At 34.9% G+C, this 72,089-nt stretch overlaps 3 protein-coding genes across 6 annotated transcripts; 1 reads left to right on the top strand and 2 right to left on the bottom strand.

Moving 5' to 3' along the window:
* The first annotated feature begins 6,930 nt into the window (after nt 1-6,930).
* Nucleotides 6,931-25,687, top strand: LOC115454929 (GATOR complex protein NPRL2). 4 transcript variants are annotated; one of them, XR_005113193.1, is made up of 9 exons: nt 6,931-7,282; nt 7,739-7,830; nt 11,555-11,711; nt 12,441-12,552; nt 13,839-14,074; nt 14,533-14,778; nt 15,762-15,922; nt 16,180-23,956; nt 24,099-25,687. XR_005113193.1 is itself a non-coding variant. In XM_030183633.2 (8 exons), exons 1-8 carry the CDS (start codon nt 7,094-7,096, stop codon nt 16,370-16,372), a joined length of 1,386 nt encoding a protein of 461 aa, XP_030039493.1. In that variant the 5' UTR covers nt 6,931-7,093; the 3' UTR covers nt 16,373-25,687. The 4 variants fall into 4 exon arrangements, 1 of the variants encoding a protein (XP_030039493.1); XR_005113195.1 differs by having other exon boundaries at nt 16,180-24,740; nt 25,070-25,687; XR_005113194.1 differs by having other exon boundaries at nt 16,180-24,740; nt 24,987-25,687.
* A 6,614-nt stretch (nt 25,688-32,301) lies between these two features.
* LOC119188372 (proton-coupled amino acid transporter-like protein CG1139) lies at nt 32,302-53,853 on the bottom strand. Its single transcript, XM_037444039.1, has 9 exons — nt 53,785-53,853; nt 51,874-51,955; nt 41,328-41,450; nt 40,236-40,386; nt 39,652-39,861; nt 38,926-39,198; nt 37,961-38,139; nt 36,875-37,044; nt 32,302-34,392 (listed from the first exon to the last, which is right to left on the bottom strand). The coding sequence occupies exons 2-9, from the start codon at nt 51,945-51,947 to the stop codon at nt 34,148-34,150; spliced, it is 1,425 nt and encodes a 474-aa protein (XP_037299936.1). The 5' UTR covers nt 51,948-51,955; nt 53,785-53,853; the 3' UTR covers nt 32,302-34,147.
* On the bottom strand, nt 43,219-47,216 carry LOC115455159. Its single transcript, XM_030183846.2, has 2 exons — nt 46,734-47,216; nt 43,219-45,686 (listed from the first exon to the last, which is right to left on the bottom strand). Exons 1-2 carry the CDS (start codon nt 46,734-46,736, stop codon nt 45,126-45,128), a joined length of 564 nt encoding a protein of 187 aa, XP_030039706.1. The 5' UTR covers nt 46,737-47,216; the 3' UTR covers nt 43,219-45,125.
* Nucleotides 53,854-72,089: the final 18,236 nt, after the last annotated feature.

Below are 72,089 nucleotides of genomic sequence, written 5' to 3'. Positions count from 1 at the left end.
TTACCGAGCCTTTTGGTTCACGCCGAGATGGAAGACACCATCAAGTTAAATATCATCAATAATTTCAATTCAGCAGTCGTGGCACAACCTTTAAACTAATCCAAGTACTCCTATAAATCTTCAAAATACAATTATGCGACATAACAAAAGAATTGCATTAGTTTGTGATGCGTGCGGCCCTCAGACGCCGAGTAAAACACACGTGACATTTAACTGTCCACATATGACGTTCATCCATGACTTGGAGATGATAAATCATTTCCGACATAAATCTACACTCACTTTATCCCTGAGGAAGTATGCAGAGGGCCCACTTGTGCACCCATTCCCGTCATTCCGTCTCATAATTAAATAGGGAGTGATACTAATACTTTGCCAACATATCTTTGTTTGTATATAGATCATTTAAACTATAAAGTAATAGCGGAACCTCGCCCCATATGTGAGACACAATTGTTACCTAACTTCGATTATATTAAAAGACCAATTTGGAATCATTTAGTAATAGTGTAATAAAGAAGTATTTAGTAATAGTGCCGTTATATATTTTAAAATAAATTGCTAATCTGACTTAAGATCAACTTGTAAATTATCTGAATCCAATGTGTATTCGCTCTCGGGTTCAGGCAGCGAATCTAACATAGTGGTATATTCTCTTTGGCAGCGAATGCCTCTCCATTTCTTTTCCATTCATAATTTACTTGCAACTTCCACCACTGACCATTATTTTTCTGTTGGCTGTGTTGCCAATGTATTAAAAGTTGATAGTTCAATTAATAATTATAATATAATATAAATCTGATTGTAGTAATTTCTTAACAATTTATGAACATCTGAATATGATTTTATTATTAAACCTTACAAACATAATTTTAAATTTTCATAAAATCGTTTCATGAAAAGATATACATAATACATATATGAATCATTGATTAAATTGCAATGTATCACTAACTATTATAAAAGTGTTTTTAATTTTTTCTTTCATAAGAACTCTCTCCTGACAATAACAAACACAACAAAAAAAAATAGTGACATCGGTCCAGCCGCTCACGCGTGATGGCGTGACCAAGGGAAATAGGGATTTATATACCTGGAAGCCTTTCATCAATATTTTTTTCCAAAAGTATGGATAAAACCTAAGCTTGTTATACCTTGTTAGATAGTTATTGAAACGTAGATATTTTTAAGCATATATGCCGAGTATCTTTCATACATTTATTTTTCAATATTTCAAAAAGATAAACTAATAAAAATAAAATCATTGAAATTAAACTAATTTCAATGATTTTATTTTTATTAGTTTCGAAGACTTTGCAGCCTTCAAAGGAAGGCTGCAAAGTCTTCGAAACGTCGGGAGAAAAATAAAAAACAAAAAACCGCGATAGAATCCGGAAAATTAGTTTAATTTCAATGTCTAACATTCGCGTAAACATAAGAAATCATTATAAAAATAAAATCGTTACGGATTTGTTTCTTTTTTTTGTAATTAATCGTTTGCTACAACGCAGTCGGTTCATGAATCTTAAATTTTTGTGTTAATAATAATAAAACAACTTGTCTCCGACACAAGAATAGTAAATACTCGTAAATCAAATGATAGAAACTAAAAAAAAATAGGCAAATAGAAAAAAATTACTGGATTTTCTAAAAAAACTTTAAAGTCCAATATCTTGAAAACGGTTAGTTTTGGGATATGGTGTTTCATAGTGGAAGTAGTCCGAAATGATGGAAGCTATAACCTCTTAAAGGATCTAGGTGGACTTAACATGTAACCCTGTATATATATAATTTAATCAGATGACGCTGGCATCGTATGATTTACGGATTTCTAGCGAGAAAGGCTTATCATGCGTGCGAAGCAACGAAAAACATATTCAACATATATTCTTCTTCTTTTGCATGCCATGGGCGTCTATAAATTGCGATAACATTTAAATTATGGCTATTACTAATTTATATAGTAATTACTAATTTTAATCTATCATGTTAGCGATCCTTAAATAAAAAAATAATTAACAACCTAGTGCTAAATATTATAAAGAAAATTCGACTTATACTTTTATACAAATGGTTGACGTTCTAACAAAGCGACACGACTACCCACAAACAATAACAATACACAGACTGCATCACGAAGCACAATGTGGCATGACACTGAGCCTGTCACTAAGACGCTAAGACGTTACATGTTATTTAATGGACCCATACATCGGATTAATGGATGCTTAAAGAAATAAAACCTGTATAAAACGAGTTAACCCTTACATCAATAAGGGATAATTATTAATTATCGCTCCTAATTATTAAATTTCGCTTAATTCTTATTAATAATAAAAGAATATTCGAGCACGAAATCAACCTGTAAACGGTAAACATATTTGCAGGGATTAAAAAAAATAACCAGAATTGAGCCCTTTAAAGGATAACATTTCCTGTCCTGGTTGTTTCTGATAATAACCATGCTATATAATTTCGCAATTCACGTCTGTATTACTATGCAAACCTCCGCTAACCATTAAAAAATGAAATTACAACGTTCCATTTCTAACGAACGCCTATGCGAAATGTTTTAGCAAACTATCTTGTCCTCGGAATGGGGATAACACTTTCTAAAGCGTTCTAAATAGTAATGAAGACGCTTGCCAACCTTCGTCCACGTGGCTACTGACAAGGGACTCGAAGTTTTGATCACGTAGCCTACCAGTCGCTCGTAAGTAACCGCTATACAATTTCACTATGTTCCACACATGAACAACAACGCGTTTGATATCTGAACATACGAGCATCACATAAAATTCCATGGGCGAAAGGTTTGAGAGTTAAATTTTGCGAACCCAAGACACAGCCCTGAAAGGAGTCTGACCACTACATATATTAGACAGTAAGGAAACGATCTCGTGGACGTCTCATACGTTCAATATAAAGAATATTATTGACACGTTCCTGCCTCGATCATAATATAAAACGGTATAATGTGCAATCTCCTTAAAATGTAGAGTATCACTATCATCTTACCTATTATTTGTATCGCAAAAGGCGCGCAGATTAATAATTGAAAGGTTAAAGGTATGAAGAACGTTTTTGTCAAGCTAAATTAACAATAATTGACTTCAACGACATGTAAATAAAAAGGGATCATATACTTATGAAGGACATCTTTTTAAACTTCTACATCATTAAGGGATAGGTTTTTAAAATCTACTGATTCTTTAGTATGCTTATTTTACTTTTAATATAAGTGCTATTCAGTGCCAACCCCTTAGGAAATTAACTTGTATTTGTATACAGCATCTATAATGTATTTATAATGTTTATATAGATAAGACAGTTAAAAGCACGTAAATAATCTATACTGCTATACTATTATATAAAGCTGCAGAGTTTGTTTGTCTGAACGCGCTAGTCTCAGAAACTATTGGTTGGTTTTGAAAAGTTATTTTAGTGTTAGGTAGCCCATTTATCGAGGAAAGCCAGGCTATATAACATCACGCTATGACCAGTACGAGCGGAGCTTGAATGAAAATTGTTACAAAAACGGGGAAAAAATATTTCTTTCAGGAGTTTCCGTTGCGTGCGCTACATAAACTGCTAAGGTTATGCAACAATCAAGTATGACGGAATCATTCCTCTTTAATATAATATATGTATTTTAAAACAAAGTCCCCTTTCCTGTCTGTCTGCCTATGGAAACCGATAAACTCAACAGATACCCAAAGAAACATGATGAAAAATTATATGTTTGGGTCCCTGGCAACGACATGGGATATTTCTAACCCGGGAATATACAGGGTCATTTTGACATCGTGTTACAAAATGTAATCACATAAGTACTGATATATTTGGAAAAAACACTGTACAATAAGTTACTTGAGCCGTAGATGTAAAATAAAAAGTATAAGTTTCGAACAAAATAAATATTAATAAAAAATAATTTTCATTTACCGCACCCTAAATCCACTACTACTGCTCTAAGAAAATTCGTTGCAGCGGCAGTCAGAAATACACAAACGCACACGCCATATTGGCATTAAACTACTAAATGATAAAAAAATCAGAAAATTAAAACCAGGATTTTTCGTGGATATATAACTTATTAATGGATGATTTTTGGCACAATGTCAGCAAAGGTGAAGACTAGTATGTGGTTTAATTTAATAACGCAATGTCAAAATGACCTTGTATACTATAGCGAGACTTTTATCCCGAACAACTCTTTAGCAATTAATTATAATAAGTTAATAAGCCTTTCTATCACTATAAAATAAACAGAGTTATTTCTGGAGCCTACGTTTATTTGTTAAAGTTAACTATTCAGAAAAACTGGGTCTACGTAAAAATAACTTCGGAGCTCGGGAGTTGACCTCCACAACGCTTTGATTTAATCACAACCTTCTAAGAAAGGACAAAAAATGCAAAGGTATTTTTAAAAGCTCTAAATTGAATATTGTCATGGCTGAATTTTAAATACTATTTCGTTGCAAATATTATTGAATACCCCGATTTATACTGTACTAATATTATCATGAAGAAAAGTTTATAAAGGCTCTGAAACTACTGAATAGACTTTGAAAATTGTATCAGTAACAGAAAACTACTTTGTTCCTATAATCTAGCCTATCTTTTTATGCCGGGAAATATTCATCCCGGAAAAGCTGTTACACTCGCGCGCAGCTGACGACAAAAACTAGTTTTAAAGAAAAATAAGAGAATCGTACCAATAAATATTACTTATTAGTGCCCAAATTATGTATATAAAATTCAATAGTAATTAGAATTTTATATGTCTGGTCGGAATCATAATATACTAGCTGCTCACGAGTTCGCTCGCTTAAAGAGCGTTTCCGGGCACAAAAGTCTCTAACACACTATAGCGCCATCTATATAAAAAATATTATTTCCAATGGTCGCAAATTAGCAGGATAGAAACAACCTATGTGTTAATGCAGTACATGGTCAATCCAAGTGCCAAATTTAATCCAATATAGTTCAGCTGTTTCTACGTTTACTTTTAACAAACAAACATTTTTACATACACTCATTTATAATATTAATAAGTAGTAGGATTCTTAAACACAATGCATATTTAAAATTACAAAATATATTTTTTGCGTGTAATAAAATTTTGATGACATTTAGGTAGTAGCGGGAATCGAACCTCATTTTTTTTTTTTAACCAACTATTCGACTGCTTTATCGTAGATATTGATCTTCAGTTACGCATTGAACAGTGTATTAAGAATTATTATTAAAATTAGTAAAATTATGTCTAACTGTGTTCTTAGCGTAAAATAATCACAACCGTGGGATGCTTGGTGTAGATCTCCAGTTATATCTCTACCTATCCTTTCGAGGATACAGATACATACTTACGCTATACGTGTTACGTATTTCAAATAGAGTACAGTCCTCTTTTCTATATAGAGCCAACTAATATTCGTTTCCTGCGAAATCATTCGTCGCTACACTCGTTTCCGCTGGTGCATAGTGCAAACATTCTAGCGTGCATCTACCTACGACCTGATACAATGGCGTAATAACGATTTGTTTTTCTATTCGTCGCAGTAAGATAAAAAAAATAATAATAAGACAACAAAACACCTTACATCCGAAAAAAAAATTTAAGTATGTGCGGGTACCAATCAGCCAAAATAATTGTAACGCAATTTTCATTTTCAAATAATGTACCTACTTAGAAAATGATTATTACATTTTTATCCTGGTAAAAAAAAATACAGTTTTTTTAATATTATTCCTATTGTTATTAATTTATTTGCACACCATTTCACTGTTTAAGTATGTATTCCTCAGTTCAAAAATTCACAAAGATCGTTAACTGCAGGTCAAATCACAAAACAATCTCTTTATGCGTCTGTATAATTTTAATTCTTTAGCATAACAACGGATAAGTTTGAAAACCAACATCTACATAGAAAATTTAACAAAGAAAATAATATACATATGTATTTTAATGCATTGATTTTTGTTTACTTTCAATTACTATTTGATATTTGTAAACTGAATAAAAAAACTTACCTGCTTCGAATGCGCACGATGCCGCAACTGCCAATAATAAACTTTGAACTGTGATATAAAAAAAAAAGAAAACACTAATGAGCGACACTTCAATTTTTTTTAACAATACACATCATACACTGTCTACCGATCGGTTGAAACAATTAAGTACAAATAAAGTTTGAAGGGCGAGACGTTTACCTTGCATGAGATGCTGTCAGACAATAATCAACCGCCGGACAACACTTTTCACATCAAATACACAAACACATAAAAATTACACTTGTACCCACTAAATACGATGCGTTTGTGATAACTGCAGTGGGCTACATTTTGCATTCACGAACTTGCCTTTGAAAGTAAAATGAGGGTAGATTCTTAGGACAAAGATTTACAAATAATGAAATGTACGTCTCAACTAAATGCTAAATCAACTCCGTTAAATGAATATAAATCAGTCAATTTCAACTGTCCTGATTATGATATTCGATAATGTTAATATTTAAATTACGCGCCTAAATAAATCAAGAACAATGACCTAAGGCAACGGGAATCTGCCATTCATGGTCCTGGCCTTACAATGCGACGACATCCGGGTCCATTAAATAAAATAATTGGTAAGCACGGAGATTAATCATAATTATATTGTTTTAAATTATATAATATAGTTATTAAGCCTTATTAGAAAAGCCTTGTGACTAAACTACAGATTATTAAAAATGCTGAAACAATACTACAAATATAAATTTCATATTGAGTACTGGAAGACGGATAAACTATTTTAAATCCTAGTAATAATATGTTGACGGAAACTAAAACTATTAGAAGGAATTTGTTCTTAAATGGGCGGATTGAAGAATAATTGTTGGCAATACTGATATCGCCTGACATTCCAGAGTACATACTGATTCTGAATCTGACGTTTCAACTTTCAAGAATTGTCAAACATAACCACACGCGTATAAATAAAAGTGAAGTATTGATTTATTTATTTACAAAGGCGATAGTACACTCGACAGTGCTTGTATAAATCATATACTTAAATTCAGTATCAAGATGCAACGTTAAAATACAGCAAATGCAAGTGCAGAATCGTCTCAAAGTGGTTAGGCAGAAAGATTATGAAGGTGACATCGGATCGAACTTAGGATTGTCTAATAAAATGATGGAGACCAGATACTACGAAGGATGCGGAAGAGAGGGGCCCATACGGTGCATATTCCTGGGAGAGTTTCATCCTGTGGCCGGGCCGAAGATTTCATGTCAGGTAACATTGGCGTAACGTAGGTATTGATTTTTAACGACAGCGATATTTGATGCTCACGGCGCAGGCACGAGAAGATGGCTGCATTCTGCCGCATATATGTATACTTATATATATCACTTACTGCAATGCAGATGTTTAGTGGAAGAGAACTCTAGTAGAAATGCCATAAATCATAGATGTTTCCTTTTATTTAATGAGTTGATTGAGTGCTGTGTTGAAAATATTCTGGCACTGCCTGTGATTAGTGATGGCAGCAGATATCAAATAAAACCAAAGTATACTTAAAACAAGTGCTTTATATTTAGTTCATTGTAATGTGGCCATATTGCAATAGTGGCAAGTAAAGTGCAGCTCTATATTCTAGGCCAATAAGGACTACTGTGCTACTGTGTAAAAGGCAACAGCATCCTATTATTTTTAAAAAATATAGGAGTCCTTGTTTCTGTCTGTTTGCAGTTCCCTGAAGATTATATATCAAAAGAAGTGTTTGATTCTATCAGCGCGTTCATCATTCCAAAACCCCAGATACAAAAATGTACAATGACTATGTAAGTATATTATAGCTGTTTATTCCCTGAGTACCATTAATGTGCACTGTTGGCTTAGTACAGCAGTGATATATAAATCTGAAGAGCAACTAGTTTAAAAAGTAAAATTGATATAGTTTTTTTCACTATTTAATTATGATTAAAGCAATTTTCAAAATGGACATTTGACATATAAGTGCAATATTTTGGATTTAATACCTGTAGTTTTCTTATGCGTGATGGGACTTAGAAATCCGGTTCTATATAGAACTTTATGTAATTCAAAGGCTGATTGGTTTCCCTACACACATCAACTTTCCAGTTATTAACCTCCTATTATTATTTCATTATATGAAAATAAATTTAATATTTTCTGTAAATTTTGATTATCATCAACCCCTTCCATTGTTGCCCAGGGGATACATGGCCTTTGTTCTTTAATCCTCTTAATAGCAAGTCTACAAAGGATTCAAGGTAAGATAGTTCAGTTTGTATAAAAAATAGAAGTATAATGAGTTCTTTTATTAAGGTACTGTATTTTCACATACTTCATCATAGATATAGATTTATATAAATGTTTATTAAATGAATGATGAGTATATATACAAAGAGGATGTTCCCAGCCCAAGTAAAGTATAGTAGAATGGATTGAGATATTAGTTTCTAAATACATACATATAATATCAGATGTTTGACATTCTAAGTGAGTTTCTAAATACCTGAGTAATACATAATAATTAATGCATAGTAGGATTGTTGATGTTAATTATAAACATTCTTGAAAAAAGAAACAAGTATGTATGTGTGCTTGTTATTGTATTGTAATTACTATGAAGAAACATTTGACAAATAACCTCAGTAGTAGTCATTACCCTTTTTTAAATACCAAGACTTGAGTTGTTTTAATGCAACACCTGAATTAACTTAAAATTACTTAATCAAATATTTTGTCGCAGTTCAAGCATCGAACCCATGGCCATTCATATCTCATTTCGCTACAAAAATATCCTAACAGAATTTTAATTCCACAATTTTTTGTACTTGTTTAATTCGGACACTTATACATTGAGAAAATGTATCCGCTAGCTTTTAATGTATATACATTGTTCCTATTTACATTTACGACTACTAATAATGTTGATATTTAACCAAAAATATAGAATTCATTAAGTTATTTTCTTTTACTATTGTGCCCCAGTTACGCCTCTGCCTACCCTTGCGGGAATAAGTTCGCGATGTGTTTGTTTTTTGTACTACATATAAACTCTAAGAGCCTTCCTAGAAAGATTCTTATTTTGTTTTATAGATTGTATTTACACAAAAAAAATCTGCCGAATGACAACATAATCGATTTTCACAATTTTTTTTAAGTTGATTTCTGTACTTAGGTCATAGTTATTAAAAACAAAAAAAAGATTTCAAAAAGTGAATCATTACAACAATTTACTTATTTCCCAGTATTTTTGTTTAATGAAATATGAAACGTATATTAATTTTTCAAAATTCGTAATCCAGTAACAAGTGAAATTATAAATTCTCAATGGGAGAATTATTTTACCATAGGAACAGGGTACAATCGCACAATTTTGGCGATACCTCCCGGCATTGCAAACATCTGATGATAATTATTAGTCACTTATTATATTTAAGATATTGCATTAAATGACAAAATATTTTTAAATTATAATTTATTATTTTGCGGCTTGGCAAAGTGGAGGGTAATGTTAACTTTGGTACGCCGCCGTGCAGGGCTACGACGCATTCTCGGACCTTAATATAATTTCTCCTGATCCGAATACTCTTTCATTTTGTTCTACGATCCGGTCGGTGTCGAACGCGCGAATTTTTACCGGAAGAGAAAATAACTCAAGAACCCCAAAAACTACGTGTGCGGTCAAAAATAATTGCGCATACGACAACATATATATTAAAATAACATTTTTCACACGGCTGTTTAGAGTTTTAAATTGTGATTGGTATAATTTTTTGAAATTCAATTCATGGTGTTGTTATTGTGATTAAGATGGCGTTGATTTTAACTCTATCTATTTTTATTTATATCGATATAATATTTTTGATTGTGTATTCAATGCATTTACGTATATCAAAAATATGTTTTGGAGGTTCTCGTATAATTTCGAATGTGTAGGACTGAAGCATCAGTGCAGTGGTTCCTGTTTAAAAAGGGTTCGTTCATTTTTTTTTACCTGACTACTAACTTGTCTTCATTTGTAATTCATATGTTAGTTAAAAACATTACCCTTTTGCTTTTATACGTGGCACGCCACATGTACTTAATCCCTGAAATGTAGGACCGGACATTCGAATCCTTGGACATTCAATTGAAGTATAGCGTGGTTTCAAAACATGTGAGGGAGTTCGCATTGTAATTTGTACCCGACACGTCATGCTATCACATCATGGGGCGGAAGACACGTGGCGAAAAGTGAATGCTCTGTTTGGCTCACGTCTACCTGCCCCTTCGCCATGATGTGTATTTGTTCGCAAACGGTGTATTAGCTTTATTATTACATGTTACAACAGGTTTTTAAAGTAATAGTTTCATAGCAGCGTACCTGGCTTGTTATCCGTGTCTATCGATTCTGTCGACATTTGAGCCGTGGGTTTTCAGATTCGATTGCTTGGACACAAAGTATTTTTTACGGACTATTAAAGTAAAATTAGATTAGGAATCCTTTACCATATATATGTACTTGGAATGATTGTCGTAAACAAATAACATTTGTGCATTTAATTATTTCATCGTATGTATATGTGTTATTAATGTAATTACACGCTGCACTTGTAATTAGATCGCAAACACCATTTAACGGATTTTAGTTCTTTGCACACCTGTGTTGGATTTTAAATTTCCTTAGCAATTTCGCTCACTGATTTAAATTATATAACTGTTCGATTTGTAGCTTAGTATTAAAAAATAGCTTATTTTTTTTTAATACAAACTATGATTTCAACAATATATGCTTTCTGTTATAAGGTTATTTGTTGTCATTTATCAATTCATTATAATTATAAAATAGAAATCACGATGTTAGTTTTTAATGCAAAATTAAATTTCAATTAATTACTATAAAAAAATCATTTTTTTTTTATTTTGATGCCTAAATTACAAATCATTCTTCCATGTATGTATTGAAAATATTGAACCGTATCCTTGCAACACTATGTAATAGTTAATAAAGAGTAAGTCTTATATGCACCGTAACTCTTGATTCTCGGCGATAAAGATCAAAATCCAATAGCACAGTGAATTCTTAAGGCCAGCCGCTGATAGTGATTTTCAGGGAGACCTTGTGCGGTGATATATAACGACGATAGTAAACATTACTTTATAATTAAAGGGTGTAGGTGTATGTTGTCGTGCTGGTTAAAAAAAAACTATTTGTGTCAGATGGCAGAGGGTGTATTATCTAGACTTTATATCCATACTTATATAAAACTGAAGAGTTTGTTTGAACGCGCTTATCTAAGGAACTATCAAGCCTACTTTGATTTATTTCTTTCCTGAGCGGTACAAGCTTCTTTTATCTCAGGAAAATATAAAGCCAGACTTTTATCAACGAAATCGTTTGCAGGCAGGTGGAGCCGTTAGCAAAAGCTTAACACTATACTTAAATAAAAATTGTAATATAATTTCAACGTTGCCATTTATGGGCCCATGGCTTTGGTATCATTTAGAGCATCTATCTCGGTGTTTGTTTATGAACGGTGTGTCGTGTTTCAGAAACGCACTGGGTCACAAAGTGGTGGGCTACCCGATCCGGATCGATAACTCGCGGTACGAGCGCAATGTTTACCTCTTCAACCTGTGTTTTGTCTGCGATAGCTGGTCCAAAACTGTGCAATACGAACCGGTTGTGAAAAAACTTGGAGAGCACCTGGTAAGAATATTTTTCTCTATTTCTCTTATGCCCACTAGCTTTTTTTTTTATTTCGGCAACGGATACTGTAGTTTCCCAGCCTAGCGACTGCAGGTCACTGGGGGATGACCTGGACCTGGAGTTGACGGGTAACTAAGGAAGAAAAAAGAACCGTCTTAGGATGGACAAAGGGGCATAGGCCAAGAAATGTTCGCGAGATCTCATAGTACTCAATATTTAATCACAACCATGCAGTATATACACTGAACTGCGTGCCTAGTGGCCACGGCAAATATCCCCATGCATGGGCGTGCCTTCGGTGTGGAGACTAAACGCACAAGAACTGTCTCGGAGAGGAGGGGCGGTTGGTCAGTTTCTAGTTACTTTCATAATACATGGGTAATATTAAGGCTATTATTTTGGTCTTTGCAGTGTCTTGTGACATTCGATTTTAGGCTTGTAATTATAAATTCCATAATAATCACACTCTTAAGCGACACTGTTCATTTAGACATAAATAGTCCAAACATATTTAAAATTTTAATCCCCCTTTTCATCAACAACATGTATAAGATTGTTTTTGATTTATTGGTGGGTCATACAACATTTTTAATTGAAATACAATTAGAACTTACAACTAAGACATAATGCTGACCATGTCACAAACATCTAAAGTTCGACATGTATATCGCCATTTTGAACCTTATTTAAAAGGAATGTGATATGTGTACTAACAGATATATCTTGCAGACGATTATGGAAGAGGAGACGCGGTTCGTGTCCAGCGGTTCAAGCAAGCTGCCCACTTTACTCGCGCATCTGTTGCACGATCTGAACACTCACAGGAAGGCCACATTAGTCGGTAAGTCTGTGGATATTGGTATATAGCTTCCGATCTTGCATCCATCAGCCAAGGTATACATAGTTATCTTTTAGTTTTAAATAATCCATAATAAATTGTGTTATGGTTAACGATTATTGTAATGAAAGGTTAGTTATTAGTGTATCATTATTAGAAAGAAAGTTAGACAGATATATTTATTGTTAGCGTTACAACACAATAAAAAAACATTATACACGTCTATATACATATATGTTATTGTTTTTTAAGATTACTTATAATACAAAAAAACAAATATCAGAAATGACGCCTTTCATTCAGCTGAATACTGCGGTACCACGTTAGTAGTACTGCAAGCCCAAGCGACGTGCGGACGCATATTGGGTCTATACATAATAATATAATAACTCTTGGTTGGTATGGCTTCTTGTCTATTTCTATGCCTGGTTGTATGCAAGCACTAGATCAAAAAGTGTTGCCACTTTTTATATAATTCGTTACAATTGCCACCAGGCCAATTGGATGAATGAATTTTAAAAATATTTTATTCTATTAAAGTAGTGTTTTTATTGAATATTTGTTACGTTTTTTTTCTTTAAATTTTTTTGTTGCTGTGCGAATTTTTACCGGCGATTTTAATAAACCTGTTTAACTCTTGGTCTCTCGTGAATCGCCGGCGAGCCAAGACAGCTACATGACATTTGCGTGTGTCACGGGATTATAACCTTATATACTACATATATACTACATAATAAGGTTATTTTTCCGTCACACGCGTAGCTGTCAATGTTTGCCGGCAAACATTCAGCTACCTCACGGGTTAATTACGAAAAACGTTTAATGATTATATTATAATTAGAATTGAATTAAAATTTGCGTCATCGCTACTTCGGAGCTCAAGCGATATTATATTTCCGCATTCAGCTTGTGTAAAATATGTGCGATTGGTTTTTTACTATTATGCCGTATGTTCATATCGCTCGCATACTTTTGTTTCCTCAATGCTCATGCGCATATAATCAGCGATACCCAATAAATCCCCTCCTCTTCCCGATACCTATCACTTCTCATTCCTCTGGCTGTGTAGTTTTGGAGCGCTGGCACCTACCATCGCACGAGCCACCTGCACTTTTCCCATAGAATCTATACTATTATATAAAGCTGAAGAGTTTGTTTGTTTGTTTGTTTGTTTGTTTGAACGCGCTAATCTCAGGAACTACCGGTCTTAACTAAAAATCTAGCACGTAGCATGACTCAGGCGCTCACCGGTAACAAAGCAACCGGTTTATGTCCCGTTTCGTCAACAGAGGGCGACACTGTGATGCACCTCAAAGTGCTGGAGATTCGCAACGACCCGTCGCCGGTGCACGACCACGACGTGCCGGTGCTGGTGACGTCAGTGGGTCTGCCGCGACCCGGCCGCCCGCGCAGGACCACGCCGCCAGAGGGCGCTGAGATACAAAGCGATGAGCATCTTGACCTGGAGGATGATGAGCCGTTCGAGATCGACATGGAGGCGGACTGGGATCTTACAACTAGACAGGTAGAAATTTTTCTAAGCTTTGTAGGAAAAAAATATATTGCCGATTAATAATTGGAATTTATCTTGTAAATAAAATACAGTTTTATTTTGGCCATAGACTAAGTTAATATGTATAGAATTTTACTGCTGGAATTTCAGTTAAAGATTCCTCCAAAATAATCACACTTCAATTTTATCCTATTTTATTTTATAGCGGTAAATGACGTTGTCGGGTGCGATTCGACGCCATTTTAAGTCCCGGGTTTAAATCCCAGGTCAGTTTTAAATGATATTGGATTTTTCTGATCTATCAGTCTGAGTCCTGAATTTGTGCTCTGATGACGATATACTCGCGCCCTATCGCATCACGAGATGTAACACACTTGGCGAAAAGTGGTTGTTCTAGTTACATCTCTGGCTACCACTTCGGTGATAAAGTCGTAATGTGGATGTATGTATATATTTTATACATTTAACAGCTCCTCCCATACATAAACGGATACAACCACGTATCAAAAATAGCCGCCGACACGAACGTGGAGAAGACCCTGGTCAAGTCGTGCATCCAGAACCTGCTGTACTACGGCGCGGTGACGCTGATCCCGGTGCTCAAGTTCAGCAACATGTACCGCGCCACGCCCAACCTGAGCCGTCTGTTCGGCGACACCGAGCTGCAGAAGTCGTGCCTCGCTTACATCACTAATGGATCAGATTCTAAAGACAAGGTACTGTTTCATAATCACTACATAGTATAAAACAAAGTCGCTTTCTCTGTCCCTATGTCCCTTTGTATGCTTAAATCTTTGATGCGTTTTTTTTAATAGATAGAGTGATTCAAGAGGAAGGTTTATATGTATAATAACATCCATTAAATAGTGGAGAAATACTGTTATTTTGTTATGTTATACCCGTGCGAAGCCAGAGCGGGCCGCTATGTTGTTATATACAGCGTTCACAGTTTTTCTATAATACATTTAGTATCAGCATTGCACCCGTGCGGAGCCGCGGCGGGTCGCTAGTTATTTATAAGTGCAGAAGTCTGTTCAAGGCCGATTTTAATGAAATTTGGTATAGAGATAATTCGATCCTTGGGGTAGACAAAGTGATGGGTTTTTCTACTTGGTGTCAGCCCAGTTTTGAAATTGTGCCCTATATGGCGATAGGCTCGACCCCATCTTATCACGGCATGAAATAAACACGTCGGAAAGTGGACGCACCAGTTGCGCGTCTGCCTACCCCTGGGAGATAAAAGGCGTGAGTGTGTGAGCAATTATGTTAATAAATATACGAGTAGAGTGTGGACATGACTGGGCGAGTTAATAGGTTCTTTAAAAAGGTGTTCGTTACGCAAGTAGCTACCTTACCTTCTTATCTTTGCTGATGGTACGGATTTGTATCCGCCCGCAGTTCGCAACACTTGAAAGACCCGCCATAGTGGCCCATGTAAATGTAGTGTTCTGAGATCAGCTTGTGTATGTGTGTATGCTATGTGTGGTTTCCTATAGAACAGCATAAATGTGTTACCTGGGATGAGGTCTCTTAGTCGACAGACTAAATGAACTACCTACTCCACCTCCTACTCTACCTACCGTCAGGTACAGTGCATGCCAGTAAAAAACCCTTCATATATATCTGTAAAGATTTCAAAGGATAGCCATAAAATAATAATAAATAAATATAAATTATAAGGCGTTCTGTCTTCCTCCAGCCCTGTCTATCGGACGTGCTGGGTATCCTGTGCTCCCTGCAGCAGGGTACGACGCTTCGTACTGTCAGCGAGAGATACGTGACTGCGCAGGGCCCTCCCTTCGACATCAGGCGGCTGGTGGTCTTCGCGCAGCTTCACGGGCTCATCAGATGTCTTAAAAAGTAAGTAGATCTTGATTTTCCCTTTTAAGGGATAAATACCATATTGTGTATTAACCTACTGCTGGGCACTAGCCTACCTGATCTGACACAGTTGAGGCTTCAATCCCGCACGTTGGGTTACAGCGGTTCATCATACTTTACATAGCTTTGAAATTCTTAGGTATATCGATTTCGTCAAGATATTTTCATTCGCCGTCAAAGCGAACTATAATTAATGAAAAGATTAAAATGTAGTAACCTAAACCTGCTGGTTCCAGATACCCAGTGTACGCGAAACATCCTCCCAGGTCGAACGGGTTCAGCAGCCGCGCGGACCCCGTGCTGGGCATCCGGCGACTCTTCACCGGCCACCACTGCACCGACGAGATCTGCTGCATGGCGCGCGTCGACCTCCCCACCCTCGACCAGATCATAGAGGACGACCCCAACGTTGTCATCATATGGCGGTAAAGTGGTCCTTCGAGCCAGATTTTGTTATATTGTTTGTGTATAGAAATGACTTTTAGTTTTGACGGCTGGATTTTTTACGTCATGATTGTTTCTTTAATATTCGTACAGTTTGATTCAAACTTAATGGTGACTCGTGAACAATGTACGTATGATGCGCTGAACCCAATAGCGCACGTTCGTGTTTTGTTATTATGCGTTTGCGTTTTGCTAAATATGGTCATTATAAATTTGGATGACACAACAAATTTAACGGCATTTATTTGATAATATCGATTTACTTTAACTCATCTAAAATAGAAAACCCGTGATATCTTCCAAAAAAAATTCAAAATTCATCAACGAAATACATAGTATTACAACATTTTATAAACTGTTTCAAATATAAAAAATAATTAAACTTTTATATTGAATATGAATACTTAATGTACCTATTATCGACTTGATTTTACCTGCGCCTAAACCTAAGTGAAGTGGCCATTAAGTTTGAGGCATACAAAATTTTATTTCTAAATGATTTTTAATTTATGAACACACACGATTTCATTACATTTTTCTACAATAGGGAGACACAGATGGAAAACATTTTTTATTCTCTCGTTTCAATATAATGTGAAACGAACAGTTATAAATATGTTGCGATTTTGAGTCCCAAATTTTAATATTACAATAAATAACTCAATAGAATTAAGGTGTCTATTAAATTAACTGTGTAAAATAAAATAATTATTAACTAATAGAAACTCACAAAATATTTCAGCTTAGGTTTGAAATGACTCAGTGGGAATGTGCTGCGATACTATTGGTTGATACTTATGTCGTTTCAGACCAGTTTTGGTCGATAGATATCCTTTATTCTATCAATAAAAATAGTTAGTATTAATACATACATTAAATAGTAAATTATTCATTAGTAAACATAACGCTCTCATTTTATATAGTTTGATTCGTGATTACTGATCCAGACTGAGTGAGCTACACACCGTCAATCAATATTGTCCGTTGGAACTGCGAGTTTGCTGTTCAGCTTGGACTGATGGTGTGTGGCGTGTGGAATTTAAGGCTGGCAACACGCGTACGTTTTATTTATCTCTGCTAGAGAGTTTGTGAAACAAATTCCTTATTTTAGTCACGAGTCGGGAACATGACGCGTTACTTATAATATTAATGTTAATTGTTAGTTATTATTAATATTTCTCAAATGTAATTAATCTAATTTTGTATTATTGTACAATTCAATATATTGAATTGCCTATAAAAATAATATTTTTAACATAGTTAAAGTATACTTTAAAATAATATGGACGTTAGCATTCGTGTTCGTAAGACGGTTTCCCCAACGATACGGCGCGCTGGCCGCATCTTAAAAAGCTATCTATTTGAAATTTATAATAATACATATAAAAAGGAAAATTAACATCGTACATAATCATAGTTGTTCTTTATTTTGGTTGTTTATTTTTTTTTATTATATTTTTATATTCATTTCATAATGAAAATGACACTTTAATTGTTAATTCTATGTAGCTCCTACAAAAGTACTCAACCAATACTATTAGATAGACATTTTAATAAGGATAATTTTAGTGAAATTTCAAAAAGATCTATAATTGTTTTTTTAATGCATTTTTAAATCATTGAATATTCCCGTACGTAACTCGTGCGCCGATTCTATAAAAGGAATGCTCAAGGCCGTTTGGTGGGGGGGAGGGTCTTAACTTATGTAAATTTTAACACGCGAGTTTCAACCGAACACCGCTTATGATAAAGTTGTAAATATGTTAGATTAAACGCTTAATTAATTATCAAGAGAGCGGCACCCGCCTGTAACATCTAGCTTTAGATTAAAAGAACACTTAATTATACATCTTAGATTAAATGCTTCTTAATATCTGGTTAAATGGCCATAATTAAATGTGATTATCCAATCAAAAATCTACTCTTTCCTAATAGCCGGCTTGTAACCTTAAGTACTGTAGGCATTTATCGTCTTTATAATCATTTTTAATTTGTGTTATAGCCTTGATCACATTATGTACTGAAGGATAAGTCTCAACTGACTTTTTATTTAGTTTCAATTGTGACCATAATTTAAATGCTTTTGTAGGCTATTCCCCCCAAGCTTGCTTGATTGTGGATTAGACTACGGTCCCATGGGCTACCCACCTGCTAGATCTAGATTGGTGTGTAGTCACTGCTGTTTCTATTAACAGAGCTGGTTTTTTTAGCCCAGAGGTTTCCAAAAGTTTTTTTCCCATAGACCACCTTTAATAAAATATGGTTGAAATTTTAAATTCTTACCATATTCCCAAGAATATGCAAATTTTTACATGTAACAGCAAATATTATCAAAATCAGATACATTTTCGTGGATCTCCGCTTACGAATTGCGAATCCACATTTTTCGGTCACACCAACGAAGACCCGCGTTGAGTATCTCGTGGACCGGTAAGGGTTTGGACCTTTGGGAATCAATGCTTTAGCCTCTCAGTTCCTTACACAGATTGTTATTAATGGCAGTTAGGCATTTAGTACTTCAAATTTCTGTTAATTTTGTATTGCCCTGGCTTGAACACATCGGGGTCGTGTCATAGTCGCGGGCAGGTAAAGTCACTCCATACAAACCAATATATAATGTGCGTATAATCAAACACAGATTAAAAATGTTTATAAACTATTACTCCACAACTAGTATTTAGATTTATAAAGCACTACCAATTATAATGTATATTTAAAAATCCATGTCTAACCATTCATGTAGAAAGTTTGCGGGCCGAAGGCTAGTCCCTGTCTAGGTTCCATTGTACCAACGTTTATCACTAAATATTTAGCTTAAAATTATTTATTCCACTCGATATAAGGCATAATATTCAAATTTAATCAATTTACTTAATATTTTGTATATTTAGAAAAACATTTTCAATAAAATTTTAATTAATCAACTTTGTGGCGAAATTAGGTTATTTAAAATATTATCACAAAAAGTCGCTCTCCTGCAAAGATTAGTCGCGAGGTCGCAAATATCAGTATTTTAAAATCGCTGCGACTTTTTCCACTACGTTCAGAAACTACGTTGATAATAAATAATAGTGCACAATAGTTAGTTAAAAGTATTTTTCAAACAATGTAGTATTATGGTTATTTTTTAAAGAGGCATAGGGACAAGGCGACATACATAGTTATTATGAGTGAATTTTTTTTTGGAAAAAAATGTGATATCAACAATTTAAACTTAAACGAGTGATAGACTTGAGTAAAAACGCGTCCTCATGGTTCGACGACCGTTTTTGCGTTTCTATTGCCTTATGTACGCATTTTTAGACCCGCGAGTCGTCTATCAACATAAAGCACTTAATTTTTGTAACATGTTGATATATATCATTCTTAAATAACTTAGTTCTACTGGTGGGAGGTCCCGTATGCGAGGGGCCGTCTGGGTTGGTACCACCGCAATGTCTATTTCTATCGCCATGCAGCAGTGTGCCTATACTGTTGTGTTCCGGCTTGAAGGACATTGTAGCCAGAATAATTACTGGGCATAATGAGATTCAACATCATATGTCTCAGAGAGTATGTATAATATTTTTACCGATATAGCTAGACAGGTTTAATATATTAAATGTTATACCTACTTATATATAAACACTGAATATATAGTTACCAATCGTTAATTGCGCATCAAGTCACAGATAACTGCGCGTCATGTCGTCCTGTGTTTAGTTGAGTCTCGTGCCTCTACATGTACTTATATGTCCCAAATAGTCATATTCGCTTTCCGTGACCAGTGTAAATAAGTGATAATTATTTATATAGTCTAGTTAACGTTAAAGTATTTAAGTATTTGTAATAGGACTAAGTGATATTGTCGCAAATTTCATGGTGCCACTTGTTTTTACATATTTGCGATTTTATTGTCGCGCGGTCATAGGCCCCCTTACATTTAATTACATTATCAATTATTATAGTGTTTTTTATCGGATTGCGTTTTTTTTTTTTGGGAATTGCCATTGCGTACTTCTGCGGACCATTTCAATTTCAAAATCTTCTATAATTTCTATTGTTTTCATATATACTTTTCATTTCTTTTCTATGCATATTTTTTTCGTTTTCATATTATCTTTGTGTCTATTATTTCACTTCTGCGGTTTTGAAATAATGGTTCAGTATTGGAGTATTGCAATTCTCTTTACCCTCATTAGACAAGTCAATTATTGCTAGCAATAGTCGTATGCAACTATTGGAAACCATCTAAACCTCCACAGTGGTAAGACACACAGACACTTCTCGCTCGACGTATACGAATCTTTTGACAGATGTTCAAAATACGATTGTCGCTAGCAATAATTGCTCCGTTTAAATGAGGCTTTAGTTTAGTGCATAATGATAATTATCACAATCTTAGGTTATTATCCCGACTTAACCTTAGTAAGTTTCTCGTGGTTTTCTATTTTGTTAATCTTGCAACGTACAGTGATTTTAGCTTAGTATAGATTATTATTCGTATTTAATTTTTATCATTCAATTTAGTATAATCTGAGTTTAAGTATATGATGTATTTATACCATCCATTTTAAATATATTAATTTAATTTTTGTCTTGTTTCAAGTGGTAAACATGGTATGGTAAATTGCGACAATATCACCATGTTTCACTGTATATAACCATATGTGGTACACACGGCATTCAAGTGCTTTTTTAATTGTGCATAATTAGGGCAATAACTTGTCTTATAATTATAAGTGACCTCACACCCCGCACTGCCCCAAGGCATTTACAATGCAGTGAAACACACAATAAATGTTACATTTATCGGATATTGATACATAACTCAATAATAATTTTCTTCGTTGTATTTTTTATTAAAAGACGCAGGGTTTATATAAAGGAAATAATTTTTGGATATTTGGTTGATTTTAATATAATATTGACCCGTAAATTTATGTTTCTTGAGTCGTATCCCTTATTATCGAGCGAGTGTTGCTCGGCTCGTCTTTCAATTAAATAAAATAAAATGATTTTATCATTGTTTGAGCAGTCAAATTATAATTACATGTATATTTATATAGTACTTGACAATCCAACATCATTCATTTTTTAAAATCAAGCTATAATAGCCAATTATAGGATTGCACAACATATTTATATAGGTACCATATATTGCGTAAAAATAATATCATGTTACGAAATCAAGTGCTGAGTACGTATGGATGTGTAATCTCGTGTGTTACGGTAAATTTGCTATATCTGATTATTTATCCATACCATTCCAATTTTATCCGACATGTAGATATATCCGAAGAGATCATGTAACGTTTATTTTGTGTCACTGCACGCTTATTCGTCTCCTCATAATTTAAGATAGTATATGAACGTTGAACAGTGACTATATATTTATTATAAACTGAGAGCAGTGTGTTAACCGTTGCCAGTATACTCGTTTGGTATTTGTAGTTAAGGATTCTCAGAATATATGTACTGAGAATATGTTTCATAGAAGTTAGTTTGTTAGTTCTAGAGCAACCAGCTCCTTGAAGTTAGAGTACTTGCTACTTTTAACATGTGTATCCCAGGCGTGTATATACGCTTATATTTAACGGTACTAGGTTAGCGTTAATTATTACGAAAGTGTTCCTCTATATTAATAGAATAATCAATATTATAATCCGCTTTAACTAACTGATTGTAGCTTGATTTAAATATAAGAAATCATTTATATTATAAAGCTCGCTTTTCAAGGATTTTGAACGTGCATAAAGTCGTCAGCATATTTTTTTGTTTTGCGACATATTTGCCGATATATTGGCTGTTGAGAGCGGTCTCAAGTCGTTCAGAGTACAATAAAATATTTAAAATAGATACTTAGTTACTTAATAAAAAGCGTAGACAGTTGATAGTCAAGGTTTTAACAAAACTCCGTCGTCGTTGGTCCTTCGAACCGTTTTTGCAAGCTCATATATTTTATCCGTTGTTCAAGAATTAAATTTCAGCTAATGGCTGTGGCGTATTCTACAGAATTAACAGATTAATTATATCCTTCATACAAGAATCAAACTTTAGCTAATGCCTATGGTATATTCTACAAAACTAACACAGATTTATTATATCCGTCATACAAGAAATAAATTTCAACTAAGGCCTCTGGCATATTCTACAGAATTAACACAGATTAATTATATCCATCATACAAGAATTAAATTTCAATTCACGGCTGTGGCATATTCTACAGAATTAACACAGATTAATTATATCCGTCATACAAGAATTAAATTTCAATTCGCGGCTGTGGCATATTCTACAAAATTAACGCAGATTTATTATATCCGTCATACAAGAATTAAATTTAAATTAACAGCTGTGGCATATACTACAGAATTAACACAGATTAATTATATCCGTCATACAAGAATTAAATTTCAGATAATGCCTGTGGCATATTCTACAAAATTAACGCAGATTTATTATATCCGTCATACAAGAATTAAATTTAAATTAACAGCTGTGGCATATTCTACAGAATTAACACAGATTAATTATATCCGTCATACAAGAATTAAATTTCAGATAATGCCTGTGGCATATTCTACAGAATTAACACAGATTAATTATATCAATCATACAAGAATTAAATTTCAATTAACGGCTGTGGCATATTCTACAAAATTAACACAGATTTATTATATCCGTCATACAAGAATTAAATTTCAATTAACGGCTGTGGCATATTTTACAGAATTGCCACACGTTTATTATATCCATCATACAAGAATTAAACTTCAGCTAATGCCTGTGGCATATTCTACAGAATTAGCACAGATTAATTATATCCGTCATACAGGAATTAAATATCAATTAACGGCTGTGGCATATTCTACAGAATTAACACAAATTATTTTATCCGTCATATAAGAATTAAATTTTAGCTAATGGGTGTGGTAGATTTTACAGAATTGCCACACGTTTATTATATCCGTTAGACAAGAATTAAACTTCAATTAATGGATGTGGCATATTCTTCAAAATTTTCTCCGTCATACAAGAATTAAATTTCAGCTAATGGATGTGGTAGATTCTACAGAATTAACATAGATGAATTGTATACGTCATACAAGAATTAAATTTCAATTAATAGCTGTAGTAGAATCTACAGAATTAACACAGATTTATTTTATTCGTCACTAGATGACCCGGTTAACTTCGTATCACCTACATATATTTGTTAATAATTATTAATTTTCACTGTGGAACGTGATTAAAACATAGCAATACGATTATCATTATCCGTTTCTCGCTGGTCGATAGTGCGGTTTGCACGTGAGGTAGTTCGTCGCCTATTTGATTGACTTCGACGACCTACATGAGGTCGTCTTCTCTGTGGCATTTTCAAAAAAATAATAATAATTAAAGTTCTCGTGCACCTACAAACTGATCATAGATTTTAATTAGTCTTGAAATTTCTTTATTTATTTTCTTTTCGACAACCAACTGACACTTTTTAACTTTTCTTATTTCTGAAATGTTTTGCATTTCAACAAAATAAACCAAAGAGATCGGACCCTATACTACATCTATAGCTAATGGCTGTGGTAGGTTTTACAGAATTGCCACACATTTATTATATCCGTCATACAAGAATTAAATTTCAGCTAATGACTGTGTAGGTTTTACAGAATTGCCACACGTTAAATATATCCGTCATACAAGAATTAAATTTCAGCTAATGGCTGTGTAGGTTTTACAGAATTGCCACACATTTATTATATCCGTCATACAAGAATTAAATTTCAGCTAATGGCTGTGTAGGTTTTACAGAATTGCCACACATTTATTATATCCGTCATACAAGAATTAAATTTCAGCTAATGGCTGTGGTAGGTTTTACAGAATTGCCACACATTAAATATATCCGTCATACTAGAATTACATTTCTGCTAATGGCTGTGTAGGTTTTACAGAATTGTCACACGTTAAATATATCCGTCATATGACAAATAAATTTCTACTAATGGCTGTGTAGGTTTTACAGAATTGCCACACATTTATTATATCCGTCATACAAGAATTAAATTTCTGCTAATGGCTGTGTAGGTTTTACAGAATTGCCACACATTTATTATATCCGTCATACAAGAATAACATTTCTGCTAATGGCTGTGGTAGGTTTTACAGAATTGCCACGCATTAAATATATCCATCATACAAGAATTAAATTTCAGCTAATGGCTGTGTAGGTTTTACAGAATTGCCACACGTTAAATATATCCGTCATACAAGAATAACATTTCTGCTAATGGCTGTGGTAGGTTTTACAGAATTGCCACGCATTAAATATATCCGTCATACAAGAATTAAATTTCAGCTAATGGCTGTGTAGGTTTTACAGAATTGCCACACGTTAAATATATCCGTCATACTAGAATTAAGTATCAGCTAATAGCTGTGGTAGGTTTTACAGAATTGCCACGCTTTTACAGAATTGCCACGCATTAAATATATCCGTCATACAAGAATTAAATTTCAGCTAATGGCTGTGGTAGGTTTTACAGAATTGCCACACGTTTATTATATCCGTCATAAATCCGTCATACAAGGATTAAATTTCAGCTAATGGCTGTGGTAGGTTTTACAGAATTGCCACACGTTTATTATATCCGTCATAAATCCGTCATACAAGGATTAAATTTCAGCTAATGGCTGTGGTAGGTTTTACAGAATTGCCACACGTTTATTATATCCGTCATACAAGAATAACATTTCAGCTAATGGCTGTGGTAGATTTTTCAGAACTGCCATTGACTTTGTCGTACAAGTTTCGTTATAGTAGGGGTTGTTACGATATCGCGAAACTAGCACTGTTAAAAACCGCTTAACTGACTAAAATAGTCAAATTGAGATCTATACATAAAATACTAAGTAATTAACGATACATTCAGTTTTAAGTCTCCCCCGAAAATATCTACTTGCGCGATAATGTATATTCTAATCCCGACTATATGAATTTCTCGCAAAGCGGTTCGTCGGACATATAGATGCTTTTAGTCAAATATCATATTATAGGGTACTTAAATATTCAAATGCCATGCGAAGATTCTTGATACATTTTCTAAACAAATTGTAGGAACATAACATCAGAAAAGTGCATGTACCCAGAACTACAATTACACCAGTAAATATATCAGTGACTTGTAACTGTGTACGTTCACTGTATCGGTTAGTAGATTATTGCCATTAGTACTTATTGGTTACATTATTAAAATATAAGCTATAGTAAATCGAATAAAGTATATTTTCCGTAGTATATCGGCATGAGTGAAAATCCGGCTACAAAATAACGTGACAAAAGTCTAAAGCTTGTAGGATCAGTCTGCCCGGATTGTCAATCCGAAAGTCCCCGTAATTATACATATAACTTGTATCTTAACATAGTCTGCATCATGTAATCGTTAGGTAGATATAATTATGAATTAAGTTGTATAATACTAAGAATATAAAATGCCCTTCAATGGTTTTGAAAATGTTAGAATAGATTATAGAGAGCGTTGTATGCGCCTTAAATTATATTGTAAGTTAGGTAAGATTAGTGGAGACAGGACAGCATAGTAAAGCAGGTATTATTCTATTCTTAATGTTAGTTAAACTATCGAAAAGGGAAATGATTGAAATCTATTTTATTTGAAAAACAACTGTAAATACATTAGACTTAATGAAATGATAATATAGTAGTATTTGTAAAATAAAATTTTATATTTATCATAAAATCCTTTGGCGTGCTGTCAGCCTACAATCTGATCCAGGTTTTAACTTTAGTGTACAATAGCTATATCAAATCTTATATACCTAGTATTAAAATAGTTATTTATTAAACCTGTATATTAAAACGAGGTATATAACGTAGAAAGGGGGTTAGGCCAACCAGGACAGTTTCGGCGCCCCGGCATGCCCCATTAGGCTTAATGTTTGCTGTGTAAGCGTACCATCTCAGCTTCGTACCGGTAGTACCCTAACGTTCGCACTCCATGTATATACATACTTTTTATACTATAATCAGAATGCTAATATCCATGTTTTTGGCAGAAATTTGTCAGTAGTTTTATATTTGTACTAAAAATGTTTGCATTGCGATCATTTTTTTAGAGTCAGAAAACTAAGAGTCATATTAAAAAAATAAATTCGGCTTTGAGTAGGATCTCAAGTAGACCATTAATGTATTGAACTTTACCGTCATTTTCACAAAACGATCCAAATCGTTTTTTTTTCGATCAATCTCAAAAATAGACCAATTAGGAAAAAGTTTTTTTCGACATGCTTATTTATTTTGATTGGTTAATTGTCGGAATCTGATTAAATATTGTAATTGGGGTCGTTTATAGGAAACGGCTGTTAATAAACCAAGCTTAAGCTATTCCTTAAGAGCTTGTACTTAGCCGAGTCGCCGCTATTAAGAAAACAAAACTCAGCTGTCAAAGTCCGTCGTATGCTGTGACTTAACATTTGAGATGTTGTTAATTCCCGTTCATTAAATAATGACGATCTTAAGATGCTGATTTTAATTTGACATGGTTTTAACAAATATCGCACTTGAGAGTGAAATTGATATGCTCTATTAATTCGGCCCTAAGACGCCGATAGACTGGTAGTGTGGTAACCATGCTGTTAAGTGCAGTGTAATTCTGAATAAAATAAATGTCATTACATCATAAGTCCCGCGCCTGCATATTATACGAATTGAAAATTCTGTGTTGCACTGAGCTGCGTTGCCTGTCATTAGGTGTTATCTATCAAGTTAGGTATTCATTTTATGGCTTATTATTTTTTTAAAGCTAGATGTTTATAAATCTCGTAATTTCCCGTAATTACATAATTATTAAGTAGTGAGAATAGAGCTGTGAAGAATTTTTTTGATAGTATAGTTGGTGTGATAAGCGGTTTGATACCTTATGTGCTTAGGTTAGAAATTAGATTTAGATAAACTATTTTGCTATATTGTATATCTCCTAAAATGTATCATCACGGTTATGCGTTAAGGCTGTCATTGAATACACGCGCTAAAGCACATTTGTATACCTAGTCTTGCCATAAATATTGTAATAAAGAAAAAAGAAAATTGTTAACTGCAAATAACATTTATTACTTTTACAGTGTGTCAGTTTAATACATAAATATAAAACAATTAAAAATATAAAAAGCTTATTCGAAGTGGTCTCCATTGGCTGCAATACAGTCCTTTAAACGATGAGGCCAGTTATCAATAGAAGCACGCACTCTTTCCATGGGAAAATTCTTCACTGCCAATCGTATAGATTGTTTTAGGGACTCCAAATTATCATGGCGTTTAGAGCAAGCTGTACTCTCTAAAACTGACCACAAATCATAATCCAGCGGATTAAGATCGGGACTAGACGACGGCCAGTCTTCAGCTCTGATGAAGTCCGAAACGTTCGATTCCAACCAAGACTGCGTGGACCGAGCTTTATGACCCGGCGCCGAGTCTTGCTGGAAGGACCATACTTGGTTATTGAACATGGTGATGTTAAGGGGCTTAACTACCTTCTCAAGAATGGTATCTTGATACACTTGTGCCGATGTTTTGATACCTTTTTCACAAAAATATGGCTCAGTCACTCCTTCATAGCTAACACCCCACCAAACCATCACTGAAGTCGGATAATGTCCACGTTGCACTCTGTCGACTAATTGGGAAGCTTCCTTAGAGCTTTGAGCATAAATACGGTCATTTTGTTTGTTAAAATGTTGCTCAATTGTAAAAATTTTCTCATCCGTAAACAAAATTTTTCTGTGACCTCCCTTTGCGTACCGCTTCAGTAGTTGTTTCGATTTTACCACCCTATTCTTCTTTAAATTATCAGTTAAGAAATGGCCAGTGCGTCTCTTATAGGCTGCAAGTCCTAAGTCATCTTTTAAAATACGCGACATGGTTCTAGGTGCTATCTTCATTTCCCGAGATAAAATCTTTTGCTTTCGGACAGGATTTCTTCGAATTCTTTCCCTTACTGCTTTGACCACCTTTTTCGTACGAACACTACGTGGACGGCCAGATCTTTTCTGTCACAAACAGAGGAGGTCTCATTGTACCTATTAATAGCCCGGTACACAAACATTTTACTAATACCAAGTGTATGGAGAGTTTTAAAAATTGCATTTGGCTCCATACCTACTTTGTGTAATGCTATCACAGCGATTCGGTTCTCTTTATCACCCCACACCATTTTAATATCGCAAAATATTTTACAATGTATTGGCGCCAAAATGAGAAAACACAATGAACAATTGTATAAAAATGACAGATTCGAAATTCAAATGTAATATTTTTTTATAATTAAGTGTAACAGTATTTATGGCCAGACTAAGTATAGTAGCATGCTTGTGTGATTATCTTAATTCCATATATTTGATACCATTAAACTAGCGCGTGTATATACAAATATTTCTGACATATACTTTAAACTATAATTATAAGTAATGCATAAGTATTGTACGTCGTGTATTGACTACTTATTAATGGAACTTTGAACAGAATATCTTATGTCATTTTTAGTACCTTGGTTCTGTGTTAATAAGAAGTATACATTTGAAAATATAGAAAATGTCTAAAAATATAATCATTGCTTCTGTCTGGCGAAGTAATTAACACCTTCAGTTTTTCTCCACCACGATAGTGCCGCGATGGATTAATTATATTAATTTATTACCTTTTTTGTAGCCTAAGGCAGGTTGCAGGTAAACACGAATTTGACTCGAACGTATGCGTACGATTTATTTCGTACGAATTGAGGGCGCATATTGCGTGCGTTTTATGTCGGATGTAGAAAAAGTTGTTAGCGACATCTTCCCGCTCAAACAACTTAATAATTCATTTTAATCTGCGAAGATTCTTTTACAACTCGGAAACAACTCATTTCACTTATCATCTTAAATTACAAATGAAGTAATCCTCTTTTGTTTTACAAACACTATCAATTTAATGCCAATTTAGACGTAATTATTGTAAAATAAAACTAATAATAAAGGTGGAATATATGAATAACAACGCTAGACCCACGGCTAATTTGTGAACTGTCTGCGAGCTTCTACACTATTAAAATTTTGGGTATCGTGCGTAAGCGGACGAGTCAACTTCGTACGAACATACATACGACGTGTAACCAGCCTTATCTTGGCCGTATACTTAGGCCACCGACAAGAATGAAATCACATATCAGTCTATAGTCCATAGGATATGTGGTGAGCTTCAAAGTATTTGCCAACATTGGTGAATTTTCTAATTTGTACCCTGTTCAAATGTTCCATTAGCAAATACTCTAAAATATTTTTAGACCGAAGCAAGTGAAGCAGTATTATATTTTAACATAATGTTTTCATGTACTTATTTAAAGTAGTATTTATTATAGTAGGTAACGTTCTCTTTGATTATATACACTGGCACTTGTCGTATAAACTACAACGTTTCCCGCGTCTTTGCGTGTTTCAAATTTTTAAATTTCATTCATCATAACATTGGTACTATGTCACCATAAAGATACAGTAGGTAACATTTTACCTAAAGCTTTCAAATAAATAATGGTCAACAAAAGAGAGATAAGAACCAGTCACACATTCGCGTCGTCTCTTTCTACAGAGTGCGATTGTGTAGACATGTATATAATCGAAGATGCCCTTAAACCGCTAGTAGAAGCTTATTTAGACGGATCAATTATTCGTAGCAATAATCGTACGCAGTTATTGGTTACCTTCGCCTTATCATGCATGATTCCCGCCCGCGTTGACGCATACGAATCCTGAGAGATATTCAAAAAATGATCATTGCTAGCAATAGTTGCTCCGTCTAAATAAGGGTTAAAGCGACAAAAGTATTGTGCTCTGTGCATGTTTATATTATTAAAGGTTCCAGCCAATTAAAATAGTTAAAGCGGTAGGTAAACGAAATATATTTTCGTGATAAGCGATCCATGATCCATTCTGTGTTATAATTCTACTTAAACAATTCATTGCTTGTATATAATTCTGCCTTATATAATTTCCACTGCCGTGTCTGTATTTATAACCGTCTATGAAAAAAATATGTGTACATATTCCGTACCGATACCTGTTTTCACAAATGGTACTATGGAGACGCACAATGCGCGATGCAATAAAAACATAGTGCGCCCGAACGTGGTGTCTGCGATATGTCTACCTACGTACTGCTGAGGCTGTCATGCCGTAAACACAGACATATTATCAAATAATTGCTCCGTACTTAGCTAAGTAACGTTTTTGAATACGGGCGTTATACGAAGCATGTAATATTTCCTATACTTAAATGAATGTTATTTATTTCGGGTTGATGTGTGTATGAGTTCTATCGATTTAATTATACCGTATCAGATTAATTAACGATAACAGTTTTGTTATTATCGGTTCAAAGGAATATGTATTTTATTTATTGCTACATAAAACATATCCGTATTATTTGATACTAAAACTTTGTAACATGATTATAGTTTGAGATACGCACTCAAGTATGAAATACCTCAGCTATGTGAGCTAAGCTGAACCTTAAGTTACGGTCTGCAATTTGCATTATTTCTAATATTATAAATTTTAATTGTAAATAAGTTGGTGGTAATTGTATTTGTACTTAGCACTTCTCCTACTAAACAAAGTTATTTTTGGCGCAGTTCAACGATAAATATAGAATATAATATACCATTTCCATAAAATCTATAGAAACATTTATTCTTTAAATAATTTTTAAGAGCAGTTCAACGAAAAAAATATGGAAATATTGGCCCAATTAAAATTTCCTTTAAAACCAAAATTTATATCTGTTCAATGTTTGGATAATTTTAAATTAAATACTAATGTATCGGCGCCTAGTATCATAATTCACAGTAGCCAGTATTAATTTTAAACGCCAATACCTGCCACAACGATTGACATGAAGAAGTTAAACTTACCGCTTTTAGCAAAAGGTTGTGTAAAATGTAAATGTCAAATTATGACTATAAATATGTATTTTTTTTTATTGATTTCAAATGTAATATAGTTTTGGTTTGTTTTAAGGTGAATTTTAACAAAAATATTTTATTGTACGCAATTCTTATGCGACAAACGAATTTTGAATGGTTAATAACAAAATTGCTATGATATTGTGTGACAGTTTGATATGTTTGTAGTGATATCTCAGGTTTAGCTATTAATATTTATTCTTCATTGTAATACCTGTAACCTTTGGAAATAAACACTTTTTAATAGTATATATTGTTTTAATTATCAATCCTGAAATATAAGGCCCTACGGCCCTAAGGCTCACTGGCTTACTAAGCTATCTTTAAGTCACAACAAAATTCTATAAAAGAGTTAGACAAAGTTAGTAGTGGACATTTATTTCCTACTTCTTCACTGGGTTGACATCAAGGAAATGACGATCAGTCCTATTCACTCCAAGCTACATTTGATAAACTGAAAATTAATTTTATTGTTGGATGGTCGTTGGAAGTAGTTCCATGGTGTTTTCAACAGGTGGTTCTGGAGATCTTTGGGGGAGACTGTCCAGCAGTGATCGTTAGACATGTTTGGTCTGGCTGGTATACATTGATTATTTTTGTAACCTACCAATAACTCAAGTAACCATCGAAAGATATTATTGCTCCAAATTTTACATGGACATGAGGTACCTTAGTGGCGTAGTTGTATTTTGTGCGCGGTACCGCTCTGAAGTCTCAGGTTTGAATCCCGAGTCGAGCAACGTGACATTGAGCTTTCATACTTTGTATTAGCCCAGAGTTTCAGTATCACCTCCATATCAAATGGGACAGAACACGCTTGAAGAAAAGTGGGTACCCTGCTGAATAAAGCGAGATGCATGGTTGTTTTTTATTATATACAGATATAATATACGCACTTTCCGAGCCCGGACAAATAAAACTTCACAGTTGCGTTTTTAGTTATATATTGATGTTCTGTATCACAGACTGTTGTCACATTTTACATCTAGAATCTAGATTATTTCATAGTTCTTAATTAATATAACACGAATGTACACTTTATGAAACATATAAACGTAATTAATATTGATATATTCAAATATCTCGAAATAGCTTTTTTTATTCTGACCTCAAAGAAAAAATGCTTAAATTTAAGCCATGTGGTAAAATCACAAAGCCTGAAGAAATCCGAAAAAATCAGGAATATATTGTAATTGATTATTATGAGATACAATATTATATTTTACCTTGCATATTTACCCAGGAATGAAATTGTGATTTGGAACCCACGTCAATATTTTCAGTAAAACTGTGACATATAAATAACGTGGCTACTTCGGCACATGGTTTATCTAAATGGTGGTTATAAATATCAGAAGTTTCACAAATTTTAATACTTGGTCCTTTCAGGCTCAGATTGGCTCCATAGAAAACATGCATGATATTGTAAAACCATTGCAAAACACTACTAAAAGATTACGTGAGTATATATACAGATACAGCAAGGGTGAAAGCAAGAACGACTTAACCTACGTTTTAATAAGGATAAATATAAACCACTTCTTTTAAACGAGAAACTATGTCCTTTCGCATACAAATGTGCGCTATGAAAACCCACAATGAGCTCCATCAAAATGCACGTCGTCGGCGCGTATAATACACCATCTGCATAGGCCATAACGAGTTAACAATGGCTTTATTTCTTAAATATTATGTATAAAATATAATCAAGCAGCCAAAAAGGCAACTCAGCCTAATCGAATTTAAGTTTGCACAAACAGTCATTCTTGCCCTCGGCGCTATAATTTCTAATAAATATATTTTCAGGACATTTTAATCTACAGAATAAACAACACAATGTTAATTTACATACACAATACACACTGGTAACATTAAATTCTCATTACCTTCTACTTTATCCGCCGTCTATTATAGTCTATTTTATATACTAGGGTACAGTTGTAATGCCTACACTTGTATAACTATCTGTCAAAAACTTCGTTGTATTCTGTGCCACATTATATTGCAGACAATATTCATGCCATGAAATGTTCAGACATTTCAGGAATCCAGGTAGATTTTGGCAGTAGACTGAGATATACCTTTGACGCCATTTTCTTGACTATCCGAGAGAAGGTAATGATAAATCTTTAAAAATTTATGGCTATACTTACTACGACGCAATAATAAATAATTTAATACCCCTAACTTGTACGGTTAAAATATAAAAAAAATACTTTTACCATTACTCTTACGTTAATTATACATTTTGATTTTCAATGTGATCTTGCTGTTTAAGAGTATTTTTTGGACATGTCATTTTCAGTTAAAATCCTAGTAAATACTGCAAGCATACCTACGGTAAAATATGTTTCGCTACAGCACGTGACGCTATACATATCTTGCAAAACAATATTATTTTTACCCGTATATAAAATATTTAAACTTTCATCACTATATAACATGCACAGCGACATAAATAATAATATTATTATCGGTAAAACAGGGTAGTCAAGAGTCAAGGTACGGCAAGGAAAGACATTTAGTTGGAAATTATTACTAGATTAAACAACTTTGTAATCAATATCTCGATTTCATTAGGAATATTGGTACATTGGTTTTTGTGTAAAGTTATGTTGACCAAACCGAAAATAATTTTCGCTAAGAATAACATTCATTCCCGTCCCAAAAATCTTATTTACCCCGTTCTAGATAGTTTACTAAATTATCTTCCATCGACATCAGTTATAACAACACTGTGCATCATTCGCTGCCAAATCAGAAACTTCACGAGTTATTTCTGAAATGCTCTGACAATGCTGGCTATACTTTCGTATGTTCCAGTGACGAAAACGAACAAACCCAGGAGTATGATTACAATATCCTTGATAGCCATGAAGGTGGTGATGCCCGTCGGCTTCTGAGATGAGGCGACCAGCTCGATGAGGGGCGGGAAGATGAGTGCCAGCGCGGTGCTGCTGACTGCCCCCACCAGGGAAATGAACAGGCCCAGTTGAGGAATAGACTCCGCCAGTATAACTAAAAGTTACAAATTACATCACTTACATAACTGTTTGCCACCGACCAATTAATCGTGTTAAAAAATTAACCGGTGTCCCTTAGCTTGTTTTGATAACTTTTTATGTGATACCGTATATACCAGTGAGGCCAAATCATTAAATAATAGTAAAATATAATCTTTAAGACGAAAATCGACCCTACGTAAGAACCCGGTTGTAAACCGGTTAACACTAAGACCCTGTTTCACAACTTCTTAGTACCTAAATTCTACTCGTGACCGACCAAACACAGTCACACTCTAATCTATGGTCCCAGATAAAAGGTAAAAGAATAAATACTGTATTCATTAGCTGTTTAATGCAACAGTTAAATAAAAAATACTTGGACTGTGACACAGGGTTAGGTTAAAAATAACCCCAAAAAAATACTCTTATAAAGGTAACGTTTCCAGTCCCTGCACTTTACTTTTAAAAATAATTAATATCTCGAAAACGGGGCAATATTAAAGATCGACAGTTCAAAATGACAAACAAATAACAATACAAGATAGTTATGGAAATAACCGCCTTCTATCCCTCAGGCTTTTAATAATTGTATCTAGGTACATGGGCACCGCCAAGATTATTTTTAGGGAGGTGAATATATATCTACACACTAAAGTAGGTAGGTGCAACAAAACATCATTAAATAAGTTTTTTTTTTTCAAATGAAAATCGCATGCGTATTTGTATATTGTGCTAACCATAATAAAACCTCTATAGTCGATAGTTCCCAGTTTCATTTAGTTATTTCTATTGTGACTTGTTCGGGGGTGCACATGCACCTGCATTCTGGCGCCCATGTCTAGGTACATAAATGAAAAATAAACTAAAAATTTATAATACTTTAAGATCACTATATAAAATAATAAATAATAATATCAGCCCTGTATTATATACTTGCCCACTGCTGAGCACGGGCCTCCTCTACTACTGAGAGGGATTAGGCCTTAGTCCACCATGCTGGCCTAGTGCGGATTGGTAGACTTCACACACCTTCGAAATTCCTATAGAGAACTTCTCAGATGTGCAGGTTTCCTCACGATGTTTTCCTTCACCGTAAAAGCGAACGATAAATTCACAAAGAATACACACATGATTTTTAGAAAAGTCAGAGGTGTGTGCCCTTAGGATTTGAACCTGCGGACATTCGTCTCGGCAGTCCGTTCCACACCCAACTAGACTATCGTCGCTTTAATAAAATAAACCTATTATTAACTATAATAATTACATTTACCTTGCGCCTCACGTGTTCTTTATAGGAAAAATAGTATTTCTATTCGTCATCTACCTAATGTTTACAAAATGAACTTTATTGGGTTTTTAAATTTTATCCTCAAAGATCTTTCCCGCAGTGTCGTAATCTCAGAAAATGCCTACGTGTCTACTACCTACTGTCAAATATCAATCTTGCACGGCGGAAGGTAATGAAGAAAAAACAATCAATATCTATGCACTTTTAATTTTCTTACTGCTTGTGGGCTTTTTCGTAGCCCTGCATTAAGGAGCTCCTAACAGCAAAACAGTGCGGTAAGCGTACTTTTAGAAGCTATCTATTCCAAATTTACTATATATAGGTTTATAGAATAAGAAAAATAAACACATATTTATAATATATTATCTTTACTTTGTTAGTTTAAATTTCTTTATAATATTATCGATAATGTTTCATTAATTTCATAATGGAAATACCATAAAATTATTGATCCCTTGCAACTACTCCTACAGTACATCATTCAAATCTTCAATCAACACTATTTTCATTTGACAATTATATAAGGAACATTTTGGTAATATTTTTTTCAAAAGGATCTAACATTTAGGTTGGCAGCCCTGCTATAAAACACAAAAAAACGATAATACACTTCTACCGTCTCTCCCCTCAGGCGAGAGGAAGATAATTATCATTACGTAATTTATTCACAAGGATCCACGTTACATTAACTCATTAAACAGGACCCCTTTAATCAGATAACTGAAGCATCCAATACTCCAGATGATTTTTAATTAGGAGTCCCCTATTTTGCGGGAACACGCGCTTTCATAGCGCCGGGCCAGGGAGCAATCCTGGATTTGTAAATAGGCCGTATAGGGGCGGCAGAATTTACAGGACGCTCACTCGATTTAATTAATCATTCGTGTATTTAACTTTAGTGCCTTATTTGTTCATTCCGTAGAATCATAAGTATTAAATTCCTGCATTTCTGGTAAACACTTCATCTGTTACTCTGTCGAACTAAAAATTCCACTTTAAGTGTAAATCCCAAATATAGGCTCACATAATGATACCGCCTTCTAGGTGTCCGTAAGTCGATACGCCGCACTATATATAGACCCACTCCAGTCTCCGTCAATCGATACTCCATATGCACCCACCATAACCATCAGTCGCAGTGGAGTATGGAGTCACTTTGCTGCCTGTACATACATTACAGATAATTTTGCTTCTAAATTGTACTTACAAGTAAGTAGTACTAAGAGTGCCCTGTAGCCAAGTTCCTTGGCGACAGGCGAGGCGCGCGCAAACCTCTTCCTCAGAGGGGGCCAGGTGATGTCCACTGGCACGTAGAACTGCAGTGGGTACGTGAACAGGATGGCCAGGGCGATCAGTGCTTGCACCACGTTGCTCATTCTGCACATAAAACAGTGCTGTATTCTACTTTATAAAGTTAAGTCAAATTTAGTAGTATTTTTTTATTGCCAAGCTCATGATGGGACGAGCTTGCCGTTCGCATGATGATAAGCGGTACGACCATAAACAGTAGAAACACCGTACACAATTTTGAATGGCATATTATTGTTTGGTATGCCCCTGAATTATTATTATTCATAGTATTATTTTTTATGGACAGTTATTGCATTAAGAAGATTAAACTGAATTGGGACACGATGTCGTGTCGACAGAAACTGATTTAAACAATCTTATACATGTTATAAACTTACTCAAAGATCATTTTCGTGGCCAAAAGTGTCTTTAAGGATGTAAATTATGCTATAATATTATACCGTTTTGCAGATCCTTAGTAATATTCTCAATTAGGTTTCCTATTATGTCAAATACTATAGAAACTCTAGCTATGCACAAAAAAGTCTATGTAGCCTCTAAGGCAGGTAAAATTAACATGCGTACGAATGATTTCCTCATCACAAAACAATGTAAATGTCATTTCCATTAATAAAGCATTTTTATCACGCGTGTTGCAGGCAAAAATCTGCATTGCGATAACTTACCTTCATTTCACGGAAACATTGTTAGAATATACATAACTACCGATGCTAAACATATCATCACTGAGAATTAAGCAGCAACTCAATTAGAGCACATCAGGTTTACATTTGTCCCATAATGAGATGGCAAAACCTACCAAGCATAAATGTCAAAATCAGATAACTCGAGGTTTTTTTCGTAGCGAAAACAAACACAAAATTTTGACCGAACTGGAAATCGAACATCAACCCAGCTGCTAACCCATAAACACGGCCACGAAACCCAAAAGGCCGGAGCCGACCACTACTAGTCATAATAAATAAAATGTATCAATACTAACACTTCTCCAGGTTGTAAGTTCAGGGTAAGACTTCCAGCCACTTCCTCCCCCCACTTCAAATACCCTAGGAATCCTACAGTGATGAAAATGCAGCCCACAACCACCATGCCCACGTTGAGCACTCCGAACGGTTTCTGGAACTCTTCAGGGTTCTTCATCTCATTCTTCAGGGGAAGCACCTGAGGATAATTAAATATAATGAATTTATGAAATGATATAGACTTTTAGATCGTCAGTGCAAATAAGTAGCTTGGCAAGAGAACAACAAACAAAGAAATTGAACAAATTAATTCGATATCAACATGCACAAATAGTAAGTTTTGGTCTATACCGCGCAGTTTTTATTTTGGTACACAGCAATCTCGCGGAAGCTGTATGTATGCTGGTAATATGCTGTACAGAATGAAAAAATATATAATATTCGTATATCTCTAAGTATTCTATTTTTACAATGTTATATAAATATATTACTTCGCAAGGCTCAGTAAGTTTTATATCGTCATCTTTTAAAAATATAACAAAAAAGGATAAAGTAGTTGAATTAATATTCTTTAAAAGTAAGAATTGTAGTTTGAAAAAAAGAGCGCGACTCTGTTTAAAAATATATAGCGATTATTCGTGCAGTGTTTTTATATTTAACATTCAAAATTGTAATTAAAAATGTAAATACACCATGGGAATTCGCTGGTTCCTTTGTATAAGTCAAGACAAATTAATAACTTTCAAAACTAAAATGATATCCGCATTGCAACACGGCCATCCAATGTTTGATTCGCGAAGCAACAACGCAAAAGAATCTTACCTAACTGCAAAAATACAGCAAAATTCGCTTCAGCGATAATACTTTATGACCACGTATAGATCATGTAACTATAAAATTCATACAGATTGTAATAAAGTATAGTGAATATAAAAGCTGAATGAAATCAAATCAAATTTAAGATTAAAAAACATAATAAACTCACCAATCCTATCCCCTCGAAGGCATAAACAGCAGTTCCAAAGTACAGAGGCAATTGCTGCCAGGAAGCCAGGTAGGTTCTCGTATTGACAGGGGGAAGGTCCAGGGTAGCCTTGTAGATCACCACGGCCACACCCACCGCCATCATAATATTAGCAATGGTCGAAAAGGGTGTCAGGTACTTGAGGTTCCGCACCATGCAGGAGAGTAGTACGGGGATCACCACGATGATCATGTGGATTGACAGGTCGATGTTGATGTTGTACTGATCGCAGATCTGATACCAGAATTATTGTTGCAATTAAATTGTTAGCTTTGGATCGTTGTTCGAATAATTTAGGTTTTGTTGGTCATCAAATGCTGATGGACATTCCATGAAAAGTTATTGTCTATGACTGCTTGCGAACTTTCACAATTATTATGGATGGTAAGATCGCCGAAGTAGTGTTATAAGGCCGGATAATTGAAGAATCTATTTATATGATTTGATGGCTAAAAAATTGGTGGGAATAAAATATGTAATCGATCTACTATCTTTTTCCTTTTTGGAATAGAGTAAAAGCAAAAATGTAATGTAGGCATGAGTGGACCCATCAATTTGTTTTGACAACAGTTATAGTATTTATCGAAAATTTCAATTCAATTTAGTTAAAGTAACTGTCAACTAATCAAGTGACCATACCAAATTGACACCATCTGCACGATACTTGCCGTATAATATCGTATTTACCATTTTAAGATTATTCGCTATGAAGACGATATAAACGCAGCAGAATCCAAGCTGCGTAATGCAAAGGAAGGTGTTGACGAGTATCTTCATGGTGTTGGCGAGTGGGCGCATGCGCACGGGCCCGTTCTGGAATGCCAGGTGCACGGTTTCGGCGAACCCTGGCGGCTTGTCACGTTTTGTCTGGCGGTGCATATCTTCTGAACAGTTTAACTGGAAGACAAATTCAAAAGCTAAGGGATCGTCGTCTGTTATATGTATTGGCATCTTAAGATGAGTAGTTTTGGTTGTTTCTTGATGTGACCACAGTGAGATTATCACCGGTAAAGAAACTGACAAAATATAAATCTTAATGTTGGTATTCTCTTAAGTATTGGTTATAGAATCCTGGACCCACGGTCAAAGATGGCCTGCAGTCCTCTATCTCCGCCTTGTTTGGACTTAAGAAATACAATAACTTAGTTTTTCTTGTATCTCAGAAAATCTCACCAACAAAGCTATCGCTTTAATTTGTATTTATTTTGAGAGGCATTGTTAGGCCCCCATCCATATTTTAAAGTAAACTACAACTAACTTTAGATAATTACCAACAAATGTTGTGCATGAACACACATGACGCCCAAAATGGCTGTCATGATCGGTGCGAACACGATGCCACCGTTCTTGAAGGCGTCTCCCATTGCCAGCAATCCGCTGCCGATGTTACCTCTGAAGATGTGGAGCATGGTGTCCAGGTACCTGGTGACGTTAACCCATATAGAATAAAGTCATCCTATATGCTGATGTTCTACTATAAATATAAAGGTTTATGGGGACGATTGCACATTTGTTAGAACTTAGAAGTAAACGAGTAATCAGCTCGATAAACACAAGATAGATTAGTCGATGACAATAAACGTGCTTGTTCACAAGAGACCTGGCTGCTTAGTGAAGAGCCAGAAGTAGACGAAGTGAGGATATATGCAAACAACCCCCATAACCTTCGTGAACGTTATTAATAATGGCCAAGCGAGAACGCTGCCCTTGGTATTTGCGTATCAGTGCCTATGCACGTGGACACACACTTATTCCCTTTATAACTACTATTGAACTCTAGGACATAAAATACCAACTAACTGATATAGCGTCGTCCTTGAACTTATTGGCGTAACAACTTCCATGAGTCCAAGTCACGTGTTGTGAACACACCCTTATTTTGCCTTATTAGTTGCTCAATTGTTTTGTTTTTTTGATATTATTTACGTACGATGACGGCTGCAGTTGCTTTACAATTTGTTGTTCATACCAATTACATAGTTTTCATTCAGTTGGTTGCGCAATCGTTTAACGGAATATTGTTCTGGTCATGCTGATTCAATAGAGCTTGCTACGTAAATAATGATCTGTGTTGTTTGTGAATTGTCAACATTAAGTGTAAATATCAAATAGTCACTACATTTGTCCATTTGAAGCTATTAGGTCCGTAAACCTGGAGTTTTGCGCGTTCGATTCCTAGATGAGTATTTGCTTGGGTGTTCCTTAACATGATTAGTGGAGAATGACATCCATCACATCCGAATGTAAAATCTACGCTAAACCACTTTTCCTGTATGCCTAAGTAAATAATATAGTCATGATAAAGTAATAATCAGTTACTGATAGATAATCCAGAGACAAATAAATTGTTTAATTGTACTCACGATGTGGGGTGTGTTACTTGAGTCCCAGTGGTTTTGCCGCTCTCAAGTTCAAGCTGACTCTTACTGTCGGGTCGTATGATCTGTTCCCTGGACTGGAACATTCCAAAGCCGTCTGTTCCATTGCTAGAGAGAAAAAACACATTAGTATGTTAGTAAGAACACAACTGTTTCCAGGTCGATTTTAAAAGGTGTATTCTATCAAATAGATGCAAGGAAGAGGGTGCAAGGGAGAAGGAAAGCTAGTCGAGAAATTAACATAATTTATTTAACTTGCTCAAAAAATCTACGACAATTGTCGTTTGACAATTGGTTTCTATTCAAATATTCGTGCGACTTGACTTTGATATTAATTTTATCTTTCTTATTTCTTACTAATATTATAAGTGTGAATGTATGTGAAAATGTTTCAATGTTTGTTAGAAGTAAACGCAGAAACAGCTGTACGGATTTTAATGAAATTTGGTTCTCCGATAGATCATGCCTTGGATTGACACTTAAGCTATTTCTTATCTTGGTAATTTGCTCCCATGGGATATAATTGAATTTTTAAATAGATAGCGTTTCGTACAGGTGACGTTATGAATCGCTACAGTGTTTTAAGGACTTTCCACGCGGGCGAAGCCTCGAGCAACATCTAGTGATATTATATAGTATAATGTAGATGTAAATCTACCTTCTTGTCTCATTCTAAAAATACATAAGGCTACAATGACAAACATATAGAAAATTATCCGCGACCCAATGCATTTAATGACAAAGTACAACTTCTTTTAATAACTTAATTTGCTACTATTAGTGGTACATCTTAACATTGTCATGATTGACGATTGGCCATGTCCTTTGTATTATTTAAGATTAACACGTTTATTATAATTAATCTGTTGAACGTGATAGTAAATACAGGTTTGAGTCCCAATGTGGGTTTTATTTTAAAGATATTGACAATTGAACAATTACTTAAGTCTGGTTTTGTGATAGACATACGAGTAAGTAGGTCACAGGGAAATAAGTGGTGTCAATATCCACAATATGAAAAACTGCTATATATTATATATTGCTATAACTGTTCTATAGCTCACAAATATTCCCGTTCATACCCGCATAACACCGCAGTATTCCGCAGTTAACGGATATATAAAAATTTTAAAAAGAAAATACAATAATTGCTTAAACAGTTTTTACTACTCGTACCAATCCGACCGTCCAAGCAGTGCAAGTGAATAAAAATGTACTCTAGAATTAATTGTTAGATCCGTGAGATCGTGACGTCATCTCAAGATACGCTCTGTAGATAAAACGAAACCGGTACAAAGTATTGCATAGACAATTCTAATGCAACGTTTATGTAATCTCTAAATAAGGCTTGCTTGTCGGACGAAATAATGGTACAGATTCAGAATAAAGATTTTTAGTGTATACGCGCTGACACAAAAATACTGAGATAATGTACAAAGGACACACCTTGCGTGACTTCTGGCGAAGTATAAGAGCTAATGCTCCTCAATTTATAAAATAGTTAGTGGGAGTAAATCGGACAAGTATTTAAGATTTATTAATTCATAACAGAAACCTCATAGTATGGTCCGTTATTTACGATAGAGTGGGCAAATGGTAAATTTGGGCACCTGATGGTACCACCACCCACAATACTTACCAAAAATGATATCGATGCTTTTAACAACACTGTACCTGACGATCCCCAAGTCATAAACAAAAGGATTATACCTCTAATTGCTATTAAAAAGATGCAGATGTTTGGTCCTCGAGTCCCATTCACAATACGAAATTAATTGGTGATTATAAGGAGTGTGGGGAATCAAATAATCGATTTATAATAGAAGTTAATAGAAATTCAAATAAAAAAAAAACTTGTTATATCCTTATTATAAATATAATTTATAAAATACACGGTACTTATCAAGTGTTTCATATAAACTACGTTACATATAGTATTAGATATATTGTTTACTATATATACGATAGTATATACAAAAATATTGTTCAAACCAAAACTGAGAAACTAAAGTCACGTGTAAATCATACAAGCTAAATAAATGAATAAGGTAAGCGGGCTTTACTCCGTCTTTAGGAACGAATTTGTCTTTTTGAAATTACGAGCGTTCTATTCGAAGGATAGCTTCGATAGCCGATTAGGTAAGAGAAAAACATCCCTTATTTACTTATACGACTTTCAAAGCTGTCCTTTATTTATTAAGTAACGACAACGTAACACATTAACACATATTTCATTACAACAACATTTATAGTGATCTAAAGCTAAATGTCGTTACAAAATAATACGTAAACACAACCCGGACAAAATTATACAAAACAAAATAAAACAATTATTATAGTGCGTGAAATTGGAACGAACGAATTCCCCATACCGCCATAGACAGACAAGAGTCCCCTTAACTTAATTCGATTCACAATGGACTGTAGATGGAATAATTCACTAAATTAGCTTGTTCAATATCATTCCCTAACACCAACAACACGTTGTTTTAGGCTCGATACTTAATACCAAAAAAAATACAACTACCTACGGATTTTCCGAAAGATTAACAATAATTATATTCTCAAAATAAATTAATAATTATACGGTATCAAAGGAAAAACGCGTTTAATTTGTCATTGTTATATATATTAATACTTGATACTTAAGTCTTTTGTATATTTTTGTTGTTTTATGTAAAAAAAAAGATCTTATCTAAATTATAATAACAAATTACTAATTATACATTGTGCCATTAATATTATAGTAATTTTTTCACACGACGTGGTATTGTATAATCCATTTACAAAAAATGGTACGTGTACGTGCTAACTCCAATAGTACTCCACGGAACATTACTTTTTTTTATAAAAAAAATCCACAATGTTCCTAAATAAAATTAAGCAGACATTGAAATAAAACTATTTACGGATTTTAATTTTTTAATAAAATACCACTTTAATACACCCCGAAATGAGATCCGTTAATAGTTTTATTTCAATGTCTATCATTCGCGTAAACATAAAAAAATTCATAAAACATATGTATTATTTTAAATCCTTTTATCCTACTACAAGATATTGGACGGTCGCGAGTAATCACAAAACATCCTCCATTTAACTTTCATTTTACACCTACTTGATTTGTCTATTTATAGTTATGTGAACCAATGGCTTAATGGTATACAATTTTTTCCATAGAAACGCGGCTTACTTTTCGAAAAAGCATTTGACCATACAAAGCCGAATGTCGAAACTATGGCGAGGTGTAGCTTGTAGCGTTCATTTCGCAATTATAAGTATGCCATGGTTGTTTTGTACGCACAATTTTGGCTATGATTTAGTCTAGCGGGACGTGGAGTGTACTACCGACGATCGGAGAATTGATAAATATGAAAATAAAACAATCCTAAACGCTATCTTCGGATTGATCCAGAAAGGACACCACTCAAAATAATTATTTTTTTAGATTAACAATCAATTTCCGCACTCTATCCGGAAATTTAGATAATCATTTAGTCCAACCGTTAGTAAGATAGCTCGCAACATTTCTTCAGCCTACAATTAAACTAACAAGAACATGAAATATGTTCATACAAAAATGCTAACATATTTACACTTTTGACAAAATAAGAGAATTTCTACACAAACGATTTCAACGCGTTACTTTACTTCTATTTTAAGTATAGAGTATTTATTGACTGTTTTACATACTATGGCTGCCTCTAATGGCAACCGTGTAACGGTTAAGACTACACAACAACAACGTTCACAAAGTGACACCTTCACTTCACACTGCGGTCTTCAGAACAACTTGTATATCGGACGAAGAAATTGATTGATTTGTCTTTGTATCTTCTTCGGCCTTCCAAGATAATCCACTAGAGCCGAGCCGAAGCCTGCTGTCGCCGCTGAGACCACGTTCTGGAACGGCCTTACTGGCTGATAATACCCCTGCACCGGCGGATAACCGCCTTGGTTGTAGTAATCTTGACCTTGATACCCGTAATGACCTTGGTTCCCATGATGACCTTGGTGCCCATGATGACCTTGGTGGCCATGGTGACCGTGATGGCCGTGGTGACCCTGATGGCCAACTTGCACCGGGTATTGTATAGGCGCTACAGGCGCGCCACCACAACCAAGGAAGTAGTTGTTCACAGGGGCTGAAATGTATGTGTGGTCGGAACCTCCGAAAGTCCTCCCGTACCCCCCAAAGCATGGGTTATTGTACTGCTGATGCTTCTTTCTTTTGCGATGTTTCCTTCCAAGATCGTCGCCTTCTTCGATATCCAGGTCCCTGGTTTCCTCCTCTGCCATCAAAGAGATGGTGCATTGCAAAAGAAGAAGTACTATTGCAGTCTTCTAAAAAAATAAATAAAAATACTATAACATCACCCGCCACATTTACTAATATTACAAAACTATAAGTATGTTAGTATGTCAGTTAACTTAGCAACAAAACACGGGTGCTGTGTAGTTTATATACCGCAGGCATTCGCACAGGTGCAATATGTAGACAAAAATAAGTATTCCCATAAGTTAGTTGCATGTCACGGTAGACAGTTTTTGAGGTTATTTTTAATGAAACTGCTTATTCAATAAAAAGGTTGTCGCACAATAAGCGCGTATCAGATTGCTTTAAACGCAATTTTAAGTCATACGTTACTTTGACCTAATCTACTCATAAATTAAGAGATTTGTTCCTAGCAAGTATTTCGAAACTATTTTTAGTAAAATCTTTACTTCTACCTAACAATTAGCGTCAGAAAAACAGTTACAGGGAGATTGCCGCCACAATTCCGACCTTTACTATCGCTTTCTGATATTGATATCAATAACTATTTATGACAAAACAAAACTGTAGTTCGCAAAGCACTAAAAAACATTCTTTATAAAAGGCATTACATTATATTAATTCAATGTAATTACAAATCGTAAATTAAACTAATAAAAATGATTATCCATAACAAAATTCTCGAACCGGTAAATTCGCACTTCAATTACTACAAATACAAATCTTTGTTGAAATACCAAACAGCTCATAATAGCATGAAAGTTAAAATGTTTATAACAACAATAATTAAAGAAATAAAACACTTTGTCGCTTTGTTAGTATGGAAAAACTAGATAAACAATAAAATTACTTTTGTTTGTGGCCGCATGCACAGTCATTAACCGAGATAAAAGCAGTCTATATTCTACAGCACTCAAGTATATTAATGAGAAAAAAATATTTAACTATAAACACCGATTTGGTTCATATTTGTTAAACAAATACTATGAGCACATTTATCAGTTTCATGTAATGGAATCTTACAATAAAACGGAGCTCCAATCTATTATAATTATGAATAAATCTAATAACGTATACATTGTATACAATAATATGTAATTAATAAACTTACTTACCATAATGTCACTGAACCTCCACGTGTGCTAGCCGGGTTGTGACTGCCGAACCTCCTTATTTCGTGGGCGGTTATTTAAAAGTGAAAGTGTGTTACCAATAAGCAACAATACTATCGTAATTCGGAAATCCCGATGTATTGCAATGCCCCTCTCGGAGAGGGACGGTATCGTCATATTTTAAACGAGACAGCCGCATTCCAATTTAGAACAATTATATCGAATTAAATCATTTTGTACTGTATTGCTATCACATTTACGTCATGTAAATTCTAACACAGAAAGAATTATAATTAGAAATAAATATATGTATATCAATTATTAGAAATAAATATATAAAATATTAACAAGCCTTTCGATAGAAAGGGTAAGCGTCAAGAAACAGAAAAGTCGCGCAATACCGACTTGTGACGTCATCGGGAATTACAAAGCGTACGTGAGAAAAAGATGAAGCGATATCCCCTCTGCGCGCCCACTTCTGAGCATCACAATAATTGAAATATAAATTACTTACTCATTTTTAAATAAAATTATAAAGAAGTTGTTACAGAAGGCCTACTTTTTCATACAATTTATGGTTACATATAAAATAATGTATAAAACGATCGCCGGTTATATCGCCCAGTCATCTCTCAAGGATACTTTATCAGCACGAGAAGAGAAACGGAAATTACTTTGACGTGCTCGAATAAAAAACAAATCCAGATACAATTTAATACACTGGTTACTAATTTTGGAGTCGAAGTACCAGCTTTCAAATAAAAAAAGAATCATCAAAATCGATTCGCCCAGTCAAAAGTTCTGAGGTAACAAAAATAAAAAGAAAACAATCGAATTGAGAACCTCTTCCTTTTTTTAAGTCGGTTAAAAACTACTTTCCAACTACTGCAAAAATGAAAACCACAAAAACCTATGAAAATTTTAATCCCTGGATGCTGTACAATTATATAATTTAATACGTATTTAATACGTATAACACTTATTACATAGGGGAGGCAGCCGGCAGATACTATGTAGTACCTACCTACTTGTAAAATCGTGATCAAACGAGATATGATCTTCTCGGTCAAGGTTTGATTCTCGGAGCGAGCTGTGAGCGATTTCGAAACAACGGTGTACCAATGGTTTTCCCAAAACGTTATTGAAATGCGAGCCTTGGGTTGGGTTATACGACCCTTTTATGAATAGGTATATTGTAATATATTTAGATATAATTATTACTAGATTTTTTCTTATAATTACATGTTATCTCTGCACTATGGTACTAGTTTCTTTCATTAAACTGAATATCAAGAGGATGGAACCGTTCGTCTAATAGCAAGCGTCTCGACTACCCTTAAACAGAAACAAGAACTTAATCTTATAACATTATCTATAACTGAACATGGCTAGTTACTCCACACAATAATTCTACGAAAATAGCAAATCAAGTCGTCAATCGGTAGGATTATATTGACTTGTACTGTGTAGAGCTGACCCCAAAAATTCTGCACGTGCCACTCACTGGTTTTTTCGTGGGTCGTCATCTAAATAGACTATTTTTTATTATACCATACTAAAATAACCGCCATAATCATACATTCTGTAATATAAACTCGAAATTTCGTGAACACGTTTGGAGGTTTTACCCGGAAACAGTAGAATTTAATTTCATAATTGAGAAATAAATTATGATCTGAATTAAAATAATGTAGAGTAGAATTTAATTTCATAATTAGGAAATAAAAAATGTAGGGAACATTTCATTAACATTTCAGGAAAGTAAATTACATATTCGAGCGCTTCTGTCGCAAGGTCCTATAAGGTAACATACAACCTTAAACAACACAAAACCAACACAAGAACTACAGTGCAGATATAGAAAGATGCTTTCCAGGCCTAATGTAATAAAAAAGTATAAAATATGGGCACCGGCCGAATATTATTGAAAACCAGTTTGGCCAGAATGTGTTTTTTTTTAGATGGGAGCCAGTTATGTAAATGTTATTGAAGCGAAACTATGAGATTATGTTCACTTAAATTTGTATTTTCACTTAAGTTCACGCAAAACTTATTTGTTATTACAAATAATACTATAAGACATTTCTAAATACTACTAATAATACTTTTGGAACTTATGTGTTTGTTTTTATAACGTCTATTAATTTTTGTCGCTGTTCATAATATTATAATCATGTAATATAAGTAAATACAATTGTTGGGAACGACAATTCGATTTGTTTATATAAATACATTATCAACAATTAAAATATTATTTTTGACGTCTTACAATATGAATATTCAACGACAGTGCCAAGTATGTATACAGCAAAACATTCCAGTTGCAGAAATTTCGTCCTACACGTTCCTTATATTCCCGCGTTTACGACAGCGCATGCTCAGTATTTGATTTATTAACCAACCAATCAGTGCCCGTTTTTACATGTGTTTAAAGCTTCACTATAATAGAATCCAATAAAATACTAACTGACCTTTTTCAATACACAAGAAGGCGTTTACTGTTGTCTCACTCTAGCTGACCCCGTTTTATACAAATTGGTGTGGGTAATTTACATCTCCCAATCAGAGAGCTACTGTATTGTTCTGTGTTCCTAATAAATTCGGCAATTTTGAGCCGATTTGCTATCCAGCTATAGGAAAACTAAGGAGCCGTGATCGTTGCCAGTCAGAACCTCCTCACTTGCTATGCTTTCCTAGTAATACAGACAGTTTTGATCTCTACATTGTACTCCATTTAGTATGCAAAAAATCGCATATATGTATTTATGTGGATGACGTGTCCGATGTCCATGCAGACAGAGCTCCTCGCGTGTTCTGAATCCCTAGTAACATTAGTAATTTGTATTTCAATATTATACCATTCCGCATGGCCTAATGGGGTAGGGCTTTTCTTATACTTTTATTTTTCGCTAACCTTTTGCGTTTCAACCCGTACATGAAAGGGCTAATCATTAAATATTATGCTGATTAATCCTAATGAGTAATTCGGTAACAAAAAATACGCAAAAGTCGATCTTATTTGAGAACCCGGTTAAAAACTGTTGGTACACAGTCGTATGGTTCTTAACCTAACCCGAAAAATAACCCCAGGTTAACCCCTTACATGGGTAACCAGTAACCCTCTCATTCAGTTAGAAGTTATGCGCCAACTAAGTCTATCGTCATTACGAGAGCTCCTTGTTGGTTATGTGTTCCGTGTAACATGGGTAACTTTGACCTGGGCAATGTCAGCCAGATCCTAAATTATTCATTCCAAGTTTTGATGATTCTTCTCGTACTCAGTTACTTTGCCCGAAGATAAAAGTAATACTTAGACGTACTCAACTTTTTTAAACGGGTTCAGAGACTTCTTAGATGTAATGCTTCAAGCCACAATGTTTATTCATTAGTCTACTGAAATGTTTTAATACGTACTTAAAATTTAATATGGAATTAAATAAAAATATATTCAAAATAAGTGAATGATTGTTTCCCTATACGGTCAGGATACGGTACAATTATTGATCTCGGGTAAAATTTCTTCAATTATAGTTTTTATTTTTTTAAGACTGGCGGTCTGGAGTATGCTTGGAATTGACTACTGAGTTATCACTGCAGGCCTGGTACTATACTGGTTGGCCATCTGCCATCTATTTTTTTTAACAAGGATCACAAAATAGATACAAATATGTATAAAATTTTTGTTTTTTGTACTTAAAATAACTAGATATTGCCGCCAGTCGCCTCCACTAACCCTATGCATAAGCCCGGGGGATCACAAACAAGCCACCTGACACTGTGAACGAAGCTTTATTATTTTATTAGATAAAAAACTGTTTCGATAATTAATTCTTCTACCTTCGAATACCATTGTAAATACTGTTTTGTCTGCGTTTTTGTCCGAGCGAGATTTAGATCGGTATTCATTAATTTTTAATTTAATTAACTTGCTTTTTGAACTTATCAGAAAGAATAAACAACCTTTTTTATTTTGATACTTAATAAAATCTTTATAGCCTAACATGACTAAATTGTCAATTTTACAAACTTTATCTTTTTGTAATATTAATGTAGACAATCTTTAAGAAGGATTAAAATTTAACAATTACAGCGATTTATCGTGAGAACATCTTATTGCACGCCCATTACTACATAAAAGTTGGTTTGATGCTCGAGACATTACTCATTAGTAATAATGACTACGTAGTTGTACAACAGTGGCAGTCTACAGCATAAAGAATAAGGTGAGCAATACATATAATAATAAATACCATCCCTGCATTATATGATATCCCACTGTTGGGCCCTGATCTCGTCTACTGCTGAGAGCAGTTAGGTTTCGATCAGGCTGTCTTAATGCAAATTGGTAAATTTCATATACACTCAAAATTCTTCTAGATTATTATATATAATTCTCAGGTATGCAGGTTTTCTCACGATGTTTTCTTTCAATAAGGAACTAATTATTCGCAAAGAATACACATTAAACTTTAAAAAGGTCTGCGTGGCCTTTGGTTTTAAAACCTGCGGACTTCACTCCTAGCTTAGTAACCAGTTATGCAGTCACTAAATTGATTTCTGTAGAAAGAGACAATGCGACAATGCGGCCGCTAAATATCTTCCCTGTATGTATGTAAAAAAAGGCACTATGCACTCCACAGTCTACATTTTTGTTGTAAATACCCAAATTAGTAATTCCTTATGTAACTGTATAAAAATGTAGTTCAATTGAATCCGGAACTCTGTTCACACAATACGTTTGTTTTTTATAATTCAGTGTTTTTGTCAAAGTGAAGAATAAAATATTATATTCATTGCACGAATCGTATTTGAGCAGATGTTGTAATTTCAATTGTCTGTCGACTGATTTATAGAACATGAAATAAAAAACATTTTATATAAAAAAGAACGTAAACGAATATGAGTAATATGAGCAAATAGATTTATTGATAATAATTATAAATGAATCAAAATAGGTATTTGATGGAAAACTTCAATCTGATGACCGTTTTTTTTATTATTATTGCCTTAAATTGAAAAGCTTTTAGGAAAAGGATTTTTTACTTTTCAACTTCAACATTTGCATTTAAAATAATCATAATGTGTCGTTTTAATTGAAATGGAATAATATATAACCATCAGTTTTGACTGAACGGCTACTCACCTCCCATCATGGCTGATGGTGACTGTGCTGCCCGTGATGTGGCTCACTTCAACCTTCGGCTCCTTGTCCTTCATGATTATATCTGTAACAAGAATGTTATAAGATTGACAAGTGAAAAGCGAATGTATTTCTTTAATTATGGACAGTGGCAGCGGATCGTAATCCGGGCAACTGGGCCTTTGGCTTACACGAGGGACATCCCACGCTGCCCAACTGAGGACTATTTTTATCGGTCACAAACTTTTTAAACCACTCATCTCAAGGATGACTTTTTGCTCCAGCACAGAGCCTAACACGTGCTAAGGCCGCCTTTTTTTATAATTTTATAACACAAGCGTTCAGTATCCAACCTCTATAATTTGTTTACCGTTTATTTCGAGTCTTAAATCAAATCAAATCAATCGCAAATTGTGTATGACTCATGCATGTTTAAAGTAGCATGACTAACGCCGTAAAAAATAATAGACGAAGGTCACTTTTGTGTCAATACACAGAAAAACCCAAGCACAGAATAAACAGTCATCTAAAAGAACTAATACTATTTACAATGATTATACACAAAAGTCCTCCTACCTACTTAAAGTAAAATAAACATTGTTGCTTGTCTCGTTTGGCGTAAAAATTTATGTCCACACAAAAAAATTCAATAGTTGTATTTCCTATTATCTGTGTCTTCTAATATTTCCAAAAATAATTTAAGGAACATTGATAAATAGATAGACTGCTTCGGTGGCGTAGTTGTACTGCATGCGCGGTACGGCAGCGCTCTGAGATCCTGGGTCTTCGAATCCCGGGTCGGGTAAAGTGATATTTGGGTTTTTCTGCTCAGTATCAGCCCGGAGTCTGGAATTTGTGCCCGATATGACGATAGGCTCGCCCCCTATCACATCATGGGACGGAACACACTTGGCGAAAAATGGGTGCCATGGTTGCGCCTCTGCATACCCCTTCGGGGATAAAATGCGTGATGTTGTGTGTGTTGATAAATAGAACTACGGAATTTATTATCAATAGCTGAAAATCCGCGTAAATAATTAATTAAATTTGTTTTAATCTCTGTACCCGAGTAATATATACATCTTAACGTGGACAACATGGGCCATTGTGAACATGTATAATGAAGTGATTACCTCGACATGGCACGCGCGTCTTAAACTGCTGTCATTCATCGCGGCTAGATTGAGGGGCTCGTGGGTCACTAAGTGCCATATTATTAGATGGAACTCAAGTGCAATATACGCTGAGATGTTGTCAATTTAAAGACAGTATCTTATGGCCATCGCTATTTCGTAAAAAGAAATCCTCATTTCAAATGATATCTTAACTCACAGGATATGACGGTATAATGAAACAACGATCACTCTTAAACAACTTAAGCTTTGTTTATTAAATCGTTCAATACATCAAATGTCTACTTGAGATCCTACTCAAAGGTGAGTTTGACTTATGACGAACCCCAGTAACAAGCCATTTACTGAAGACATCCTATGCACTAATAAGATCTCGGATATTTCTTTTAAAGATAATTATTAATAGATTTCACGAATGTTATTTTTGACAGTCTTGGTGGAGACGAGGCCTGAAGAAACCCGGCGTCAACAAAGTGATTATTTCTATTAATTATCAGCCCATTCTGGAATTTGTGCCCAATATAGGGTCGCCCCCATCACATCATAGGATATGGCGAAATGCGGATGCCCTGGTTGCCCTCCGCGGATAAAATTTGTGTACATAATTATATACTTACTCACGAGTACTAAACGTGTGCCAAATTTTAGCCCGATAGCATCAATGGACGTCGGTGAAATAAATGACAAGTCCACGACATACATAATTGAGTAAAGGTCTAACAAAATCGCCTTAAATATTTTGTATTATGCAGTCTGCATATCTAAAGTAAAATAAACTTACCGCACTCGTCAGAAATATAGCGCGGAATGAAAACAAATCAGCATTGGAATTTTTACGACGTGATAAAGTACTGGCAACCATTGACAATCCAATAATATACAAGTGAACATAAATGAAACAGTTTGCAAACGTGGAAACAGCTAAGCTAGTACACAATAAACTCATAAGAAACATTTTTCACGGTCTTGTATTTTTTTGATGTGAGCAATCGGTGTCCAAAACTCAAGTTAAATCTTTTTCTGGATACCAGATGTTCAACAACATTTATTGCATTTTCATGATCTGTAATCTGTATTGTATTGCTTTAGTTGTGTTTGTTCAATTAATATTTTTGGTGAAATAAAGATTTATTATTATTATTATTATAGTCTACAAATGTACGTAAAGGATCATACACTATACTAAAAGATATGTTTTTCCTATGTTTTATTGAGGAATGAGTGATAAAAATCGCTGTAGAGTTGTGTTTATGTATGTGTCGCCGGCAAAGGGTAGGATATCGCTATTTGATACAATGGTCGTTCCCCTTGGCAGCGGTATGAGGTAGTGAAAGTGGGACCTTGTCGTCCATCCTTCGTCGGTCCCCACCGACCAGGAGTGTTCGACCTGGTTGAAATGTGAGTTGAAAGAGAGCTGAGTTGGTATGAAATGTGTGTGACTGCATTGAGTTAAAAAGTAAAAGTGTGTCTCTCTGGATATTCGGGCAGAACTACCGCCAACACATAGTCTAATGTAAAGATTAAGGAACAAATGATTAGTCGACACTCAGTCTGAACTCCATTCCACTTACCATCAGTTGTAGTGGGAACTCTTTGCCATGCCCATAAAAAACTGACTATAATGGTTCAAACCAAAACATAGCTTGCACAAGTCTGCTTGGCATTAGAAATAGACAAGTGTAAGTTTGTTTTCGCAAGGATCCTGGATCATTCTTGTCACATATCTTCTTCTTTTATATTATGGCTGCCACCGTTTATTTATCGTTGATTTTTCCAATGTCGAGTAATTATAGCAGCTACAAAACGAAATGAATAAAAATATAGTATAGTAGTATAAAGTCAGATCGCCATTTTCGTCTTGGTCACACATCTCAAACAACCTTGTACAGTATGCTTGTCGAATTTGATAAGTTACATTGACATGAACCGTACGTTCGATTTATGTGTGTTCACTTCATAATTCGTTTTGAAGTATTGTTGTGTGTTTAGTAGCATTTATGATATTGAGTTGGTTTTCGGGTACGATTCTCTGGTAGAATCAGTCTATTTATGCCGAAATTGATAGACGTAAATGCGAAAATTGCTGAATGGAACTCTATAAAATTGGCCAAAATATATCAATTTCTGGACACCACTAGCGTAAAATCTTGCACATTAGTGTAGTAGTTTTCGTGCAGGTCAAGCCGCAAGCAACATATGCTTTATGTTACTTAAGACGACTAGTTTTTAACTACCAAAAAAAAAAACAAATCAAAACAACTCATTTATAAGCAGGAGACATTTTAAAATAAAGCGATTGGGATAGTTTACAGAAAATATCGGTTAGGGGCCCTCGTGTGTCGCGTTCCGGGAGCCTGCGTATATCCGATTTTATACTGTGCTTGGTAGTAATAAGGGACTATCTCTGCGAAACCAAAAGGGTGACATGATTGTGTCCATTACCGAGGGACTAATATTAATGAACTGTCTTCAGTGGACTCTCTATTGGACCCCATTTCACTGTCAGGTGCATATAAAAATTACTCCATCCGGTCCCTATAGCCGCTTGCACCTATTTAAGTACCTTATTATCAGACAAGGTTCTAATCGTCTCCTCATTTAGATTTTTAAAAAATTGCGTACGGAATCAAACAGGAATCAAAGCTGTGAACAGTTCTCGCGAGGTGGCAGGTCGGCAATGTACTGCCGCGACAGGCCGGTATCGCAATCGACTCCGTTCGAAATACCGGTTTATCACAACATTCACTAACATTGCCTATCATGAGGGCCACAAGTTTAAGGGCCTTTGCTATCCTTTCTAATAATATATTGGCTAAAGATTTCAATCGGAACATTATTCAGTGCCTAAAAAACCAAATAGGCGGCGACTACCAATATACCTAGTCTTGCCATAAATATTGTAATAAAGAAAAAAGAAAATTGTTAACTGCAAATAACATTTATTACTTTTACAGTGTGTCAGTTTAATACATAAATATAAAACAATTAAAAATATAAAAAGCTTATTCGAAGTGGTCTCCATTGGCTGCAATACAGTCCTTTAAACGATGAGGCCAGTTATCAATAGAAGCACGCACTCTTTCCATGGGAAAATTCTTCACTGCCAATCGTATAGATTGTTTTAGGGACTCCAAATTATCATGGCGTTTAGAGCAAGCTGTACTCTCTAAAACTGACCACAAATCATAATCCAGCGGATTAAGATCGGGACTAGACGACGGCCAGTCTTCAGCTCTGATGAAGTCCGAAACGTTCGATTCCAACCAAGACTGCGTGGACCGAGCTTTATGACCCGGCGCCGAGTCTTGCTGGAAGGACCATACTTGGTTATTGAACATGGTGATGTTAAGGGGCTTAACTACCTTCTCAAGAATGGTATCTTGATACACTTGTGCTGATGTTTTGATACCTTTTTCACAAAAATATGGCTCAGTCACTCCTTCATAGCTAACACCCCACCAAACCATCACTGAAGTCGGATAATGTCCACGTTGCACTCTGTCGACTAATTGGGAAGCTTCCTTAGAGCTTTGAGCATAAATACGGTCATTTTGTTTGTTAAAATGTTGCTCAATTGTAAAAATTTTCTCATCCGTAAACAAAATTTTTCTGTGACCTCCCTTTGCGTACCGCTTCAGTAGTTGTTTCGATTTTACCACCCTATTCTTCTTTAAATTATCAGTTAAGAAATGGCCAGTGCGTCTCTTATAGGCTGCAAGTCCTAAGTCATCTTTTAAAATACGCGACATGGTTCTAGGTGCTATCTTCATTTCCCGAGATAAAATCTTTTGCTTTCGGACAGGATTTCTTCGAATTCTTTCCCTTACTGCTTTGACCACCTTTTTCGTACGAACACTACGTGGACGGCCAGATCTTTTCTGTCACAAACAGAGGAGGTCTCATTGTACCTATTAATAGCCCGGTACACAAACATTTTACTAATACCAAGTGTATGGAGAGTTTTAAAAATTGCATTTGGCTCCATACCTACTTTGTGTAATGCTATCACAGCGATTCGGTTCTCTTTATCACCCCACACCATTTTAATATCGCAAAATATTTTACAATGTATTGGCGCCAAAATGAGAAAACACAATGAACAATCGTATAAAAATGACAGATTCGAAATTCAAATGTAATATTTTTTTATAATTAAGTGTAACAGTATTTATGGCCAGACTAAGTATACCCAAGCTTTAAACTAACCAAATACAGAACGGGAATATTTCGAGAGCGTGTCATAAAAACCGGTTTTAAATAAACAGAATTAATCCTTACAGTGCTGGGTTCCAAAATATTTCACAAGGCACTAAGTACAGTCAGAAAAGTAGCGGAACAAAATGAAAATTTCAAACCGCCTGTACACCTTTGTTTCCGTATCAACAATCGATTTGACTTCGCTAAAACGTAAAAGTGAATCGAATTTTGATTGAAATTAATCTGCTGCAGCGTTAAGAAGTTTTGAACTCATTCAAATTTTGTGAGTGACTGTACATATAAAAAACGCGCAGCGCGACCATTTCCTGACCTCAAACCCAATGACATCACTCGAACAACCTCAAGGTAATACAAGTGTCAATAACTTTACTATCCAGCAGTTACTGGCCCCTTTAGGGCATTGGAGATTTTGTTTGACGGTGAGTTGAATGCTTTTCCGGGCCTAAAAGTACCTCATTGCATTTAAAATGTTACTTTCTTAATATATAGATAATTTTCTGATATCAATCGTCGCTGAAGGATCCAAACATGGGTAAATTTTACCAGGTACAGGATGGCTCAATATAGGAGCCAAACCTAAAACCTCCCAGTTCAAAACAAAGATGCGCACCAACCGGCTCTGATAACTAAGATATATATTTTTTTTTAATTACACTTTTCCGTCACAGTGACCCCACTGCACCTGACGGTCAGTGGAGTGGGATCCAAAAGAATGACTACGAGAGATAGTCACCCCTCGGCAGTCGACACAATTATGCCGGTCTGTTGGAACCGGATATACACAGGCTGATCCGAGAACGCGACACGCTTACGTGGGCCACTATGGCGGGTTTTAACACCTTGTGTACGGTGGTCGCTATCATGGTATTAAATATATCCTACCACCAGCAAATATGATATTCGACCCACAAGTAAGCGATCGGCTACCATGAAAATAGCATATGAATTTGGTCTATCAATAGCTAATAGTTCGCAATAGGGGACCGGCCTATGCTTGATTTTGTATATTATTCTATATGTAATGGTTAATAATACGAAAAAGAAGCACCCCTGCGAAAACTACATAAAAATTGGTTCAAAAATGAGCGAGTAATTGATATTTAAAATATTGTAATGTGCAGAAGTGGGCGCGATGTGGGGATATCGCTTCATCTCTTTCTTTCGCACGAGTCGTAATTCCCGATGACGTCACATGAGGGTATTTCGTCTCTTTTCTGTTTCTTGTTAATTACCCCTTCCACCGAAATTTAAAGACTTATAACTTGTTGATTTCTTACCGGAATTTAATAATTCCTTCTGTGTTATTATTTATGTTTTGTAAATATTTGATAATAGTAAAGAACAAAAATGAGTCCGGTACCCTATTGTGTTTTGTAAAACAGCCATCGCCATCAACATTCAACATGTAGTTATAACTGCCAGTGACATAAATCCAGTGTCGACAACAAAGACCAGTATTGCGTGCACAATGCACATAGAGAATGGATTTTAAATGCCAATTCCAACAAACTATACCAACCGCTAACCACTTGTAATCATAAGAATATAACATAAATTGTAAACACAAACTATTATCTTATTTATTTGAACAAAATCATAGTATGTTATTATACTACTTACAATGAATATGCTCAATTTTTCAATGAATTTTAACGAATATTAAGTAGTCGTACCGAAAGTAAGACGGTATCACAAATTTGGCACAGTAAGTAGGTATATAACTAGGGCCCGGATAAATATGTAGAAAAAAATGCCAAATATGTACATATAATATGGAGAAAAAAATCTAAAATATGGCAAAAATATGGAGTATAGAACAACAATACCGTTCATTTTAAACATTCTTTATTTTGAAAATTCAGTTACTGTTACAGCAAGAGTTATATTTAAAAAAAAAAACTTTTAAAAAGGTATCGAAATGTTGAATTCGAATTCTATAAAAATTATTGTTTCATCAAAAATATTTTTTTTTATTCTATCGCGGTTATTTATATTATATTTTTATCTCGACGTTTCGAAGACTTTGCAGCCCTTTCGGACGACCAACACCTTAGTTCGCCCCGTGACCATGAAGGCTGCAGTCTTCGAAACGTCGAAAGAAAAATATAATATGTAGTAGCGCAAATGTAGGTAAGTACGTAAAAATACGACACGCAAGCAGCTCAAAACGTTACGTACGTATGATGTTTGAAAATATGAATGATGGTGATATTTTTTTGTAAAATATGGACTTAACCTTAAAATATGGAAAAATATGGAAAATTTAAAAAATAGTTTTTCACAATCCAAATACGATAATAGATGTAGAGAATAAGTTCTAGAACGAAAATCGCGTAAATTAAAAATATGTATTTACATATTAATCCGGGCCCTATATATAACATACAGATAAAACGATTTACAAAGAACTTTATTCTGATGGATACGTTTTTGTTATAACTCCGGTGATAGAGGTTAAGTGTTTTTATACCAACCAGTTATGAGTGAACAGGGCTTCATGTAGGTACAAATCGACTTTCTTAGTAAAAAGATCTACATTGGAGTAGTTTTTGAGATTAACGGGTTGAAACTAACAAACGAATACTTCAGTTTTTATATGAACATACACGTGAAAATTTTTAATATCAATGACATAATATTATGCAAATGACTATGCATTTAAATATAAGTTTTAAAGATTTGCCCATTGATAAAATATTGAACGCGAATCATAATTGTTTAAAGTTTGAATGTCATTGTAATTCTACGTGTGTATATGAACTTTAATTATGCCAAATCTCATACTCACCAGTGCGGGCAATGTACTAATAAAGACGTACAAAGATTTTTCTTCACATTTTAGCTTAGACTACCTCGAAAGCGTAGTGGTATTACTGTACGACTGTAGTGCTTATATCTCGGGTTCGATCCCTAGGTCGAGCAATGATTTTGAGTTTTTATACTCAGTATAAGCCTGGAGAAAACGTTTGCTCGATATGGCTGGATAGGCTCGTCCCTGATCATATCATAGGACGGAATATATACAGCAGAAACTGGGTACCTCTACCTATCCCTTCAGGGATAAAAAACGTAAGCGTGTATCTGTATTAGTTTAGAGATAACCTTACACGGGATATTAATATTCATAAAATAATAAACTCAGTTGTATTTTTAAACTGCCCGCGGCGTTTGACATCACGTTTGGCACACAAGGGCAGCCGGACCCTGACCTTATGCTACCGATGTCTAAGAACCTCACGTGCGTTTCGACCTTAAACTTCATTTTCCTGTCGCTTCGGTCTTGCGCTGTCTTCCATTCATGAGTTATTTGACATCAAATTGATATTTTGGACGGGGTAAATATATTATAAAAAAACAATACCATCCTATTAAATCCAGTCGTACATATATTAAGCGATTGTGTAATAAAGCTTATCTCCAGATCTCAGAATACATAGAGAATATAAATGCCTGGGATTAAATATTTTCGTGTGATTTTCTTTTAAATTATATCATTCTATCGAATATATAAAATGATTGTAAGCGGCTTGGGTACCCACTCTCTAACTATCTGTGCCTGCTGCGGCGTCATGTGACGGGTCGGCCACTTCGCTGCAAAATGGTTGTAGGAGGCCGATGGACGGCGCATGCGTCATACTAATGAACGGGTGCTGCTTATATGGACTGTTCTGGTCATTTCACATACTATATATAGGTACTAAGGGTATATATTGAAGAACTTCAGAGATAATTATATCATGATTCCTGAGAGGAGTCAGCACTCGTATGGAAATTAAAAATTTATTTATTACCTACTTTGCGAGTACGTCAATGAACTGCTCTAAACAACAATAAAAAACAATTGTATTTTTTCTCTATATGGCACATTATAATTTATACCTTAAGCTGATTTCGAAAAGAAGAACACAAGAGTTTCTCACCAGTTCTTCTCTGGTGAGAACTGATTTCCTGACTGGTGGTAGATTTAATATTGACGGAATCTAAATAATGTATAACATTTTATAGTTTCAAATAAATAAATTAACTCCCTGATCATTTCATATCATTTATGACTGTAATAGGCCATTTCTTGTATAAAAGTTTGTGTGAAATATTCTGGAATTAAAGAGAACCTATGGATTATACCTGGATGTAGCTTATTCACGAGTCTACATACAAATTTTGTCAGCGGTTTTTACATTTTAGTAAGATAATTAATATATAGCTGTAAGTTTTCTTTACATTGAAAAGATACATTATAGGCATGGCGTTCAATTTACGATAGCGATAGCGTTGCGATACGCCGCGCAAATTCTATCAACTGCTCTCACCAGTTCCGGCTTCAGGGAGGCGAGCTGGGGGGCCCTCGGGACATCAGGTCCGAAGGGGTGCCCAGGACTGAAGCGAGGCTTTAGGCTTTGACTAATCGCCTTGATAAAAATACCTTTGGACCTTAAAAAGAGGAGGTGGCAAATATTTTAGTCACTCGAATCGCCTGTATAACCAAGACCGGCCCTGCACCACAGTAACCAAACATGAAATAAGCTATCACAGCTGCTTCAACTAAATTGATAAATTTAGGTCACTCTGTAAATCATTCCTCATAGCAATAAGGAACTCAGATGTATGAAGGTTTATTATCAACCAATAATAAATACTGACACACAACTTGAAATTCGTTCAAATTTCGAACTTATGTGAACCATGCCAAATGCAAAGGATATTTTGTTTAAACGATGCTAAATACATTGTGACAAGGATATTGTAATTGTGTACGTCCTTTTATAACAAGTTTCTCGAGGACATTGCCCCCGCATCTCTTGGTAACGAAACTACGTCTGTGGTTATTCCGTGGATATTTCATAATTAGACATCGACACACTGAAAAATCTGCCGTGACGACTCGTTTAGATTAGCATTTGCACACAACTCAATCTGTATTCAAGTTTCCAAATAAAGATGGCGATGCTTATACTCTAATTTAACGATGGAGCTTCTTTTGACGGAAAGAAATCATATAATTGGAGAACTAGTTTTTAAAATTACCTAAAATTTATTACGTATTCTTATATTATATATTTTAATATACAGACATCGTAACTCGGACCTTAACATAAACGTTTAGGTAGAAAAAATACGTCGTACTATATGACGTCGCTTGAATATCAAAATAATCAAAACAAAAATAAAATATCATGGATCTTAAATGCGTAAAATGCAAACTGTTGTCAAATTATCTTCATATTGTCATTACTATATTATACGTTTCATGTCTTAATCTAGATGTTTGTGTAGCCTTTCGTGACCATTAGTATTTACTCAGACGTGATTAGCGGTGAGACCATAAAAGCGATGTATGAAGACACTCCTGTATCTTAACAGACATATTATATTATTTAAACGGTAATTGTCCTAAATATTTGAATATTTTTATACTTCGTTGTGCAATAATGAAAGGAAACCCACAAACAAAACTTCAGCCAGTATTGTAACCAAGCACTATACGACGCATGTCTGATAGTAATTCCCTAGTGATAATTACTGTCGCATGAAGTCTACACGCGAATTCGCGAGTCGTTCGTGTCTTATTTGTTAAGGACATCCCTACCCCCGCTACTCTCGTAAAAAAATCAAGCACCTAAACGGCTATTTTGTTTCTGTTATAGGGACGCGACAAAGTGACCCCGCTACACTTAATAATAAGTGGAGTGGGATCCAATAAAACATCGACTGAGGAGAGATGATTACTCCTCGACAGTCCATACAATTATGCCGGCCTGTTGGAACCAGATATACACAGGCTGATCCCGGAACGCGAGACACTTACGTAGTCTAAGGTGACTTATTCGGACCGATATAAAATATATCCTACCACCATTAAAAATAGAATAGTAAATTCAACTTCACGTACTTTATTGCGCGCGATAACCTATTTGGGAATGGAACGAACTGCCGAGACGAATTTCCGCAGGAACAAAACCTTAAACACCTCTGACTTTTCCTTCTTTCGTGTGTATTGTTCATCATTTGTCGATTTTACTTCTGAAGGAAAACTTTGTAAGGAAACCTATATAACTAAGAATTCTCTATGAAACATTTCGAAGGTATGGGACAGTTGCAATTGTCTTGCAACACACGCAGGGCGAGCGTGGTGAACTACGTCAGACCGTGCCCAGCAATGGGACAGTATTAACTACAAGGCTATGATATAATATATATACCAGCATATAATACGATTATTTTGTTCCAAATTCCTTTTTTTACAAAGCATTGTCCAATGAACTCAAATTGCAGTAAGCGAATGCGGACTCTACGGAAGTCTCAATCTGTTTCCATGTGGGTGTAGCCTTCAATCACGGGCAGGATGTCATCTGTCTGAGGGTAATGTCACTTCTTACTATGCGCAAGTTTGGGAAGACGAATTTATATAGAAATTTGTACATAGATAGCCCATGTTTTCATTTAACACAATCTATTTATCCTGGAAAATTTTGTGATTTTCATTCCCGGAAAGTGATTCGGGGATGGATACACGCAGACTACACCTAGACACATAAAATCGTGTACAAAATCTATGATTCATACAAGTGTACGAGGTAGTGGGCTGGACTAACTACAGTAGCGCATTAGGGATATAATTCCTCAAGGTATGGAAATAATACAGAGTAATGGAATAAAAAATATCCTATTACCTGAATTTGAGAAGTCCAGTGTAACCGACTTTATTTCTTATGATAATCTGTATAATACATGAATAATATTCAATCTGAGATTACACCCGTTGGTCACGGAAAATAAACCGCTCATATTCAGCGACAATTTAGATTCCACGTGCAAACAATTGCGCCCACGCGTCATTTAAAAACCTCTGCATATAGTAAAGATTATTTAATTCACATTTTTAACAACAATATGACATGCCTATTTTTTTTATTGCTTTAAATGAAGAGACGAGCTTGCCGTACACCTGATGATAAGCGACTGTCTGTAAACAGTAGAAACATTATCCAACACATTGAATTACTATTGTTTGGCATTCCACTGCACTCGCCATCCTGAGATATGAGATGTTAATACTTATTATGTCCAGTAGTTACATTCGCTACGATGTCCTTTAAAAACACAACAGTGACTACCCACTGCTGCTTGACGGCAGAAATAGACATAGCGGTGGTATTTACCTAGGCGGACTCTCACATATGAGAGACCTACCACCAGTATTATATTTAAAAAATGTCATCTTTCCGTATGACAAAATCCGGAGATAAATCTACAGAGAATGAACAAAGATTGTCGTATAATAAAGTAGTAATCACGGCGGCGGATGTCAGTAATGACCTCATTACGCGACAATTTGTATACAATGATATGAAATTCACGCGTTGGAGATTTGACACAGCATCGATACTGATCCCACTGGGTTTTTTTTCTAATGATTCCGTATAATATTTATATAATCTCACAGTAATTAAGTTACATTTGTTTTGGTTCACATATGTGAGAGGGGGGTCGAGGATCCACTATTCGATACGGCTAGTCTCGTAATTCAAAGCAATAAAAAAAACCTTATTACACCCCAGCACCCCCCCACCCCTTCTCCCTTAAATTGATCCCACTGTTGGGTAACCGGTGTTCATTTACCAAGTACAGCTAATGTGCGATGGGCATTAGTTTAGTACTGAAAAGTCTTATTCATAATATTATTATCATCGGGTTTGTGCAATTCCATGTAAATAGCAGTGGATACCACGTATGTAAAAAAGCAAATAGAGATTAATACATAAACACTATCATCAAATCCTTATTAGTTTTTGAAGAATTTTCTACTGCATCTTCGAAGTTCAAGGCCCTATACAAATTAAATTAAAGTGGGACCATTCCGAATCTATAAATTTGAATTCAAAAATAATGCTAAAAAAAAATTACGCTAATTATTAAAAAAACACTAAGACCAGAGGATAAACCTTTCTCCTTCGGAGTAGGTTTAAAAACATATAGTAAACAGAACTTGTTGTCACTCTCTTCTCCAAAACTTGTCACTTATGCAGTGTATACAAATAATGACTTACGGTATATTGTAGTATCTTCAGCGAGAGCACGGATTTGATGAGCTACCAAGTTTATTTGTCTGAATCTTCGGCTTATTGAACACAGCGTATGACCATAAATAGAAGCCGCTCACGATTTTGCAGTTTCGTACATGGTGCAAAATACGGCAGATCTTTATCTTAAAGATGTTATAGTTATTCCGCAGTCACTCTGTGTAGGCCCAGTAAGAAACCACGACATAATTCCGGTGACCGTCGAAGGACTCGCCGTTGCACTTTGGTCGCCTTATTTATCACATTCAGAGTAATTAATAGCCACCGTGACGTAGTTCTATAGCGTGCGGAATACCGCGCTGGGATCCACCGCACTGAGGTCGAGCAAAATAATACTGGGTGTTTCTGCTCAGTATCAGCTTGTAGTCTGGAATTTTTGTCAGTTATGATGATAGGTAATCTCCCTATCTCATTATGGACAGAACATTCAGGCAAAGAGTGGATGTCCTGGTTGCACCTCTGTTTACCCCTTTTGGGATACAGATGTGAAGTGTGAGTATTGAAATTTCGAAAACTATAAGCGCTTTAAGACTTGTAGGCAGAATTCAATCACATAACAAAATAATTAAATTGCAAACAAATCGTAACATTGTTTTTTATTGAAAAGCAGGTGCCCCTTCAAACATAACGGAGTGATATGAGTTTTGTATTTTATGTAATCATAAGTCGTACCGAAAACACCAGGGACGAAATTCGACAAACCCGGATATAACAAAAAATAACTTCTTCATACGTATAAAGTAATATTCACCTGACGATAGCAATTGTCTCAAAACACATCTATCATTGGGAGATATTTGTAAACAAGTGTTGAAGAACAATTCTTCTATTCAATAATTTTACTATTCTATTGTGTACAATGGGAATATCTTGTCATTGTAAACAATGATAAATTATATTTACTATCTCCATGTCCGTGTGAAATTTTGTTTGCATTTTTTTATCTACGTGAGGTGAGCGAGCTGCTCGCCTAGTTAGTGCCACGCCAGTAGCTACTTCCTACATCACTTGGTTTACTGTGCTTGTCGTCCTAAGTAATTGATGTTTCGTAGCGTGCAGTAAATTGCCTACAATGTAAGCTTGCATTACATTTAGCCCATATCCATAATGTTTCTTCTTCTAAACAGTATTTTTTAAGCTTAACAATACAGTGACATTTCAAAATTTGTGCAATGTTCAGAAAAATTAATGACTCTAAGGACTATTTTCTTATATGAAAATATGAGTCTTTGTGTTCGCAAGTTTACTTCGTAGTCAATCAGGATTTATTTAAAACCAATCAATATAAGAAAAAAATATGTTTAAAACTCTAGTAAATAGAGTTTGCGATCATTGTCTTCCGTCTAATCATAAGTGCGGTAAACTATGTGCACAATAGTAACACCCCTGCCTACCCTTTCGAATACCCACACGGACTTAATTTTTGAATGACTGGCTTCATACTTAGTTATGGAAAAATATTTTTATTTGCCCGTCATTATTTTCAGATTTACGTGTTTTTGTTTGTAAACCTACAAAAACACGATAAACTTGTTATTGCACTAACACAACGTATATAAACATATTATTATGTTCTGCATTATGTATATTTTGCCACTGCGTAATGACCTCCACTAAAGTGTTTAGATCTTCCACCGTGCAAGCATAATGCTGGGTGAATAGTTATACTCATACTCAACACAACTTAATGTTGTATTTTGAATATAGTTAATCTTCAATTATATGTAGTCCAATAATACTTTTGCAATATACAGGGTCATTTTAACATTGCATTACCAAATGATAGGACATACTCCTCTTCACTTTGATGACAATGTGCCTAAAACATTCATTAATAACTAGTATTTTCATGGAAAATCCTGGTATTAGTTTTCAGATTTTTTGATCATTTTGTAGTTTAATGCGAAGGCGTGTGCGTGGGTATATTTCTGACTAATAGTATGATGTTGCCACTGCAACGAATTCTCTTAGAATAATAGTAGTGGCTTTAGGGCGCGTAAAGTTAAAATTATTTTTTGTTAATATTTATTTTGTTCGTAATTAACACTTTTTATTTTACATCTACGGCTCAAGTAATTACTTGAGCCGTAGATGTAAAATAAATGTAATTTATTGTAAAATGTTATTTCTAAGTAGATAACTATGTGGTTTCATTTAGTAATGCGATGTCAAAATGACCCTAAATATTTTTCTTTGTTTCAATTTATTATTAATTATAATCAATATGCATCGAAAGCAACGAAATTAGTTTCCCCGTTCAATTAATTTCGAACGTGTCGTTAATTTTCATCGATCAACTAATTAAAATTTCTTTATTTTAAACAAATACAAAAGATTATTTGCATCGATCGCTGATCTAATTTCTCAGAATTGCGCCGAAAATGACGGCGTTCCATTCTCTTTTATCATTCCGTTATTTGGAACGCAATTTGATATAGTATATGGCGATCAGATATTGTAGATCGTTTACCTGATTCAAGGTGTCTAAGGGCTGCTGCGACACGAATGAAACACAAGTGATATCAGTATACCACTCGTAATGTATTTTGAAACCACAGCTATGTAGTCTTCCGTCCCTGCTCGAACAAAAATGTTTGGCAACTCATACTTCTACCGCACCATTTAGCTGTGGAATAGTTTGTCGGCATGCGTGTTCCCTCCCTCTTACAACTCGGGGTCCTTCAAGTAGGTCATGAAGGAGCTATTAGGCAGAATGGCATAACTATGTTGGCCGTCTGGGGATGTACTGATCTCTTGCCGATCGAATGTTTTTGTGGTCTTCACAACACTTAACATCGGGTAAAGTGAGACCTAAGCCGTGCCTATGATAAAAAATCATAAAGCACATTAGTAATTTATTATTTTTTCATTACCACACGTTATAGTTCCGAGTCAGCCCCAAATAAACGTAGGTATACGTTGATGGGAAGACGTTCCATATATACTTTGTAATTCATAGATACATTTGGTTTACCCGCGTATACACTACTCACAATTCTCCTTGGGATCCACGCTACTTATTTATACTAGATTGACAATTCGACGAAGACATGCGCAGTGAATGCGGCCTTCGAGAGACTGTCATGTTTGATTAAGCAGACTGATCCTGATACCCTGACAAGACGAGAAGGCTAGCAGCACAATATTATTTTATAGCTAAAATTCTCCAACAGAAACGACACGATGAAGCGCGCAGGAACTCGCTGGATGCAAGCTGTTTCTAACAAGTCGGTCTGGTCTTCAGAAAAGGCATTTGTTCAACAGAGGAGTAAATGCGTCACGAGAGTTAAGTACACGCTAAATCTTAGAGAAGGAATTTCTAAACATGCACAATAACTATTTAACAGAGCTAAGTAAGGATGCGGTTTGTTTAGACTCTAAAATATTCACTGATCTCAAGAATCAAGCAAGCTTTTTCTTCATATTTGAAGGGATAAAAGGTTAATATATGTAAGAGAGAGCACCATCTCTCCCAGAGACAGTAAAGTTGATTAACCGGAGATGGACCCTCGGTCCCTTTCAGAGATCTCATTATTCAATAAACTTAAGTGACAGATTACTAACGATCTCTCGTCTGGAATCCTTGTAACGTTGGCTGGTTGGTTAGCAATCCAGTGTTACTGTCACATCGGATCGTTTTATCAAGATATTCACAATCAATAGAGATAATATCTATAACATCACGGCAGAAGATGCATGCTGTGATTAGTCTTGACATGCGATGGCCATTGGTCTCCTCATCACAAAATCTATAGCCTAGCGGATCAAAATGATAGAAACTGTCAATCATTAATGGAATAACCTACATTGCATCACATTGGAAAACAAGATAGCGTGTTGACAGATTGTAAATAACATATTCGAGTAACTTTGACATAACTTTTTACGCATGATTTGAAGTGAGATCAAACATACTAGATTTTTATCATGCGTCAAATATGTGACGATGGGATAAGATAGTCAAATGAGACAAGTGAAATTTGTGATGGTGAAAGCGCAAATGGTATTTTTGAAGCTATCCACGCGAAATTTAAATTACATATAGAAAAAAATAAACATCACTATTCTGTATATATTATGTTACCTTTATTTGTATGAGTTTCATTAATTTCATAACCAAAATATTACAAAAATCGATGATTCTGTGCATATCTTTCACATTGGTGCACATCATTTTAAATTCCAACGAAAACTACTACTCAGGCAAATTAATAAGGAACATTTTAGTGGTTTAATATTTTCAAAAGACTAAAATATTAATTATTAAATAAATTATTCGTAAATCTTTGCATATTCTAATCAGTACCTCGTACGCCATAAATGCATAGAACGATTAATCAAGGCCGTTTGCACTTAATGTTTACAAACTCGTGGCAGGCAATTGATCCGCCTCTGTGATGATACAGGGTGTGCCAAACATTATGATAATAGTTTTACAAGGATCAACTTAAAGCAAGTCAATACCTATTTTATTACTTATTATTATCAGCCAAGTCAAGCCCAGCGGTGGCCTTTATTTTTATTGCTGCACATACATTTTGATAAAAGGAGATTTCAGTCACATTTTTACTCTAGCAAGGCAATAAGAACTTTCAGAAACACATGGATCATACTCATGTACCTACTAAAAAATATAAACATCAAAAATACTTGCCTGGAAATAACAGTCGTCTAAAATAGATGAGATGTAATATATTAAGGAGCGGTAGTAGAAACTCCGTCTCTATCGATATACCATACAATTAATATAAAATAAAATACTTCAGTAGCCACGTAAGCGAACATAGATGCACTTATGACAGATCAAGATACATGATTATAATTAAGAATTACTCATATAACTACGGTCAAACACAGATATTTAGTGTTAAAAATAAAATTAAAAATGCAAAGTATAATGTGACCCGTAAAAAGGTGTGGCTGGTAGGTAAGAGAACAAAATATATACCTATAGATATATTTGATAAATTAGTTTAAATAACATGTCACGACTCTCGCCGGTGAAGACGATACCGGCCTTTCACTAAGTAACTATTTTGTCTATTTCTGCCGCCGAAGAGTCATCAGCGCAAGCATAAACCTTCTATATATGTAGAGTTTTTGTAGGGGTATCGGACCCTGCAGTCATCACCGAGGGAAATCTGCGAATGGAATACTGAAACCCCCCAGCTTAGCGACTGCAGAGCCCTGGAGGAAATTGGGGAGGGGATAGCGGGGAAAAAAATGTGGGGGAAAGATAAAGAAACCTCTTAAAATAAGAGAACGGGAGAAGGCAAGGAAATATTAGCGAGACTTTATCGGCCTCAATGTGAATTGGCAACCACGAGGTAAACACAAGGGTGGGGGGGCTGACATAAAGAGTTAGGATATTGTAATTACCAGTGGTTATTGTCACACTAAATGCAGGTCCCTACCAACTCAGACTCAAACTCCTTAGGAAAAATTTATGATCAGCAGTGGGCATTCTATGATAAAAGACGATGCTGATTTTTGAGCATGACACATCGATTCCTAATTCCAAATCCAAGAGGATATTGCATTTGAAGATTAGTGGTAGCTTACGCGACGTACAGAAATCGTCATTTGATTCGTCATGAAAACGTAGAATTTACCTTATCTGATATGATGCAAGATTATCATTGTTTCTTTCAATGTGTAGAATTTAAAACGTCAACGATCAGATTATTTGATGTGAAATCGATAAACAGTGATTACTTAAATCCGTGAGTTAAACCAAAGATTAATGACGTTGGTGGAATAAATAACATTACAGATAGGTTAAGTACGTTGTTAGTAGGATTTGGTCTAATGACAGTAGCTCGGGTATTAACTGAAAGTTCCTAAATTAGATTCCCAGGACACCTAATATTTTGTGTGAATCTTTCTATAATAGTTTGATAGGGACTGGATTCTCCAAAGATATCAAACTTAGGGGCCTATTGTAAATAAATACGCCAAGTAATTCCTGAAAAATACCTGGAAAGTGTGCGGCATTAGCCTCAAATTGAATAGAACTCTAAAATATCGCAGTAAATATAATATAATCAAAGTGAGAAATTCGTCGAAACGATGTGATTGACTAATATTAGATCAGCCATTATAACGCGAATAACAAACAGAACAAATGTGTGAGACCTGTTCGAACTTCGAACTAACAGGGGTATGCCAAAATACTCGTCACATAACGCGCAATTATATGAGTTTGCGATGGCTGTTAGCTCTTTATGTTTGTGTTTTTCATAAGGACCAATCCTTATTTTGTAAATATTATATGAATTCTAGAAACTATCTGGCTCGCGGCTTTGCTTAAAATCCTTCCTTAGGTTAATATAAATTATACATAATTCGCGGTATAAATAGTAATCTATCAGGTCGAGGAGTGGCATACGTCTCCAGATATTCTCGTGGCGGGAAGTCGTTAATTTGACAACCGGATCTAGTCTTTCTTAGAGGCTTTTGATAATAACTAATTTACGATCTGCAATAATACTGCAAATAACATATAATTCTCGATTTTTTTACAATTCACGAAGGTTAAGAAAAATATGACAAATATTTAAATGGACCTTAGCACTTGTGAGTATAAGTGGCAGTGAGTTGAAGGTTCCAAGCGCCATCTCGGAAAACAGCAAATATCTATTATAGCTATTCAGTCCCTCAATATTTAAACATGGTCCTTGATTAAATGGATTAATTCAGGCACCCACAGAGAAAGGGAAATATGATTGCAGAGCCCAGCAAACGAGGAAGTCACCTAAAGTTCTGTATGAAAACATAACAGCATGTC

The sequence above is a fragment of the Manduca sexta genome, chromosome 27 (assembly GCF_014839805.1).
Source record: "Manduca sexta isolate Smith_Timp_Sample1 chromosome 27, JHU_Msex_v1.0, whole genome shotgun sequence".
Taxonomy (NCBI): domain Eukaryota; kingdom Metazoa; phylum Arthropoda; class Insecta; order Lepidoptera; family Sphingidae; genus Manduca; species Manduca sexta.
Note: the sequence above shows the minus strand (reverse complement) of the source record. Positions and strands in the feature narration are given on the sequence as shown.

Bases quoted from the DNA above. Each gene is read 5' to 3' on its own strand.
- LOC115454929 (XM_030183633.2), top strand. From the start codon at position 7,094: ATGCAAGTGCAGAATCGTCTCAAAGTGGTTAGGCAGAAAGATTATGAA. The intron at 7,831-11,554 runs GTAAGTATATTA...GTCGTGTTTCAG, and splicing joins CAAAAATGTACAATGACTAT to AAACGCACTGGGTCACAAAG. The intron at 12,553-13,838 runs GTAAGTCTGTGG...TTTCGTCAACAG, and splicing joins CAGGAAGGCCACATTAGTCG to AGGGCGACACTGTGATGCAC.
- LOC119188372 (XM_037444039.1), bottom strand. From the start codon at position 51,947: ATGAAGGACAAGGAGCCGAAGGTTGAAGTGAGCCACATCACGGGCAGC. The intron at 41,451-51,873 runs GTGAGTAGCCGT...TTTTCTCTCTAG, and splicing joins ACCATCAGCCATGATGGGAG to CAATGGAACAGACGGCTTTG. The intron at 39,862-40,235 runs GTAATTATCTAA...TTTGTCTTCCAG, and splicing joins TTCATGCACAACATTTGTTG to TTAAACTGTTCAGAAGATAT.